Raw genomic sequence first — 72,089 nt, 5'->3', positions numbered from 1 at the left:
TATCTGGTTGTTTGCAGTATGCCTTGTTTATTTTAGTTGTTCACAATGTGATGCTCTATATGTGCAAGTATTTACTGTGCAGTACATTTCATCAATCCGGTTTTAAACATACCGATAGGAATGCATATATTTGCTTGCTGTTAAGCCTGTTATAGCTAGCATACGCCTCTTTTAAAGTTTTTTGATTGTTCGGTTGTTTATAGTTAGCATATGTCCAATTTCAAATGCTATCTTTGGTTGTTCGTAGTATGCCTTGTTTATTCCAGTTATTCACAACGTGATGTTCTATATGTGCAAGTATGAACTATGCAGTTCAATTTCATCAGTACCAGTTTCAACAATACCACTATGAATGCCTACATTTGGTTGCTGCATCTTGTAGTTAACACGCGTTTCCATTTCCGTTTAACAATAACCAGTGTACTTAGACCGGCACAATACCAGTTTGAATGACTATGTTTGCTTGTTGTTAAATGTTAGGCCTGTTGCAGTTAGCACACCTTTCCACTTGTTTTACTTTACTAGCATGCTTAAACCTGCACACTGAAGCTATCTTTTGGAGATTATTTTGTCTGTCATGTATAATTTTGGTTGATGTTTAGCCAGTTGTGCTTAACATGCTTCTCGATGTACCTACATAGGACAATTTTGGAACGACTGCTGTTTTCCATCGAGGTTATTTTCATCCCATCGCTTATATCTGCTCACCATATAGGCCGGCGGCTGATAAGGTACTAATCGATAAATCGTACTTTTAACTGTATATATCTGCAACCCGTTTTTCGTTAGGTTAACTAGGGCCATATGGAATATATCTGAGGCTACATAGCAACATGCACTGTACTTAATGTCTAAATATGCAATCCTAGGCTACATAGCAACAAGGAAGAGTGTTACATTAATGTTCTAATGATGTCTAGATATACGTAGAAGAGCAGCAGCAACAACAACAACAACAACAAAGCCTTGTTTGGATACTCAACTTAGCTAGAGGTTAGAGTTAGTTTCTAGCTCATGACTAACCCTGAACTGACTCCATCCAAAGAGTTGTTTGTATGGCAGGGTTAGATTGACGATAAAAGAACTAGGAGAACTAGCTCCAATTAGCACCTCTTGGGTTGGATAGTTTTTTTGGGTGCGTTATGGATGCAACTAGCTCAAACTAGCCCTCATGTTTAGATATACTTTAGGGCTATTTGAGCCCGAACTAGCTCAAACTAACTATAACCTATGGATACAGCAGTAGTTAATCAGCCGATAATTTGTAAGAATGCACTAAACTCCTTCCGGCCCATAATATAAGATGTTAATTCATCTAATATGTGAGTATATTGGATGTTATAAGATACTCCCTCCGTTTGTAAATATTTGTCTTTTTAGAGATTTCAAATGGACTACCACATACGGATGTATATGACATATTATAAAAGAGTGTTGTACTACATCATTGTGCAATTACTGTTTAGCTTCTAATATTAACTTGGTGCTTTTAGGTACATATGTCATTGGTAAAGATCCGCGCTTCGACCCTTTCTGCGTATGGGGCAATGAGATATCGATGAACCAGCATCAAGTGAGGAAGCTGATAAAGATTGTTAGTAAAAATGGGTCCAAAGATGGCAATTAAACTATTTGTTTACACTTTATCCAAGACAACAGCGAACTGCAGGATGGTAAGTAAGAACTCTGCAGCCTTCTTTTTACTGCCCATAATGAGTTGTGTTAGATGACAATTTCTAAATCTTTTTCCTTTGAAGTGGTTGCCAAAGCAGTTTACTCAAGATTACCTCTCAAACTACATGATTGGTGGGCATGCAAAGGTTAAAGTATTTCTACCAGAACACGATGATTATCTAGATGTTTTCATGAAGATCGTGAAGGATGGGCGGTCAGCCATCACAAGGGGTTGGAATAGACTCGTGCATGCCTTCTGCATGGAGGAGGGCACAATATGGGCATTCCGCTTCACCTTGTTCAGCAACGAGAATATATTTCGCCTCTTTCTTTACCGTCTTTAATAGTACAAGCATACAATTGTAGTTCATCATTCTTTATTTGGTTCTTATGTAATTCTTGAACATATGTACCTATGAATCGAATAATGCATTGGTTGTTTGAACCCGATGGATATGAATAAAGCTGTAGCATACATTCAAATTCAAATTCAAATCTGCTACAATTTGAAAAAGCAGCAATTAAATTACGGTGAAATTACGCTCTCCAGGTTGTTACGGCACACACGGTTGGTAAAACATAAACGTTAGCTATATGCACCATAATCCGAGACGGTTCATAGAGAGGAAACGTGTGCAAGCATGCACACAGTTGCTGTTTGCAAAGCGTGTGTGATGTCAGACAACATCACAAACGGTGCAGGCATACTAAACGTTTGTGTCGTGGGTTTGGTGCGACATATGCCAAAGGATAGCTTATCATGGTGGGGGCTAGTAAGACGTCGCCGGTGCCAGGAAACGGGATAAGGCGAAGACATGCACGCCGGCGAATCTTACCCAGGTTCGGGGCTCTCCGTGGAGATAACACCACTAGTCCTGCTCTGCGGGGTCTCCGCATGATCACTCAAGCAACAATGGTGGCTACAAGCTTGCTCCTTGAGCTGTTTCTCTAGAGGGAGAAGTAGAGCAAGTCTAGCCCTAGCTTCTTCTCTCTATATGGGTGTGTGTGTGTGTAAGAGGCTGAACCCTTTGCATGGGTGCCCTGGGGGGTTTGTATAGGCCTACCCCCAGGGGTACAATGGTAATCCAGCCGGGCATGGGCCCAGGCCGCCAGTGTCTCTGGCCGCTGGCTTCTCCGCTGGCTGGTGGGGCCCGCCGCCTGTCCGGTACTTGGCCGACAGGCCGTACCCGCCGCTTGCGGGTTGTGCCGGTTGCTCGGTACTGTAGCGATGCGGCTAATGACGCGTGCTTTGTCGGGGGAGGCATGGCTACAGTGCCGCCGGCTGGCGGGCGTTCACTGTAGCCACTCCCCGTATCTTCTGGTTGATGGCGCACGGATCCCCAAGGGGGGAAGGGCCGCCTGGTCATCTTCCGGCTCCGCCGAGCCGGCTGGCCAGGCATGGCTGCCTTCTGGTCTTCTTGCTATCAAATGGGGCCCGCCGTCTGCGGGCAGTACCGACAACCCGTTGTGGGAGCATGGCTCCCTCTGACAGGGATGACGTCAGGGTTAGCGTGGCAATAGTGTTGCGCCGAATGAAGGATCCCCGGGTGATATGGCGCATTGTGGCCACACTAGGCCCTAGGCTAGGGGGTGGCGTGCTGTAGCCATGCCCCGTCCCGTCGTATTGATGAAGGTGCAGACTTTGAGAGCGCTTGGGGCCGCCTGCTGGGAGCCGGCCTCTCCAGAAGCCGCACGCCAGGACTCGGTCCGCTCCAGAGCCGCCTTCTGGGCCCTGCCTCCTTCTAACAGCCAGTCACGTGGACCAGCCGACAGTGAGAAGGCGGCGCTTCGATCTTGGATTCTTGAGGGGCGCAGCCAGCCCCGATGTCTTGAAACGCCATGAGGAACCGACGGGGCTACCCGTGGCTAATTACTCCGACAGTAGTCCCCGAAGCTGGTGGGGCACCATGGCTGAAAGAGGCGTGGGGCCTCAGCAGCTTCCTACTATGAGTGCTCTGTTGATCTTGTTTCATCCGTCTTCTGGAGATCCGACTGCCAGAACTCGGGCACGACCTGGCGGCTGCCTGGTAGTTTTTTCTGAAGCGTCGAGGCGGGGACCGAGCAAAGCCTTAGCCTAGCCCTAGGCTAGCCGCCAGCTATTCGCGCGCCACGTGGAACCGGAAGGCCAGGCGTCCTACCAGCCAACGCATGCGATGGGACGTGGTCGCAGGCCAGGGCCCACCACTACCGAGCCTCGGCCCGCGTGCGGATCCGCTGTGGCCGGGGCGGACGGTTGCGCTTCTGGCGCACATTTACCCCGCGCCTTTTACTGCGCAGTTAGTGCGGGGACGTGGGGTTGCGGGCGTAGTTAATCCCACGAACCCCCACGCCCCGCCCCCTCGGCTTCGCAGCCCAGGGCTATAAATAGGGAGAGGAGGGGGGCGGCACTAGCACGCGTGCCCATCTCTCCCTTCACTTTGCTCTTCTTCTTCTTCTTCTCCGCCGCCACCGCGCTCCCGCAATCTTGCTGGAGCTCTGCCGCGGTTCTCCACAGCCAAGCTTTTCTCCCCGCGGCATTGCTGCTCTGCCACCGCGGATTCGTTCCTCCTCTGCCGCGTCGTGCCTCCATCGAGCTCCAAGCACCCATGGCACGCGACAAGGCAAACTCCGGCGCCTGAGATGGCTCCAACGTCCAGCAGGACCACCTTGACTTCTTGCGCGACACGAGGCGGCTGCCTAGTGCGAGACATGTCGCGACGCGCGTCCCGTCGACGAAAGAAATCACGCCGGCGCCGAGGGACGGCGAGCGCGTCGTGTTCCGGATGCACTTCCTCCGCGGCTTCGGCTTGCCAATCAGCGGCTTTCTCTGCTCTTTCCTCCAGTTCTACAACCTCCAGCCACACCACCACACGCCTAACACGGTGGTGCTGCTGTCGGCCTTCGTCACGATGTGCGAAGGCCGGGACTCTCCCCACACACGAGCTGTGGGGGGAGTGCTTCTACCCCAAGCTCGGCATCGCCGCCAAGGACGAGGCGGCCGAGTGCAGCGCCTTCGTCGCGGGGCAGCGCCCAGGAGCCGGCAACCGCTTTACGCCCATCACTCTGATCCAGTCTGTCAAGTTGTGGCAGAAATCATACTTATACATGAAGAACGTCGACCCGGCGGTGGACTTCATCAACCTGCCGCCCTACGAAGCCGGCCCGCCAGCTGAGCCATGATCCAGCTGGACGTACAAGCCGAAGCACATGTCAGCCGCCCCACCGCCGCCGTCGCCAGGCTCGCGGAGATGACGGATCTGGAGGGCCTTCAGGCGTCCGACTTGCTAACGGCGTTTGTGACGCACCGGGTTCTCCCCCTCCAGGGCCGGCCTCACATGATTTGTCAAATGAGTGGGCACCGGGACCCGTGTCGGCTGTCCACCCGCGAGATGCCGGTTGCGGAGGTGGCCCATATGGTCAACGAGATCGCGAACCTCAAGCTCGCGATGGACTGGCGGTTCGGCAAGCCGCCATACTCCCATGCCAATCCGCCTCCTGCCGTAAGTTCCCGATTCTTCTCTCTTTTTTGGTCTTTATTTCTTCTGCCGAGCTCTGGCTTGCCGACTAACCAGTCGGACACATCACAGCTCCTTCCGACCGAGCAGTCGGCCAATGCTCTGGCGCAGGGCCAGGTCTTCCTGCCGAACCGGGCTATGAGTGACGCAGACAACCCCGACTTGGGGGCAGCCGCCCTTGAAGACGACGCCACATGCGGTGGCAACGAGGCAGGCGGCTCCGGTGGAGGAGGCGGCCTCGAGGCATGGTCAGACGACGACGAAGAGGAGGCCGGGCGGCACTGCCAGCCGGCCAGCAACAGGGCGAAGGCGAGCTCCTCAGCGGCGCCATCCGCACCAGGCGGCGCGCCAAAGAGCCGAGCCGGCACGCAACTGCACGGCAGCCGGCCGAAGAAACCAAAGGCCTCGGCCACCGCGCCCAGGCGGGAAGAGGCTGCTGCGAAGGCAGCCCAGTTCCAGCGGGCTCCCAAGCAGCCGCCAACAGTGCACGCATGAGTACTTATTCTTTTTTACATTTGCCTAATGTCTTTCTCGCGCTTCTTTTGCAAGCTTCTTCTGATTCTCTTTTTTTATCTTGCATGAGCAGAGCCCCGCTCTCTCTTGAGCGGTTAACCTCCGCCTCCATCGTTGGAGGGCCGGAGGGCTCCACGAACACCCGCCGTGTGGACCCGCGCGCCGAGCTCGAGGCGGCGATGAAGCGGAACACGCGGGAAGCGCGCGAGGAGAAGGAAAGGGTGGAGCAGGCGAAGGCGGATGCGGCCAGGGCAGCGCAGGAGGAGGCAGATGCAGCGGCCAGGGTCCCAGGCTGATGCCTCGGCGAAGGCCCAGGCAGAGAAGGTGGCCCAGGCCCAGGCGGACGCGGCCGTCGGGGTGCAAGTGGGAGCGGCCACAAGTGGCCAGGCTCTGTTGCTGATCATTCCGCTGTGCTCCATGCCGCCAGCGACAGGGGTCTTGGCGCCGACCGGAGGAGTCGGCCATGACCAGCCGGGCATGGAGAGGGAAGGGGGAGACGCCATCATCCCACGGCCGCAGGCGCCCCAGCAGGCGCTGGCTGCTGAGGCCCAGGGCAGTCGTCCCAACGCGCCGCCGTCGCCTCAAGGCGGTGGCGAGCTGGTGGTGGGGGAGCCTATCGGCGTTCGTACCCCAACACGCCGACGCGCGGCGAAGGCGGCCTCGGCTCCACGGCCCCAAGAAATTGGAGCCTCGAGCTCGTCTGTTCCTGACGCCGAGGCCACCAGCGCCGCGCCGACGGAATGGGTGCACGGGGGCGGAACGAGCACCCTGATCAACGTGGCATAGGACGTCCACGCCGACTTCAGGGCTGAAGCCGCCGCCCTTTAGCAATGCATGAAGGCGTCCGTGAAGACGCGTGCCTCCGTCCGGGTACTCAGTTGCGTCTTGCTTTTGTTTTTTAGAACCCTCGGTGGGGGCGTGCCAGCGCACCCACTGGGTGTAGTCCCCGAGTTCCGGGACGGTGCTGAGCAGGCAGGGTGGAACTTCATAGCGGGTTCTGAGCTCTGACTCACTTTTCTTTCTGTTGCTCCAGTGCAGGATTACCACAATGTCCGCGCGGCCACCTTCAACGCCTAGATCAAGGAGCTGGACAAGCGGACCGCAGACCTCATTGAGAGCCGGAGTGAGCACTCCATCCTCTTTCTTCTCACAGGGGCGCGGCAGCGCACCCGCTGGGTGTAGTCCCCGAGATTCGGGCCGACTGCTGAGCAGTCGGGCCGGATCTTCCGGCGACCACCTTTTCTTGCTTCTTTGTTGAATTGCTCAATCCATCGCGGGGGCGTGTCAGCGCACCCGCGAGGTGTAGTCCCTGAGATTCGGTTCGATTGCTGAGCTGTCGGGCCGGATCTTTCTGGCGTCTATTTGCCTTTGTTGATTATTGACTGTCTTTTCTTCTTGTCTTTGCAGGCGTCAATGCTACCTTACGGCAGCAGCTCGGCGAGGCTCAGACCGCGCTGCGCACCAAGGAGGCGGCGTGCCTCAAGGCGGAGCAGGAGCACGACCGCCTGGCCAAGCAGCTGGCTGACCAGGCAGACAACCATAAGAGGGAGCTGCAGAAGCTCAAGGATGCGGAGGAGGCCCTCCAGGCCGAGTTCGAGACTCAGTGCTCGGCTTGGGTCGATACTGAAAAAGCCCTGGAGGCCGGCTATGGCCAGATTGAGGATCTGCTCGATGGTAGGTTGCTCTTTTCTTGTTCTGCCTGCTGGCTCGTCCTGTACGTCGGCCTCCGACTTCTTATTTTTTCTTCTTTCTTTGAACAGAGTATTTCCCAGGCTACTCCGTTGCCGCCACTTAGACCGTCGAGGGCCGTCGCGACGAGCGGAGGCAGGCTGGCGCGATGATTGCACCCAACGCTCCTCGGACTCTTGCCAAACAAATGGTCGCCATCGAAGCACGTCACCAGCCGGCGCATCGGGCTCTCCGCCGTCTTCAGCGTGCTGGGGTTCAAGTGGTCTCTGCCCTCTGGTCGGGCACTCCTATCCTGCGCACCGCCAGCCGGACCTCCGACTGGTTGGAGGTGGCCATCGGCTGCATCGAGGCGTGGAAGGGCTCCTCCGCTCGGGCGGGTGCGTGCCGAGCTTTGAAGTTTGTCAAGGGGTTTGTCAAGAGCGCGACCAAGACGGCCGCCCAAGAGCAGTAGAACCCCTTGACAAACTCCAAAGCTCGGCGCGCACCCGCCCAAGCGGAGGAGCCCTTCCACGCCTTGATGCGGCCGATGGCCACCTCCAACCAGTCGGAGGTCCGGCTAGCGGTGCGCGGGATAGGAGTGCCCGGCCAGAGGGCAGAGACCACTTGAGCCCCAGCACGCTGAATAAGGCGAAGAGCCTGATGCGCCGGCTGGAGACGTGCTTCGATGGCGACCATCTGTTCGGCAAGAGTCCGAGGAGCATTGGGTGCAATCATCGCGCCAGCCTGCCTCCGCTCGTCGCGACGGGCCTCGATGATCTGAGTGGTGGCAACGGAGTAGCTGGGGAAATACTCTGTTCAAATAAAGAAGAAGAAAATAAGAAGTCGGAGGCCGACGTACAGGACGAGCCAGCAGGCAGAACAAGAAAAGAACAACCTACCATCGAGCAGATCCTCAATCTGGCCATAGCCGGCCTCCAGGGCTTTTTCAGTATCGAGCCAGGCCGAGCACTGAGTCTGGAACTCGGCCTGGAGGGCCTCCTCCGCATCCTTGAGCTTCTGCAGCTCCCTCTTATGGCTGTCCGCCTGGTCAGCCAGCTGCTTGGCCAGGCGGTCGCGCTCCTGCTCTGCCTTGAGGCACGCCGCCTCCTTGGTGCGCAGCGCGGTCTGAGCCTCGCCGAGCTGCTGCCGCAAGGTGGCATTGACGCCTGCAAAGACAAGAAGAAAAGACAGTCAATAATCAACAAAGGCAAATAGACGCCGGAAAGATCTGGCCTGACTGCTCAGCAATTGCCCCGAATCTCGGGGACTACACCCCGCGGGTGTGCTGACGTGCCCCGCGATGGATTGAGCAATTCAACAAAGAAGCAAGAAAAGGTGGTCGCCGGAAGATCCGGCCCGACTACTCAGCGGTCGGCCCGAATCTCGGGGAAGTGTGAACCCTTTGGGAAAGGGCTCGTCGCGGATGCGGGGGCCGAAACAGGGCGGGCCCAACGTGTCTTCTTCTTCTAGCGCCTGGTACCGAGCAAGGCAGTCAATTCGGTGGCGCGCGTCGTTCTCTCCGACTCCTTCTCGGCGGCCAAGGCGGTCATCGAGTGTCGGGTGGTCAACAGGCGGCGGGGAGACGCGCCTCTCCCTACGGGGAGGAGGAGGTGGATAATCGTCCCATCGTTCTACTACTCTTGGGCGGCCGTCTTGGTCATGCTCGATAGTGAGGCGTGTCCGGCTGCGGCTGGCAGCCGGCTCCTTGTCTCTTCTGTCACGGACGCCACCAGTCGACGTCCGGGAGGTCGCCCCTTGATCTCAGCGAGGGGGAGGATCAGGGGCGTGCGCGCTGGGTCTCGCCTGGCGGCAGGCCGCGGTTTCTTGCTGCTCGGTAGCCACGTCGATGAGTCGCTGGACCCGCTCCGTCATGTGGCGACGCTCGTCACCTTCGAGCTTGTCTAGCTCATCTGCTGCCACCTGGGCAGCTCGTATGTTCTCCGCAGGCGTGGCGTACATAGGGCGATCCGCCCCGAATATGCTGGCGATGGTAGCGCCACGCTGCCGGACCGTGCCAATGCGGCTAGGCTCGCCAGGAGCCGACGTACCGCCAACAGCACGCTCCATCTCACGCTGGTAAGCCTCCGAGAGGCGTCTTATGCTCACCAACTTCTTGGCGCTCTCGACGAGCCGAACGCGGTGTGCCTCCAGTGTCTTGGCGTCGGCATCATCTGCGATGGGTGCAGACAGGTCTCGCAGCTCCGCCTCGAGCGGGTCTTGGGCGCTGTTGCCAGAGGCTCCGTCGTGGCTGATGACGAGCACCTCTGTGACGATGCTGCTGCTGCTGTCGGCGCGAGGGACAGGGTCGTCGAAGACCACCACGTTGGTGGGGAAGGCGTCTAGAGATGCCGTGTCGGAGTCGACATGCATCGGGTCGGTGGAGCCAATCGACTCGAAGTCAGAAGCGGGCTCGTTGGTGACGTCGTGCCGAGGAGGTCGACAAGGCAGCTCTTGGTGCTGGTTGCACCCGCGCCTGGCGCGGGCTCATCGGAGAGGCGGATCTCGCCAACTAGGTCGGCGAGGCCAGCCGCTGCACAGGCGAGCTCTGTGCCCTGCAGCGCGTCGGCGTTGACGCCGTCGGGCGTGCCGGGCTGGTTGCGCTCGCCAGGGAGGAAGAGGGTTCCCGTCCAGAACAGATCTCCGGACGACGGTGCACCTAGCCCCACGGTGGGCGCCAAATGTCGGGGGTTTGGTGCGACATATGCCAAGGGATGGCTTATCATGGTGGGGGCTAGTAAGACGTCGCCGGTGCCAGGAAATAGGATAAGGCGAAGACATGCACGCCGGCGAATCTTACCCAGGTTCGGGGCTCTCCGTGGAGATAACACCCCTAGTCCTGCTCTGCGGGGTCTCCGCATGATCACTCAAGCAACAATGGTGGCTACAAGCTTGCTTCTTGAGCTGTTTCTCTAGAGGGAGAAGTAGAGCAAGTCTAGCCCTAGCTTCTTCTCTCTATATGGGTGTGTGTGTAAGAGGCTAAACCCTTTGCATGGGTGCCCTGGGGGTTTATATAGGCCTACCCCCCAGGGGTACAATGGTAATCCGGCCGGGCGTGGGCCCAGGCCATCAGTGTCTCTCGCTGCCGGCTTCTCCGCTGGCTGATGGGGCCCGCCGCCTGGTGGGTCCCGCCGCCTGTCCTGTACTTGGACGACAGGCCGTACCCGCCGCTTGCGGGTTGTGCCGGCTGCTTGGTACTGTAGCGATGCGGCTAATGACGCGTGCTTTGTCAGGGGAGGCATGGCTACAGTGCCGCCGCCTGGCGGGCGTTCACTGTAGCCACTCACCATATATTCTGGTTGATGGCGCACGGATCCCCAAGGGGGGAAGGGCCGCCTCGTCATCTGCCGGCTCCTTCGAGCCGGCTGGCCAGGCACGGCCACCTTCTGGTCTTCTTGCTATCAAATGGGGCCCGCCGTCTGTGGGCCGTACCGACAACCCGTCGTGGGAGCATGGCTCCCACTGACAGGGATGACGTCAGGGGGTGGCGTGCTGTAGCCATGCCCCGTGCCATCGTATTGATGAAGGTGCAGACTTTGAGAGCGCTTGGGGCCGCCTGCTGGGAGCCGGCCTCTCCAAAAGCCGCATGCCAGGAGTCGGTCTGCTCCAGAGCCGCCTTCTGGGCCCTGCCGCCTTCTAACATCCGGCCGCGTGGACCAGCCAACAGTGAGAAGGCGGCGCTTTGATCTTGGATTCTTGAGGGGCGCAGCCAGCCCGGATGTCTTGAAACGCCATGGGGAGCTGACGGGGCTACCCGTGGCTAATTACTCCGACAGTTTGTGTTAGTTGCCTTATCGTACACGATTCGCAACCATGAAATGTTTCTGATGAAGTATGCATCGTAAACGTTGAACCACAGAATAGTGTGTGCGATAGTTGGCGTGTACGACGATGTTACGACGGTCCGACGTTTCGTAATCCTGTCCGACACTCGTACGACGATTAGCTAATCTTCTTAACAGTGAACCATTTGTGATGGGCCGCGCATCATACACGTTCTATAATAGTGAACCGTTTGTGATGGGCCACGCATCGTAAACGTAGCACCACAAAATATCGACTGCGATGGAAATGCGAGCAGAAATGAGTAGTAGTACTGCAGGGGCCCTATCCCCGACGGTTTCTGGGTCGTGTATGAAGGACCGCCCCTATCGCCCACACTCACTTGGCGACGGTTCCAAATACCATCGCGGAAAGGGGTTAAAAACCGTCTTTTATGACCGACGCACACCGGTGGAAAGTGGACTATACGTGGAGAGGCTGACAGCTGGGTCCACAGCCGCACGCAAGGAAATGCCTCTTTATTACGCGCAAAATAATGATTCCTCCACCTGACAGCTGGGACCCGCCGAAAGGGCCTCTGTATTTCACAAAAAAACGTTCCCCTCGCTGACAGCTCGGACCCATCATGTCGTGGTTTTGTCACGGCAGATGTCCTAGAGAAAGGACTTAGTCATGGAGCCATCGCTACGGGTTAACTTAAAGGGGTTAAAGTGGACAAGGGAAGCAAGAGAGTTTTATACTAGTTCGGCCCCTTACGATGAAGGTAAAAGCCTACGTCTAGTTGTGATGGAATTGCTGGGGCTTCGATGACCAGGGAGCGAATACGCTTTGCCTGAGTCTCGAGTTGTTGTCTGTTGTCCTTGAACCGCCGCCAGGTCGTCCCCTTATATACATGGGTTGACGCCCGTCGGTTTACAGAATCCCGAGGCCGGCTCATAATCGTGTCCGGCTCGGTCTCTGCTACTTCTATCTTACAACAAAAGTTTACATATCAATGCCGATTTATGTCTACAGGCCTTAAACCGGCTTGGGGCCCTGGGCCTTCATAAAGCGTCACCGTTTATCTTCATGGACTTCAGATACGGATGAACTACTTATGGGGTTAACCCGGCCTCTCCTGGTTGGTTTACGCCCAGTGGTAATATCCCCATGGTTGATTTGAACTGGTTCATGTCAATCCTCAATACTTAAGAAAATTTCTTCTTCAACATCTTCACATAATCTTGTAAACCGCCGTGACCTCATCTTCTAGGATCATGGTAAACCACCGTGACGTCACCTGTTATTTAAAACTGTGTATAATCCACCTTCATTAATGAGCCTCCGACAATCGAGGCGACAGCTCCGCCTCATATCCAAAATTTAGGCTCCTCGATTTTTGCGCCTGATGCTTATCTTTCTGCCCTTATAAATAGAGCCAGGGGGTCTTTCCATTCCCCGCCCCCCCGTATCTCTTCACCTCATCTTCTTCCTTGCACTGCCCATCCTTTGGAGCTCCGCCGCCACCGTCGACCTTCGTTTCTTCCTCCGCGACAGCTGCTGCATCAACCTGATCGGATAAGAAAAATGCGGAAATCCTTCACTACTTCCTCAGCACCAGTACGTTCCTCCTTTCTTACTCCAAATCGACCATTAGGGTTCGTCGTTCTTCGTAGTTCTTCGAAGTTCTTGAATCTGTTTGTTTCTCTTTAGCAGTACCAATGGCTAGTTTAGATCTGCCTTTTCCAAAGCCTTTGTACTTTAAACTCCTGCTTCCTTGTTAGAACATATGCCTTGTATAAAACTCATCTCAACTTGGTGAACCTTTAACATGCTGGAAATTAGGTCAGAATATATTTTGTTTTTCCAACGCGCGGTAGATCTGAAATTACCATGGCAAGATGTGAAACTTGTTTCTTCCTTCACTTATACGCTTTTAATACCAGATTGGGCGGTTTAACTTCATATACAAAATGATGACCCAGTAGATACCATTAGTCCCCTGTTGAACCCCCAATGCATTCATCATTGTACTGTTTCCATTGTCAGACTCCGTTTTGCGAATAACCAATTCCGGTTTAACTATATGCTCACATCCTTATACCGTTGTATAGTTGTCCATTGTAAATCTTAAACCGGCAATAATCTTGTTTCAGATGTTTCATTGCCATGGCCAAGCAAGTCTATGAATGCAATTGGGCTCCTTCTCGAGTAACCGAAGAACAGTTAAACAATCTTGTTAAAACGAGCGCTTTAGCCAAGAAAGATGTCATCCACTGGAGGGTCGCTGGCTCGAAAAATCCTTCTACACCCAAGGACGGAGAGGTAGTCGTGTTTGCTGACCATCTGAGTCGAGGTTTTAGCCCTCCCGGTTCAAAAAATTTCCGAGATGTACTAGCCAATTTTCAGCTGCGCCCTCAAGACATCGATCCCAATTCCGTGACCAACATCTGCCACTTCCAAGTCTTCTGTGAGGTTTATCTGCAAGAGGAACCTACAGTCGAACTGTTTAGGGATTTCTTTCACTTAAACCGTCGCACAGAGTTCTCGGATGGAACCAATATGGAACTGGGCGGAATGGCGGTTCAGAAAAGGAAGGAAGTCACCTTCCCTCATCCCAAACTCCACAGTCACCCCAAAGAGTGGAACCAGACTTGGTTTTATTGCATGGATACATCTCCACCTGATGAAAACCCCCTGCCGGGTTACCGCCCTGAACGCCTTAGCAACACACATCCTTTTCCTTAGAGGTTGACAGCAAAAGAAAGGGCCAACTATGCTCCCCAATTATCAAAGCTTAGAGCCTTCATGGCGAACGGTTTGACATGAGTTGATCTTGCTCGTTGCTGGATAAGCTGGAGTATTCTGCCCTTAAGCCGGCGCTCCGGTTTGATGTGTGAGTATACAGGGAGTTTGAAGGATGCTCAGCGGCTCATTGACATTCAGCTTACAGATGCAGAAGTCACTGAGGCTGTAAAGAAAATGTTGAACGAACCGGAGGCCGTCTGTGCCCAACCCGGACTACTCCCTTTATGCGCTTTCAACAAACCGCCAGCTGTAAGAATCATATAATCTTTTTATCTGAAGTTGCTTTTGTCCAAATATTCTCTGAAAGTGTGATTATTTTCTGACATGGTGATGATCCATTCTGGAACAAGAAACCACCACAAGACAAACCGGTCAAGCCACAAGATAAACTGGTCAAGCCAGTTCATCCAATGAGCAAGGTTATCAAAAAACCTGCCAAGAAAAGGATCACTGCATCCTCCGAGCTACCAGCTGATGACGATGTGGGTAATCCGGAATCAGAGGTAGAACTTGAATCTCTTGGTTCATTTTTCGTACATCTCATTGACAATGATTATTATCAGGATGACGCTGAAGGCAGTCATGCTGATGACGTAGAGGTAACCATTCTTTCCTCTGATTCAGATCCTCTGCCAACATCAAAAATCCGTCAAGCAAACCGGAAAGTAAAATTTTCTCACCCCCTTGCTTACTTGGACCCAAACTTTCTTTTGAAGACGCAGCAGCACGAGGCTCGCCGCACAACCTGGCACAGCGGCCAGGTAGTTACCTCTGCCGGTTTACGAACAGTCCGGTTCGGAAACGCCAATCAGAGGTCTCTTATCCCATTGATACTTCATGCCCCAAAGCAGGTTGTTTCTGCCAGCCTCTTAACCCGTCTGATTCAAATTATCAGGGTACTTCTCACTCATCTTCTGGTGAGTCGTCGGCCACAAAACTTCAACACCTCAAAACGGTTCTTGGGTGAGCTATACACTTGTTGTTATCCTTGATGTTGCTATTTTGATATATTGTACTGATCCTCATGTTTATTTTTCTCAGCGCCAAGCCCAGACCCAGCAAGAAAGCTCGGTTGAATAAACCGGCTGATGAAGACGTGGCTGTCGAACCAGAGAAAACTCCAGATCCTGAAGAGACCAACATTGATGCCATACTGAATGACCCACCGCCTAAAGATCATGACTTCGTTGCTGAGCAGGCAGAAGTTGACACCACAAGCCATGCTGACCAGCCAACCAGCCCTGTCCGAACTGACAATAAACCGGCAAGTCCAGTTAAAAATACTGACAAACCGCCAACCCCAGTAACGGCTGCTGATGACAAAGATGATGACATTATGATTACTGGCACTGGCCATACCGCTCCGGGCAATCCTGTCGCTTTGTCAAAGCATACTGCCAAAGATGAGCTCTCTGCAGTTGGCAAAGGCAAATGGAACGCCGATTTGTCAAATTATGCCCATCTGAATGCTCAAGACCTTCACTCTGGCTTCCTGAACCGTCTGTACACCAGCCGTGACTATGAAGCCGGTTTGGTAAATATGATGAAGGAGCGCTATGAGGTAACTTCATAAGTGTTTCTCTCTTATATTTAATTGCAGCTTATCAACTCCAGTAGCCCCCAAGTGACGGTTTAAGATACCAATTTAAACCGGGACTTAGTAACGATTTCATGTTTGCAACAATGCATCTTAACTTCACTTATGTAGCCCCCAAGGGCCGGTTTAACTTTATAAAGATGAACCGGGACTTTGTGGAAGAATTCCCATATCAGCATTTTATGAGCAAATACACATTAGCCCCCAAGTGCCAAGCTTAATACTTGTATTGTGCTTGGGACTTGTAAAAATTTCTGATAAAGAGAAAATATGCATTAGCCCCCAAGTACTAAGGGCATAACTTGTTATGTACTTGGTACTTCAAATATGTACTGTCAACTTATTATATATCTGTCTCTTTATAGGCTGAACTGAGCAAAAAGGAAAGCCAAACCACTGATCTGCAAGAGAATCTCAAATCCCAGCAAGCTGAAACCTCCAAAGCGAAGGAAGAATTGATCAGTGCTCTAGGCGCTATGGAGACACTGAAAGAGGGCTTCCACGTAGAGCGGGCGGATTGGGAGACTGAAAAATCCGCTTTGAAGAGCGGGCGGATTGGGAGACTGAAAAATCCGCTTTGATAAAAAGGGCTGAAAAAGCAGAAGCCGCTCTTAAACCGGTGGTTGATGAGCTGACCGGCGTAAAGCGGCAGATTCATGCCATGACTGCTGCTGTGTTCGGTAAAACATCTTTTCCTTAGTACTTTCAACATATCTCTCCCGTGTATTGTCGGTTTACTGATGTGTACAATGGTGCAGGAACTCGCATTAGCCATCTAGGCTCTGATGTACAGAAGAAGTTGAAAGCTGCCTACACTCTGATAGAGCAGCTGTATACCGGTGCGCAGCGGATCATCTATACTGCTTCGCATAATAATCCTCCTCCCACTTTGATCAAGGATACCTTAGAAAGGTTATCTATGCTTCCTGCCCGGGTAGACGAGCTAAAAAAGTCTGCCGCTAGAACGGGCGCTTTGGCCGCACTAACCCGGGCAAAATCGTGGGTACCTGACTTTGATCCAGTGGAGGAGGCCCAAGGCTATCCCAGTTTAAAGGAAGACGGAACAGAATTTGGCAATGATGATCTCCGGATCATAAACTGGAAAGTACGCCCATTGGCTTGTCAACTGGTTGAAGAGGCAGATCTTTCATACTATCAGGCGAGTTATGATGATAAGAACAGACGGGTTGCGGCACCAATTCCAGAAGCGCAAAATCTTATCCCACCAATCCGTAAGCACACTTATGCCCCTGACATTGAACTGTCCACGCTGATAAGCGATGAACTAGTATTCCAAGCCCTAACTGGGATCGACTGGCCAACTGTTGATTTCCAGCCACTAGGTAGAGAGGAGGGAGTTGAACCAATGCGAGATGATCCGCAGCCGTCAGGCCAAGCTGGTGACCAACCATGAACCGGAGGCCGGTTTAGTCTTCTACATGCTGCAACATGTATTTGAGAAAAGAATTATCCTTTTGGGCACTGAAATGCCTTGTAATATGCTAGTTAAAATACTTGGTCTGGTATGCCTTCGTGCATATTTATCTGCGACTAATGCTTGCTTAATCCGACATGCTTAAGATATGATATTCATAATCCATAGCCATTTATTCAAGCTGTTCCTGCAGATAAGAAGCTTAAAGCGCCCTGGCGGTTTACCCCCGGGCGGGTCATGATACCCAAATATATATATGATCAAGGTCTGTAACCAAGGTTGTAAAAGATAACCAAATATGGAAATATATAATACCTGCGACCTTTAGGCATGATGTTGGCTGGCCAACTTTGTAGTGAGGGCCATAACCCTACTCTAGAGGATAAGTAACTCCTGACATATGATGCCGGTTTACAATAAAAAACCGTTCCGGGTTGTGAGAAACACCGGTTTATTCCATACTGGTGCCTTTGAGTCAAAACCAGACTGGGCTGATAGTCTCCGGATTATAATTGATCGTGTACTGACAACTTGTAGTTGACAGCCTAACCGGGTTGATAAACACCGGTTGTAAAAACATCACAAATCTTATGAAACAAAGAAAACTTAGCAAAAGGAAAATAAAAACCGTTGTAGTCGAGGCTTTTCACGGGCTGCCAGGCCCCAAATTTGAGGCTTTTCATGGGCTGCCAGGCCACTGAGTTAAACCATTTTTGCAAAGCCTTTTAAGATGGTCCTCAATCCTTAACCAATCATCGTTTTAACTTGACAAGTTCAGGGTCTTCATTTTAGAGTAACTTGTCAAAGTTCGAAGGGTCATACCAGGTTTACCTGGGCGGAGTGACTTACTTAAATAGGCAGGTTAACCCGGGGGTTTAGGTGTGTACACCAGGCTTCCAGGCCATGGCTTGATAGCCTATTACAAGTGTAGATTCTTAGTTCATTTCGACAGCAAAGAATCCCCAAGCAACATTGTGAGTTGTGCTCAGTGGGTGCCTATGTTTGAGCTGTTGTTTTACAACACTCTCTTTGGCCCCGGATTGATGTGGCTTTGAGCCGATCAAGAGGTGTGACTGTGGTTCGGATACGACCAAGCCCCCAAGTGATGCTGTGGCAGTGCGCCGATCAAGAGGTGTAGCTATGGTTCGGATACGACCAAGCCCCCAGGTGATGCTGTGGCATTGCACCGATCAAGAGATGTAGCTATGGTTCGGATATGACCAAGCCCCCAAGTGATGTAATATAAAGCTTTGAGAAGCTAAATCAAGGGGTAAACCGGATGCCGCTTTGTAAGCTCCATGTAACCACACATGAGGTAAGAAAAACAACAGATACCCCGCTTTAGCCGAGGTTCCGGTTTATTATATTGATCATAATATATACAAGTTCATAATATGTCATAAGCCGAGCCTATAGCTCAAGTATAGTAGGGCCGAAGATGAGCAATATTCCACGGCCGGTTGGTCTCCTCCTCCGATTTACGTGAGTCTTTGCGCTCTCGAACATCGATTAGGTAGTATGACCCATTGTGCAGATTCTTGCTGACCACAAAGGGTCCTTCCCAAGGGTGGAATAGCTTATGCATATCCGTCTGATCCTGGATGAGCCGAAGCACCAAATCACCTTCTCGAAAGGTTCTGGTTATAACCCGGCGGCTATGATAACGATGCAGATCTTGCTGTAAATCGCCGAACGGGCTGCCGCCATGTCACGTTCCTCATCTAACAGGTCAAGAGCTTCCTGCCGTGCCTTCTCGTTGTCAGCTTCAACATATGCCGCTACACGAGGCGAGTCATGACGGATGTCACTAGGAAGAACTGCTTCCGCTCCATAAACCATGAAAATGGTGTGTATCCTGTCGATCTATTGGGTGTGGTATTGATGCTCCATAACACAGAAGGTAACTCCTCAACCCAACAACCCGGCGTCCGTTGCAAAGGAACCATAAGCCGGGGTTTGATGCCTCTCAAGATCTCTTGATTGGCCCTCTCCGCTTGACCATTAGACTGTGGGTGAGCCACTAATGACACGTCAAGCCGGATGTGCTCACGTTGACAGAACTCCTTCATGGCACCTTTTGACAGATTGGTACCATTGTCTGTTATAATGCTGTGTGGAAAGCCGAACCGGAAGATCACCTTTTTGATGAATGGAACCGCCGTGGCTGCGTCACACTTACTAACTGGCTCTGCCTCCACCCACTTCGTGAACTTATCAACCGCCACCAAAAGGTGGGTCTTCTTGTCCTTGGACCTCTTGAAAGGCCCGACCATACCCAGCCCCCAAGTTGCAAACGGCTAGGTGATTGGAATCATCCTCAATTCTTGAGCCGGTACATGAGCGCGCCTTGAGAATTTTTGACAGCCATCACATCTTTTGACCAAGTCCTAGGCATTAGCATGAGCTATCAACCAATAGAAACCGTGACGAAACGCCTTGGCCACCAAAGATTTTGAACCGGCGTGGTGACCACAATCTCCTTCGTGGATCTCACGCAAAATTTCACGGCCTTCCTCAGGAGACACACAACGTTGAGACGCCCCTGTCACACTACAATGATGTAACTCTCCATTGATAATAGTCATGGACTTGGACCGCCGGATTATCTGCCTGGCCAAAGTTTCATCCTCTGGTAACTCGCCCCGGTTCATATACGCCAGATATGGAAATGTCCAATCCGGGATAACATGAAGAGCCGCCACCAACTGAGCCTCCGGATCAGGAAGAGCCAAATCCTCTTCACCAGGGAGCTTGACGGACGGATTATGCAAAACATCTAGGAAGACATTAGGTGGAACCGGTTTACGTTTGGAAGCCAGGTGGCTTAAAGCGTCCGCCGCTTCATTCTTCCGCCGGTCCACATGATCCACCTGATAACCTTTAAAGTGACCAGCAACAATATCCACCTCACGACGATATGCTGCCATTAGTGGGTCCTTGGAATCCCAAGTGCCGGACACTTGTTGAGCCACCAGATCCGAGTCACCGAAGCACTTAACTCGGCTTAGGTACATCTCCTTAGCCATCCGAAGACCATGGAGTAAAGCCTCATATTCAGCTGCATTGTTAGTGCAAGGGAACATTAAACGGAGAACATAACAAAACTTATCACCTTGTGGGGAAGTTAATACGACTCCAGCCCCCGAGCCCTCCAATTGCCTGGACCCATCAAAATGAATAGTCCAATAAGTATGATCCGGCTTCTCCTCTGGCGCTTGTAATCTGTCCAATCATTGATGAAATCCACAAGTGCCTGAGATTTGATCGCCGTTCGGGGTATGTATTTCAACCCGTGAGGCCCGAGCTCTATAGCCCACTTAGCAATCCGGCCAGTTGCTTCCCTGTTCTGGATTATATCTCCCAACGGAGCAGAGCTGACCACCGTGATGGGATGACCTTGGAAATACTGCTTAAGCTTCCGGCTTGCCATAAAAACCCCATACACCAATTTTTGCCAATGCGGGTACCTCTGCTTGGACTCAATAAGTACTTCACTGATATAGTAGACCGGCCGTTGAACCGGATATTCCTTTCCTGCCTCCTTGCGCTCCACCACAATAGCCACACTAACAGCCCGAGCATTAGCTGCCACATATAGCAACAGTGGTTCTTTGTCCACTGGAGCAGCGAGAATCGGTGGATTAGCCAGCTGCCGCTTTAAGTCCTCGAATGCTTCATTAGCGGCGTCACTCCAGACGAAGTTATCCGTTTTCTTCAGCATCTGATATAAAGGGATGGCCTTCTCACCAAGGCGACTGACAAACCGGCTCAACGTGGCAATCCGGCCTGCCAGGCGTTGGACATCATTGATACACTTAGCTTTAGCCAAGGAGGTGATGGCTTTGATCTTTTCCGGATTAGCTTCAATGCCCCTGTTAGGCACCAAAAAGCCCAAGAGCTTGCCTGCAGGTACACCAAAGACACACTTGGTCGGATTAAGCATCATTTTGTAAACCCACAGGTTATCGAAGGTTTCCTTCAAGTCATCAATCAATGTCTCCTTCTTCCTTGATTTTACCACAATATCATCCACATAGGCGTGAACATTGCGGCCGATCTGTTTATGAAGACAATTCTGCACACACCGTTGATAAGCCGCCTGGGCACTCTTGAGCCCAAAGGGCATGGACACATAGCAGAAGGCTCCAAAGGGAGTTATGAAGGTTGTCTTCTCCTGGTCCTTAACTGCCATTTTGATCTGATGATAACCAGAATATGCATCCAAAAAGCTTAAACGCTCGCAACCCGCCGTAGCATCAATAATTTGATCAATACGAGGAAGGGCAAAAGGATCTGCTGGACAAGCTTTGTTGAGATATGTATAGTCCACACACATACGCCAAGTGCCATTCTTCTTGAGGACCAGCACCGGATTAGCCAACCACTCAGGATGGAATACTTCAACGATAAATCCAGCTGCCAAGAGTCTGGCTACTTCTTCTCCAATAGCCTTGCGTCTTTCTTCATTGAACCGGCAGAGAAACTGCTTGACCGGTTTATACTTTGGATCAATATTGAGAGTGTGCTCAGCAAGTTCTCTCGGTACACCTGGCATGTCAGAAGGCTTCCACGCAAAGATGTCCCGATTCTCACGGATGAACTCGATGAGCGCGCTTTCCTATTTCGAATCCAAGTTAGCGCTGATGCTAAATTGCTTGGACGAATCGCCGGGCACGAAGTCAACAAGCTTAGTCTCATCAGCCGATTTGAAGTTTAGGGCCGGATCATGCTTTGTAGTTGGTTTCTTTAATGAAGTCATATCTGTCGGATCAACATTGTCTTTGTAAAACATCAACTCTTCTGTTGCACAAACCGACTCTGCATAAGCCGCATCACCTTCTTCACACGCCAGAGCGATCTTACGGCTTCCATGCATGGTTATAGTTCCCTTGTGACCCGGCATCTTGAGCTGCAGATAGACATAACAAGGTTGTGCCATAAACTTAGCATAAGCTGGCTATCCAAACAGGGCATGATACAGGCTTTTGATTTTCACCACTTCAAAGGTCAAAGTTTCTGATCTTGAGTCATGCTCATCTCCAAAAGCCACCTCTAGAGCTATCTTACCAATAGGATATGCCGATTTACCAGGCACCACACCATGGAACACCGTATTGGACGGTTTAAGATTTTTATCTGTTAACCCCATGCGACGGAAAGTTTCATAATAAAGGATATTGATACTACTCCCTCCATCCATGAGTACCTTAGTGAACTTATAACCTCCCACCTGAGGTGCCACCACCAGAGCCAGATGACCCGGATTGTCAACCCGGGGTGGATGATCTTCTCTACTCCACACAATCGGCTGCTCGGACCAGCGCAAATAACGGGGCACCGCCGGTTCAATGACATTCACCGCCCTTTTATGAAGCTTCTGATCGCGCTTGTCCAAGCTAGTGGTGAAGACATGATACTGTCCGCTATTCAACTACTTCGGGTTGCTCTGGTAACCCAACTGATGCTGCTGCTGATTGCCCGGATGATTATAGCCACCTTGGTTACCTTGATTACTTTGATTTTTATGGCCACCCTGATTACCGTGGAAGCCTGAACCGGAATTTCCTCCACCATAACCCAGCCCATGAGACCCGGGGCCCGAACCGCCTCCTGGTCCATGATCATACCGGAAAGAATCAGAATTTTTGAACTCTTGCATGATGTAACAATCTTTTCAGAGGTGCGTGGACGGGATCTCCTTCGTCCCATGCTTTGGACAGGGCTGGTTCAACAGATAAGACAAACGGTTCGGATTAGGACTTGGCCCCCCACCCTGCTAGGGCGGTTTACCCATACGCCTTTGGCCCTTGTCATGTGTATTAGTATTAGCCACAAAGTCTAAACCGTGGTCCGCCTTACGCTTGCCGCCGTTTCCATGACCCGTCGGGTTGTGGTGCTGCCCCTTGGCGTTGCCGCTCAATTTTCCCTTCCCTGTCTTATCATCGTCAGACTCGGGATCCTTGGTACTATCAGAGTCGGCATACTTCACCAGTGCAGCGATGAGGGTTCCCATGTCATTATAATGACGTTTGAGCCGTCCCGACTTCAACTTCAGGGGTTCAAACCGGCAATTGCCTTCCAATGTTAAAAACTGCGGTGTCAGCGTTGATGCGGTCCGACAAATGCAAAATCTCCGAAACCCGGCGCACCCAATGGGTTGTTGACTATCCTTCCTCCTGGACACAGGCAGCTAAGTCCACAATTGACATTGGCTGCTTGCATGTATCCTTGAAATTCTGAATAAACCGGGCTCTCAACTCGGCCCATGACCTGATAGAATTAGCCGGTAAGCTCTTTAGCCAAGTGCGGGCCGTCCCTTCTAGCATCATGGTGAAGTATTTCACACATGCCGCATCATCCACATTCAGCATCTCCATGGCCACCTCATAGCTTTCGACCCATGTTTCAGGGGATAAAATGGCGGTGTAATTCGGCACCTTGCGCGGGCCCTTGAAATCCTTGGGCAGGCACACATTGCGCAACGCCGGGACGAGACACGTCACTCCCAAAGAACAAGAGGTAACTCCTGGTTCCACCGATGTGGTTGGACGAACCGGAGTAAGCTGACGGGCTTCATGCTGCGCCGCTAACTCGGCCTCTCTGCGTGCCCGAGCACGGTCCACCACCTCCTGAGCATCACCAGCACCACCCGCCGGGTTATTGCCACGGGGCGGATCACGGTTCCGCGCATTGCTTGACACTGCCGGTTCATCCATACGCCTGCTGTAACTCCAGCTTGGACAGGGAGTGGAATGAATCCGATCGCGACTACATGAATAAGCCTCCTGTTGAACCAAAGTTGTCTGAAGAAGCTCCTTAACCCGACGCGTCTCGACCGCCGCCGGAGAATCGCCTTCGATCGGGATGGCCGCCAGCCGTGAAGCGGCAGCAACAATGTTGTCCATCGGGTTAGAGTAATGACCCGGCGGCGTGGGGACATGCGGTGTTACAATGTTGTTCTCACGAGGCGGATCCACCAAACATGGCTGAACCGGCGCCCCTGCTCCAGGTGCTTCCGCCCGGTTTACCACCGGCGGATTACTGGTTCCTGCTCCTGGGGTGTTAAAGAGATTTCTAGCGTCATAAACCGGTGGCAGGCGAGATCTGTACCTCCTCTTCAGGACTTCGTTCGACGCACTCTGATCCAGCATAATCCGGTAAGCTCGTGCATCCAAAGCGGCCCGCTCCACGGCCATCCTGGTATCCTCAGCTGCTAAGTCGGCTTTGGCCTGGGTGATCTGATCTTTCACTTTCACGATTTCCGCATTGTGTGCATCCTGATCCGCCGGGTTAACCTCCGTCATCAGCGTTGCCAACGCATCAAACAAATCCGATAGAACCTAAGCTGGCGGTTGCACAGGGCCTCCTACCCCGACCGATGTTGCCGCTGTCGATCAGGAAATCATCGCCATTGCAGTCGGAGAGTGGAGCGTCGGTTGCATACCGTCCATGAAGATCGCAACCCGGTTTGGCAGATCAAAGGGGTCCGGAGTACTGTCACCATCGGAACAGCCCCCAATCCGGCCATCTTGTAACTGATATAACGACTCGGTCTCTCCGGTCGATGACTCGTCGCCGGAATAAATGACGGTCTCACCACCAGATTCCGATCTATCCTCAGATTCCCCTCCATGGATAACTCCCACGAAGGCACGCTTCATGACAGGCTTGACCCGGGCAGATCTCGCACGCTGAGCCGTTTCGACGAGGTCGGTGCAGATGTTCGGCTCAGGGCCCGGTTCGCCGATCTTGCCAATGAAAACGTGTATGCCACCAAAGGGGACCCGGTACCCATACTCGATTGAGCCAGCCTCGGGGCCCCAGCCTGCATCGTCGATGTAGAGCTTGCCGCGATGACTCTTGGTCATCCAGCCCACAACGTAACCCTTGAGTCCTTCGAAGTTTCCCTCCAAGAACTTGAAAGCATCGTGCGATAGCCCCACGGTGGGCGCCAACTGTCGTGGTTTTGTCACGGCAGATGTCCTAGAGAAAGGACTTAGTCGTGGAGCCATCGCTACGTGTTAACTTAAAGGGGTTAAAGCGGACAAGGGACGCAAGAGAATTTTATACTAGTTCGGCCCCTTACGATGAAGGTAAAAGCCTACGTCTAGTTGTGATGGAATTGCTGGGGTTTCGATGACCAGGGAGCGAATACGCTTTGCCTAAGTCTCGAGTTGTTGTCTGTTGACCTTTTACCGCCGTCGGGTCGTCCCCTTATATACATGGGTTGACGCCCGTCGGTTTACAGAATCCCGAGGTCGGCTCATAATCGTGTCCGGCTCGGTCTCTGCTACTTCTATCTTACAACACAAGTTTACATATCAATGCCGGTTTATGTCTACAGGCCTTCAACCGGCTTTGGGCCCTGGGCCTTCATAAAGCGTCACCGTCTGTCTTCATGGACTTCAGATACGGATGAACTACTGATGGGGTTAACCCGGCCTCTCCTGGCTGGTTTACGCCCAGTGGTAATATCCCCAACACATCAGCTATATCTTCGCACGCAAGGAAGTGACTCCTTATTACTCACAAAAAATGAATACCCCCTGCTAGCTGGGAGCCACCATAGTGGGAGGCTGACTTATGGGCCTACTAAGTTGACGCGGACGGAGGGCTTTGTCCACTTAGTCAATATCAATGATTCTAACTCCAGTGACTGTACGATGTCCATCCAACGGCCGTAGTGCTTCTTCAACCTCTGGTCTTCTTGCTCCAGCCGCCCAAACCAGCGCTGGTCGTGCCACTTGCTCCTGCCTCCCGTGGCCGGCTGTGCAGCCGCGGAGGCCTCACCGCCCCCTACTACTCCCACCGCTGGCCAGGCCATCCCTCTACTCACCCACACCCCATGTTATTCTATGGCGACGGCAGCCTCACACTGCAGCCGAATCAGTGAACCCTCGTACTCCTCTCCGCGTGGGCATCCACTACCACATCTTCCCCGGCTCCGCGTCGACCCCTTCCTAGGCGTCGCCGTCGTCCACCGCCTTGGTGCTCTCGGCACGGCGTGGTCAATGTGGTCGAGGAACGACTTCCATTGGAAGAGTACTGTATGTGGAGAGGCTGACAGCTGAGTCCACGGCCGCAGCAAGGAAGTGCAACCTTATTACGCGCAAAATAATGATTCCTCCACCTGACAGCAGGGACCGACCAGACGGGCTACCATATTTCACGAAAAAAATGTTTCCCACATGACAACTGGGACCCACAAGCTACATCTTCGCACGCAAGGAAGTGCGTCCATATTACGGGCAAAAAAAATGATTCTCCCCCTGACAGCTGGGACCCACCAGCAATAACTTCGCACGCAAGGAAGTGCCTCCTTATCCTCCCCGACAGTCGGCACCCACCTGGTTGATGCGTACGTAGCGTTGTCATTCTGGTCGCGAACGTGTACGTACATACTGGTCGATCAGTCTGTCTGCAGGTTGCAGCGATGAACCATGGCCGAGTAAGGAAGGGCACGTGTCGTAGTGGAGGCGCGGACGTAGCATGTACACATACGTACAGTCAGGGTGCAAGAAAGTAAATACGGCCACGTACGTACGGGCGGGGTCTCGAACACCTACTCACGCATACGTACGGCTAGGGCTTGTGTACATGGAGAGGCAGCGATGGCGTCCTATTCATCGGGAGCCAACCGGCTGCGTCGGAACGGAGAAACTGCATCGTCGTGTTCATCGGGAGGCAACGGAATGCGTTGTGTTCATCGGGAGCCAACCGGCTTGGACGAAATAGTCGAAACAAGGCATGGCGTACCGCATAACAGAGGAAACGGCCTTGTGTTTGACTGCATACGGTCAAAATGGGATCCTGTTCACCGGGAGGGGTGTGGCGTACCGCAAAACGGAGGAAACGGACTTCTCTTTGACCTCTTACGGTCGAAACGGGGTCTTGTTGACCTGGAGGGGTGTGGCATACCGCAAAATGGAGGAAACGGACTTGTGTTGGAGCACTACGGTCGAAACGGGGGTCCTGTTCATCGGGAGGGGTATGGCGTACCGCAAAACAGGACTCCACGGGCTACTGTTCATCCACCGTCTACTGCCTCCACGGGCTATCATTCATCCACCGTTGACCTCCTCCAGCCTCCATCTTCGACTGTTCATCCATGGCGTCTCCCTCCTACCTCCACCAGCTACTATTCATCTACAGGTTCCTGTTCATCCAGCCTCCACCGGCTCCTGTTCAACAAGCCCTCTCCACGGGTCCTGTTCAACCACCCCTCCACGGGCTACTGTTCATCCAGCCCTCCACCGGCTACTGTTCAACCAGCCCTCCACCGGCTGCTGTTCAACCAGCCCTCCACGGGGTCCTGTTCATCCACTCCCAACTGGCTCGATCGGGGTCCTGTTCATCCAGCGGCAACGGCCTCTACTACCATGGGGTCCTGTTCATCCAACCCCCACCGGGAACTGTTCATCCAACCCCCAACAACGCTCACTGTTCATCAAGAGGCAGTAGGTTCGATCGGCTTCAGTTAGCAGCAGTACCGAAGGAATTGCTCGATCGGGTTCAGTTAACAGCCAGGGATCGATCGATCACTCGGGTTCAGCAACGCGTAGCCTGCAGTGCAACCGCTCGGGTTCAGTAGGCGAACACCTCGCTTGGGTTTAGTTAGAGCCCAACGCCTCGCACTCACGCGCGTACGTGTACAAGAGAAACGCGCATCGCTCGGCCCCGACCACCCACTGTCACCTAGAACTCCTTGATAATTCCCTCGCCCTCGCTTCTACCATGGTTTTTTCCGTCATGGACGGCCCAAAGAATGTCATGCAGCTGCGTCTCCGGCCAGCCCAGGACGAAAAGCCCATTTTCTGTCATGAGTTTTTGTCATAGAAGTAGGAGCCCACCACATCTATGATGATACCGGGTTTTTTCACAATTATCGTCATAGAAGTGTCATAAGCATGACAGAAAAAAATTCGTTCGGCCCAAAATCTCACGGATGTGTCTTTTTTGTGTGTCTTCGTTCTTCCTCGAGCACAGTCATTTTCTTTGAACTGGCACCGAACAAATTGCTTGATCTTCAGCAATTTTTAGGGGTCACTCTTGTTAGCATCATCTTCAGTGATAACCTTCGTTGCAACGCAGGGAGATTATCTTCGTCGTTTGCATCAAACTCCTTGATACTTCAAGGACCTGGTACTCTGTGTGCACTAGCAAACACATAAGTCCCATACTATTTATGTCAACAAACTCCAAAACATATGGGGCCAATCATTGCACCAACAATCTCCCCCTCTTTGGATGGTTGTTGACAAAACAGGTAATCATCAAAGTGAAGATAGATGAATGAAATGTAAGTTGAACAAGAGTGAACTTGCGTTACTTGACTCGATGATGAAATATACTCCCCCTATATGTATGCAGGGTTTAGGATATGAAATAAGATTTTCTGCAATTCATTTCCATATACGGAGGATTCTTTCAATCATTCGAGGTAATGATTCGCACTGATGATATATAATCCATCGAGTATATAGTGCAATCATTCATAACTTCTGCCAATAATTTCACCTGCAAAAAATGCTTCGAGAGAAATATTGCAGTAGGCGGGGTTATCAATATTACAACACCGAAGTTTTGATTTTACATTAGAGCACATAAAGTAGCACAAATATTCTTTAAGGCATAGGGCTCGAAAGTCTCATAAACCAGAGCAAATAAACACAGAGACCAAATCCAACAGAGCAAATCTATCGAAACTCTCGATGTAATTCTCCCCTTTTTTGTCAACTAGTGTCAAAAAGGTGACGAATGGAGTGAAAATGACATGAACTTGATTCACTTTGAGGCATCGCCCGAAGAACTTCCCGAAGAAGTTTCTGATTTGGAGGTGGCTGGAACATCTTCATCGTCAACAGCAGCAGCAGAAGTTCCTTCAAGGCTGGCTTGAGGCTGGGAGGATGAAGGCACAGTGGGATCAGCTTGTTGATTCTTGCGAGACAACACATTTCCTTCAGCAGGTTTCTCTGTGGGCGATGTTGCTTCTAATTCATCGAGCAATTTGTGCAGCTGCAACCAAAGTAAATTAGTTGTTGGCTCATGAGCCGGCAGAGGCGGAGTAATGCGATCTTGAAAATCTTCAGTAGAAAACCCTTGGTCAATATACGCATAGAGTTCTTTGAGATCAGAGTTGCTCAATTGCTTCTTGGAGAAGAATTTCTGAAGCAATTTCCATAGGCGCTTCTTATTTTCAGCCGTGATCATGTGCACAAGTTTTGTTCGGTTGTTGATTGCATTCAGTTCGGCAGTCAGGTGTTCTTTCTCTTGGCGATCCTCAGCCATATGCTTCAGCAAAAGCTGTTGGGTGTGCAAGCTCATTTCAAGATGTGAAGGAGGTTGAGTATTCGGTTGTCTATCACGCTGAGGTAGCTATGGCCCATCAAATGTATTATGATAATCAGGAGGACCTGACACTGGTGCTTTTCTCGAAGAAAAATCTTCCATCACTTTCAGAGTATCACGCACAGGAGGAATGAAGCTTTTGTGACTGACTTTGGCTAAATGTTCGGTTTTCATCACGTTGTCAACCACCTTCCGAATCCAGGGTGCAAATACCTTGATAGTTTTTGGGTGCTGAGCTGAATCCACCAGTATGTGTTGTTGGGAGATGTCATGAATTAATGGTGTTGCAAAGCACATCAGATATAGCATTTTATGCATTCATTCCAGCCAGAGGGCAAATGGGATAGGTGAGAATATGATAGAGGGTCTGATTGTCAAAGGTCAAATGCTCGGGCACGGGAGGACCATTGTAGTCACGAATTTTCTCTTGATCCATTGTGCACCAGAAATCTTCATCGGAAATTGCATCAATGTTGTGAACTCTAATTTCCATCTTGCCATGTTCGAACCGAGGGAAATGAAAATGAGATACAAAGTCCATAGCAGAGCACTTAATGCATTTCCCTTCGGTCATCCATTCCATGATCCACTTGGTGCTATCAGATTCTTCACCAGAGATGTACAAAGCGGCATAGAATTGAAGGATTATCTCTCTGTTCCAAGGATGCCGATATGCAAAGACATGAGAGAGACCAAAATCTTCAATGTCTTGCAGAACTTGATTAAAGTAGCCAATGTTCTTCATCGCAGCGATATCCGGGAACTCATGAGGAAAAAAATTCAACTGTCGTAAAGGATCCGTGAATAATATGTAGCCTGCTCACGAGTCCAGAACCGAGGGGATTCAGATGTACGAGGCTTGTTGTATGGACTCTCTTGAAAGAAAACGGGATGAGTTTTCCGATTGAAAAGCGGCCCTCTGACGCCAACGCCTGTTGAGAATAAAGGCAGTTGCTTGCGAGGATAAGGATATTTGAGTTCATCTTCAATGGAAACCACTTCATCACCATAAATGACAGAGTCGGAATGATGAGCAGAAACTAATTTTGCTGCAGAAGGACGAACATCTGAATTTCTTTTCGCCGTGTCGAGGGAAATACGCAATGGAGAGGAATAGACACTTTCTCAGGCACTGAAACTTTATCAGACACTATGGTCAGATGAGGATCTTCTTCAACAGAAGGTTGAGGTGCAGGAGGAGGAACCGAGTCATTTGGTTCGACATGGGCGGTGATGCTTGGCATTCAGACCGAGGAATTTCACCTTCTTCTGACACATTTGGATGAGATGGGTTTGCTTCATGAATGGGGGAGGCCACAAGCACTGTTTCATTTGGCCTTGGCGAAGTAGGAGCATTTGCAACTGGTGCATGAATCAGTGAAGGAATTCCTCGTTCAGGAGAATCTTTCTTCTGTGTCTCAGCTTCATAAGATGTTTCTATCGGAGGAGGAGAAGGAGCATTCTTACTTGCAGTTTTCTTCTTCTTCTTTGGCTTCGACGGATCAATGTGCCCTTTGACAAGACCATTTTAGCCAGTGACTTGGTCTTGATGATCGAGGCAGACCTTGCGAACAATTTGATCTAGGTCAGAATGAAATCCTAGTCTTCTGTTTCGAAGGATAGTTAAAGCTCGATTGACATCCACATAAGATTCTTCAAGTTGCTTGATGACAAACTTGGATTTCGCAGCCTTCATATGGGTGTCAAACTCATTGATCTGGGCCATGAGGTCATTGATCTCAACTGAATCATCTCTCATGTCTCGAACCAGATCAGTGGCTTGAGCAATTACTACAGAGGGAATGGGCAAAGATGCCACTTCTCCATCAAACAGGTTCTCCACAAATCTGTCAAGCTGCTCCATAATGAACACTTGGTTGAAATAATGCGATGCATCAGAATCATCTTGAGCCTGTGCAATAGGAGCAGATTGTGCTGCATTTTGCTCGGTCGGAGGCATAGAGGCCAAAGGTTGAGTTATTTTCAGAGCAAATTTAGCAGCCTTTTCCTTCACAACTTCAGCACTTGGAGCATTTTGCTCAGGAGAAGGAGCTTTGATTTGCTTCACCTTGTGCTTCAGAATTTTCTCCCCTGGCTTGGCTGTGCTAACTAGAGCTTCAACAACTAGATCATGCATATCAATAGCATCAGGATGAGGAGTTTTATTCACATGGTCTACCATAGTGATAGTGGTGTGAGGTGTTTTTCTCTTCAAAGAAATCTTCTTCGGAGGTGCTACTGGAACTGCACTTGCTCGAAGATCTGGCAGAATGGTCGATGTAGTGATGTTCACTTGCTTGGAAAGAGTTGCTTCAACTTCTTCCCTTGTGAGAGGAGGATCATCTTGATCGGAGGAATCACTTTCATCATTTCTGGCAACTGGTTTGGCTGGCCTTCTTTTCGGCGCACTCTTTTTCTTAAGAGCAGCAGATCTGGGACATGTTTGTTATTTGAACGGCATTCTGCTTTTCCATTAGCCTTTCTCTTCTCGACGTTCAATTTGATGAGACGACGATTTTCTTCTTGTCTTTCTCTTTCCTTTTCAGCCTTCTTGGCTCTCTTTTCGGCGTTCTTCAAGCGCTTGGCCAATTCATCAGGATAAGATTTAGGAGTCTTGAGAGACGACTCATGTGCATCTGGTGGAGGTGGTGGTCTTTCCCTGGGATCACTTGCACTAACAAGACCAATGTCATGATAGTCACCCCACATAGGATGAAAAGCAAAGTTCTTGGCAAACCTAGGTTGAATCATTTTGTAGTTAAACCACTTCCACACCCAGTGGCGTTGTATCCTTTGCAGACGCTTTCTTCTCTGTGTCGAATCTTCACCAGGAACTGTGTTGTAGTCGTTATGAGAGATATACTGAGCTGAATTTGTGAAAGGTTGCATGCCACCTTTCCTTTTCTTTGGAGCATTTTCTTCTTGCTCATCAGGATTTTTCTCATGCCTCTTCCTTTTGCCGGTGGATGGGCCTACCATTGGGCCATTTGGATTTCGTGCCTTAGATTCATCCGTTGTACCCATGATCACCTCATCTTCATCGGGCATGCTCATTGGTCGAGCAGAATCTTCAATAGAATGCATACACCTGTGAAATAGAATAGATACGAGGGAAAATGGGGACAGGGTTACAAATGCTCACAGTGAATATTTTTTGACAAAAACATTTTGTGGAAGAAATAGTTTCAGACTTTGAGATATGTTCCGAATGAAGGAAATGTATAGAACAAGCTAGTAGCTCCAAAGAATATACTAGACAGCATGGTAGGCACTCCATTTGAGCGAAGCATAACACAAACCCTAGATCTGAAGGATTCGGATGCGAGGAACAACTACAAACCACATCCACACTAGAAAGGGTAAAAACCTAGATCTGAGATATGCGGTAAAATCGGAGAAAATTAACCACGGAGGAACTCGAATCGTGAAGGATGGAGGTCCAAGTTTGAACCACATGTACCCTAGCTTGGTGACGTGCAGCAGCTACGACGGTGCAAGGAGAAGATATCCCACGACATCGTGGAATGACTCCGGTGACCTCTTTCCGGCAGTTAAGTAGCGAAGGGGTCGTCGGCATCAAGCTCAAGGTGGAGCGCTGCAGCGAGGGTTTCGGAAGAGAGGAGGCGACGAGAAAGAGAAGTGAACTGGAAGAAGGAGAACGGTACGGTTTTTATATGTGAATGGAAATAACCGCACGCAGTGGATTTTGATCGAACGGCCTCAAGCTAGAGATGATTGCGATTCAATGGATAGATGGAGTGGCAGTGATGTATTGCACATGGCAACCGTCATAAAAGATCGTGGTCCTGGCTTGGGCGCGGAACCCCAAATTTTGGACAGCTTTCGCCAAAACAGATTAAAGTTCGGACCGAATCTTAATCGTGGTCAAGGACACCAGATAAAGTTTCGTTCCAGATAAAATTTGAGCATTTGTAACAGAACAACATAGACTTGAAGAGATAGAGTAGAGGGAAAACAGGGTCCTAGGCATTTCACTCAGGCAGAAAACACAAACACTCGAGCAAATAGCTATGAGAGAAATGCATTTGGACAAAGACAAAATTTGTCGAACGGAGAGAAATCCAACGAAAGAGAATTGTGGTGGCGTGACCCACCGTATAAGAACCGTATGACACCGAGCGCCGCATAATTATCGTGGCACCCAGTTAGTCTAGTTATTCGTCAACGTATTCACTCTCAGAAAGAAAATTTTCACTTTGTCGAAATTTTCAAACTCTTGGAGTGTTATGCACCCATTCCTTCTAAGATGTGGAAGTGTTAGCACGGGTGCCGAGTCCAGCTTACTACACGTTTGCGAAGCCCGGGATATTTAGCTCACATCGTAACACACAAAATCTTTTCTCGTTGAGAGGCCTGGTCAAAATATCAGCGAGATTGTCTTCGGTCTTGACATGATTGATAACAATATCCTCTCGAGCAACGTGATCGCGAATTAAATGAGGTCTAATGGCAATATGCTTCGTGCGAGAATGCTGCACAGGATTATGTGCAATTTTGATAACACTTTCATTGTCACAATATAGAGGAATATGCTTGACCTTGATGCCATAAGCCTTCAGTGTCTGCTTCATCCACAATAACTGAGTGCAACAAGCGCTAGCAGCAATGTATTCGGCCTCAGCCGTGGAGAGAGATACGCAATTTTGTTTCCTTGATGACCAACAGACCAAAGATCTACCAAGGAAATGGTATGTACCCGAAGTAGATTTCCTATCCAACCCAATCTGAGTCTGAATATCCACCAAGATCACACCGCGCTCCCTTAGGATACCATAAACCTAAGGTGGGGTGTGAGCCAAATATCTCAGAATGCGCTTGACCGCTTAGTGATGCAATTCTTTTGGTGCATCTTGATAGCGAGCACACATGCAAACACTCAACATAATGTCAGGTCTGGACGCACAAAGGTAAAGAAGAGAACCAATCATCGAACGATAAGCTTTCTGATCGTAATCCTTACCGTACACATCTGCATCCAGCTTACCATTTGTGGGCATAAGAGTTTATAGCCCTTCATTTTGGAGTCTTGCATTTTGAACTTCCTCAGGCATTCTTTCAGATATTTCTCCTGAGAAATGAAAATGCCATTTGCTTGTTGACGAATTTGTAGTCCGAGAAAGAATTTGAGTTCACCCATCATAGACATTTGATATTTATCGGACATCATTTTCCCGAATTCTAAGCTGCAAGCATTGTTAGTACAGCCGAAGATAATGTCATCCACATAGATTCGACATATGAATAGATCATTATCGACAGCCTGAGTGAAAAGAGTGGGATCATTGGATCCTGGCTTGAACCATTTGTCGAGCAAAAACTTCTTCAGGGTGTCATACCAAGCTCGAGGGGCTTGCTTCAGCCCATATAAAGCCTTTTTCAACCTGAAAACTTTGTTAGGAAACTCAGGGTGTTCAAAGCCTGGTGGCTTCCTAACATAAACTTCCTCATCAATTTCACCATTGAGAAATGCATTTTTCACATCCATTTGATAAAGCAAGATATCATTGAAGTTTGCATAAGCAAGAAGAATGTGAATTGCCTCAAGGTGTGCAACAGGAGCATATGTTTCACCGAAATCAATACCTTCTACCTGAGTATACCCTTGAGCAACAAGGCGTGCTTTGTTTCTCACCACAATGCCATTTTCATCTTGCTTATTGCGGAGAATCCTTTGTGCCGATGATATTGTGCTTCTTGGGATTCGGTTTGTCAGCCAATTCTGACACATCATTTAGTTTGAGTTGCACCAACTCCTATTGCATGGCATTCATCCAATCTAGATCATTCTTGGCTTCTCCGTATTTGGTAGGTTCTACCAATGAAACAAAGGAAAAACTGCCACAGTAGTTAGCCAAACAAGTGCGTGAGTGAGTTGTGGGTCGATAACCTGGATTCTCAATTTCATCGAGGATAAGTGAAGGATCAACTCGATTTGCCACTCGAAGATGAGGATTTTCATCGTGATGATCATTATCATTTTCATCAGCATCAGTATTTGGATCATCATTCCCTTCGGAATTCCCATTTTGATCGGCATTTGGATTTTGATTGACATTTCCATTCCGAAGAGCATTTGCTTCGGCGGTGGCTGGATGAGTTCTTCTTCGAGTCATAGGAGCATCATCATCAGAGGACTCAGGTGCATTTCCTTCAACAGGCTTGATGCTCCCAATAGCCATTTGCCGAATAGCGTCCGATATCAGTGGTTCATCATCACATTTGGCAGGTGCTCCTTTTGGGAGCCGTTAGATTCATCAAACCGCACATTTACCGTTTCCATAACTTTCATGTGGTGAGAGTTATAGAGACGATACATATGTGAGTTTGAGCCATAATCGAGAAGAAAACCTCCACGTGCCTTAGATGTAAACTTGGAAGAATGATTCATGTCAAGAATATAGCAAGGTGCACCAAAAATACGAAGATAAGAAACATCCGGTTTCTTGCCAGTGATAAGCTCATAAGAAGTTTTCTTAAGGAACTTGTGAAGATAAACATGATTGATAACATGACAAGCAGTATTAATAGCATCAGCGCAGAAGCGAATGGGAGTTTTGTACTCACTGAGCATAGTTCTCGCCATTTCAATGAGAGTTCTGTTCTTTCGTTCAACAACCCCATTCTATTGAGGGGTGTATGAAGCAAAGAACTTATGAGTAATACCATGTTCATCGAGAAATTCAGCAATATGAGTATTTTTGAACTCAGTTCCATTGTCACTTCTGACATGCTTAATTCGCACATCATATTCATTCTGGGCCTTCTTAGTGAAACTTTTGAGGATATCTTGAGTGCAGGTCTTGTCTTCGAGAAAGAATACCCAAGTGTTTGAGAGAAATCATCAACCATAACCAGACCATAATGACTGCCACTGAAGCTTGCATAACTTTGAGGACCGAATAAATCCATGTGAAGAATTTCCAGAGGTCTTGTTGTGGTCATAACTATCTTGGATGAGTGATGCTTCTTAGCCAATTTACCAGCCTCACATGCAGCACAGAGACGATCCTTGTCGAATTTTACATCAGGAATGCCAAAGAGATGATTCTCTTCACCAGGGTCTGCAAATTTCTCATAACTACATGAACAAGTCTACGATGCCACAACCATCCTTCGGTTGCTTTTGCAAGCAAACAAGTTTGGATTGAAGGACCCTTAGACAAACCCACAATATGATGATCACCCTTTCTAATTCCCTCAAAGACGAAGGAATTGTCAGAGGCCATGAAGACAATGCATTTGGATATTGAGAATAGAACTAGCATGCCTAAATCACATAGCTTGCCGACTGACATAAGATTGAATCCAAGAGATTGAACAAGTAACACATCATCAATGGATTTGTCGTTGGAAATAGCAATTTTATCTAGCCCAATTACCTTTCCTTTGTTGTTGTTGCCAAAAGTAATATACTTTAGAGGAGAAGTAGTTAAGTTGGGTTCGACAAACAACGACTTGTCTCCGGTCATATGACTAGTGCATCCACTGTCACTATCCATTCTGTACACCCGGATACATAGTCCTGCAGAAGAATTAGGCTTTCTTAACCACCCACATCTTTGGAGGTGGCTTTGAAAGAGTAGAGCGAGCAGGATATGATTTCTTTCGGTAAGTATAATTGTTGCTCGATGAGGTGCGAGTATAGTCAAAAGAATAAGCATTGAAATTCCTTCCAGATGAATGAGCATAGTGATTGAATGATGTATGCATGTATTCATTCTCTCGAACTTTTTCAAGGAAGTATCGAGCATTTTGAGCCTGCATGGTTAGTAAAGTGGTAACAGGTAATGCTTCGATAGTTTTATTAGGCACCCAAATAGCTTTCTTTGGGGGGGGCATTTCTGCTGTTTGGTCCAACATAGAGAGCAATGGCCTCGCCATGTTGATTCTTGAACAACTTATAGTTGTCCAGAGAATCATCATCAGGATATTCAGGGATAAGAGAATTATATCCCGAAAGTAATGCTGGATCGAGCGTTTTGCTCTTTGCAGGTACCCATACAGTGCGAGGATATTGATGGGGTTCCCAGTAAGACCATTTTCATTTAGTTTCCTTTCGAAACCGATACCTTCCTTTCTAGGATTTGTGTGAAGAATAGATTTCTTCGTAACGTCGCAAAAGGTTTGATGTCCTTTGAGAGATTTGCACATTCTTGTCTGAAGAAGATCCTTCAACCTAGCATCTTCATCAGAAACAGAACCATTTTCCTCGACCAACGGATTAGCATCCACAGATGATTCATCATTTGATTCTGCATTGGTTCGTTCAAGGCATTTTAAACATGGTGGCTCAAACACTTCATGTTTCTCTTTAAGTTGTTGGGTGAGAAGAGACTTTTCTCTGATCAAATCCTCATGAGCCTCTCTTAGCGCCTCGAGTTCCTGTTTCCTTTTCAGGTAATCATAGGTCAATCTTTCATGGCCAGCTGACAGAAAATCATGATGAGTTGATAGTTCATCCATTCATGACTTGAGAGTGGAATACTCTTCAGTCAACGACTGATTTTTCTCCATCTCCTCAACCAACTACCCTTTAGATTTCTCGAGAGTTTTCTCAAATTTCTCAAGCGAGTTTTGTTGAATATTGGCAATTTTGATCAACTTAGCATGGTCATTCTCATCAGAAGAATATTGATCACTGGAGTGAACCTTGTGATGTTTGGAGGATACCTTTTCTTTTGAGGCCTTTACCATGAAGTAGTAGGAAGGAGTTTCATCATCACTTTACGGGTTCCCGAAGAAATTTTTCGCAGGAGAGGAGGCGCATGCTATCCCAGCCATGCCCGATTCGGAATCCTCATCGGTTTCATCAGCTTCTTCAAAGGCAGAAGATTCTTCTTCTTCAGAATTCATCTCCTTGCTGATGTACGCCTTGGCTTTGCGAGAAGTATTCTTGTGGATGGAGGAGGACTTGGAGGGGTTCCTTGATGAAGATCTTGACAAATATTTTGAAGCGGAGTTGTCCATCTTCTTGAAGAATTTCTTGGTTTTCTTTTCTTCATCGGAGTCATAGTTCTTGCTCTTACTTTTGCCTCGATAGTGCCCGAGTCATATCTCCCACTAGCACGGATTTTAGCTTCCCGGAGAGGGCAGTCCAAAATGAAGTGTCTAGGCTTTTTCACTTGAAACATGTGTATTCTCCAGTAGGTTTTTATGAAGATTTTGAACCCGCAGAGTTTCTTGAACTTCTTTTCTGGAACTGGCTCTTCTTGTGAAAGCGTTGAAATCTTTTTGTGATCAATGCGAGATCTTTGCTGAGCCTTTCTGGATCATCTGAATCTTCTTCGACATTTCCATCTGAGGAAGAATCAGCCACAACCATGAGAGCATGATTTTTGCGTTGAGTTGAGCCATACAGATCTCTTTTCTCTTCTTCTTGTTCCTCATGGGTATTCAGCCTTTCCATGATATCAGCAGAGTCGAGGGTTTTGAAATCAGTGCGTTCATGAATCATCAAAACAAGGGTGTCAAATGAACTGTCAAGTGATCAAAGTAGTTTCTTCACAACTTCATGGTCAGTGATGTCTTCGATGCCGAGACCTTGAAGCTCATTTGCTATGTCACTGAGACGATCAAAGGTTTGCTGGCAGGTTTCATTTCCAATGCGCTTGAAGCGATTGAATTTCGCTCGTAGAGTATCAATTCGAGCTTCTTTATGAGTTGAGACTCCTTCCTTGATCTTCTCGAGGACATCCCACAATTCCTTTGCAGTTTCACACTGGCGATAGCGAAGAAATTGCGCTCGATTGAGATGGCCGCCAATTTCATCTTTGGCCTGAGCATATAGCTGAATGAGCTTCTTTTCTTCGTCGTTAGGAGCTTGAGGTACAGCGGCTATGAGTCCAAATCGCACCACGTCCCACATATCATCATCTATAGCATGGAGACGGATCTTCATCTTCTCCTTCCAGAAGGGATAGTCCATCCCATCGAATATGGGAACCTTGAGATGCAATTTGTAGTTCACTGAAGACATACTTAAACTCCAAAGTTGTTAGACTAAAATGAGAAGAGTCAAGGAGTATCTCGCTCTGATACCAATTGCAGGAACGTAGTATGTCTACCAGAGGGGGGGCGATGAATGGGAGTTTTAAATTTTCTTTGGAAAATTTAAATCTCTTAGAACCCAGCAGCGGAACGAACAAAAAACAAACTAGAGTGAACTAAAATAGAGTACCGAAATGAAACTAAAACATGCAATTATGCGAATCATAAGAATGAAAATGCATTGAAGGTAAACATGGGTGACAGAGGTGACCGAAGGTGCTCGATGGCGACAAGGTATTTGTTCGACTAGTTCATGCTTCTGCACAAGGACTACGTCTGGTTGGAGGGGCTATGACTTAACATGGAAGATAAACTCTCTTCACCCTATTCTCCTCAATAATCGATTCGTCAACCGATGTCGATTACTCGTGGTAGATGCTTGAAGGCGATCTCCGAACCTTTACAGACTTCTTCGAGAACCACAATCACTCTTCGTCTCTGAAGAAATTAACACATAACTGTCTAGAGAGTTTGCAGCTCTCAAGAGTAATAGGTGTAGCGTACTAAACTTAGATTCCAGTGATGCTAAACCACTATCTAATTCTTCGGCTCTAGGATTTTTCTCTCGGTGGATTTTAAACTCAGATCGCTTAGAGAATGGCTTGCTCAACAATCTTCTCAGAATCAAACGGAGCAGCCATCGGACAAAGCTGGCGCTGTAACACCCATGATGCGGCTATATCTCCCACGTGTCGAGGCACGACTTGGAGGCATAACCGCATGGTGGTTTTGTCGCAAGAAGGGTCATCTTCACACAATCCCATGTAATGAACGAGAATGGGATAAAGAGTTGGCTTACAATCGCCACATCACACAAATAACAAGTTAAACATACATAATCCAGAATACAATCAAGGTCCGTCTACGGAACCAAAATAAAAGAAGACAGCCCCAAAAGTATCTGGTGAGTCACGAGGACTCAGCAATCTCACACCCGCGAGATCAAGACTATTTAAGCTTATGGGTAGGATGGGGTAATGAGGTGGAGCTGCAGCGAGCACTAAGCAAATATGGTGGCTAACATATGCAAATAAGAGTGAGAAGAGAAGCAACGCAACGGTCGTGAACTAGAAGTGATCAAGAAGTGATCCTGAAACTACTTACGTTCAAGCATAACACAAGAACCGTGTTCACTTCCCGGACTCCGCCGATAAGAGACCATCACGACTACACACGCGGTTGATGTATTTTAATTAAGTCAAGTGTCAAGTTCTCTACAACCGGACATTAACAAATTCCCATCTGCCACATAACCGCGGGCACGGCTCTCGAAAGTTTATACCCTGCAGGGGTGTCCCAACTTAGCCCATCACAAGCTCTCACGGTCAACGAAGGATATTCCTTCTCCCAGGAAGACCCAATCAGGCTCGGAATCCTGGTTACAAGACTTTTCAAAAATGGTAAAACAAGACCAGCAAGGCCACCCGAATGTGCCGACAAATCCCGATAGGAGCTGCACATATCTCGTTCTCAGGGCACACCGGATGAGACATCCTACGAGTAAAACCAACCCTCAAGTTTCCCCAAGGTGGCCCTGCAGTCTGCTTGGTTCAGACCAGCACTCAAAGGAGCACTAGCCCGGGGGGGGGGGGGTTAAATAAAGATGACCCTTGAGTCTGCAGAACCCAAGGGAAAAGGGGATAGGTGGTAGCAAATGGTAAAACCAAGGTTGGGCCTTGCTGGAGGAGTTTTATTCAAAGCGAACTGTCAAGGGGGTCCCATAAATCCCCAATTGCGTAAGGAACGCAAAATCAAGGAACATAACACCGGTATGACGGAAACTAGGGCGGCAAGAGTGGAACAAAACACCAGGCATAAGGCCGAGCCTTCCACCCTTTACCAAGTATATAGACGCATTAATTAAATAAGAGATATTGTGATATCCCAACATATCCATGTTCCAACATGGAACAAACTTCATCTTCGCCTGCAACTAGCAACGCTATAAGAGGGGCTGAGCAAAAGCGGTAACATAGCCAAACAACGGTTTGCTAAGAAAGGTGGGTTAGAGGCTTGACATGGCAATAAGGGAGGCATGATATAGCAAGTGGTAGGTAGCGCGGCATAGCAATAGAGCAAACAACTAGCAAGCAAAGATAGAAGTGATATCGAGGGTATGATCATCTTGCCTGAAATCCCGCAAGGAAGAAGAACGAGTCCATGAAGAAGACAAACGGACGTAGTCGAACGAATCCTCACAACTCCGGAACGAAACCGAAGCTAACGAGAGACGCAAACCGGAAAGAAGCAATCAACATGGTAAACCAACAAGCATAAACATGGCATGATGCACAATCAAGTATGATGCATGTCCATTTAAATAAGGTATGGCATGGCAAAGTGCACAAACAATAATACAAATTAAGTGGAGCTCAATATGCAACGAGTTGCATATTGACGAAACACCACATACGATTGTTTAGTTCTCTCTTGGTTATGTACCCAACAATATTAAATGTTGATTAACATGGCAAGAGGTGAGGCATAAGAAAACTACCTATCTAGGCAAATTTAAATGAGGCCGGAACAACAAACAACAATTCCGGAAAATCCTCATGTGCATATTTTAGATTTGGTACTGTTCTGCCATAAACACAATTTTAATGTTGTTAAACAGCAAAATAAAGCGCACCAAGTTAATCTATGCATTTTTCTACCCCATTTACATATAAAGTTTATTTAAATCCGAGCTACGGTTATTTAGTTATGAAATAAATCATTTTAACATGGCATTTATACAAAATTAAAGAAACAGCAAGTTTAAGCATTTTAAACATGGATGAAAATTGCAAATTGTGAAAGTACATGAAATTCTAAGCATTTTACATATTTAAAACATTTTAATATGCTGCATGGTTCTGGAATTATTGTATGCATGCTGTTGAGGGTTTTTCTGTAAAACTGCACTCTTTGGATAAATAGCTAAATTCGCAGAACATGGAAAAACATGACACGGGCCGCATCTGAATAGTGCACTGGGTGGTTGGGCTGCTCACCTAGCTAGGAGGAGGGAGCTGGGCCGCGGTCAACAGGCGAAGGGGAGGTGGCCTCGCGCGGGCGAGTGGCGCTCGTCCACGCTGGCGCTGGACCGGTCAACGCAGGGGGGCGGCAGCGCTTGCGCAAACCGGACGAAGCAGAGGCGAGGTCGGGCATGGCGGCGCGAGACTTGGCGAGGCGGCGGAGCCGGGCAGTCCGAGGGTCGGGGCGCTGGTTCTAGGCAACGGTGGCGGATTAAGCTCGGGCGCTGGGGTCTCCCTGTTCGAGGTAAAGGAGAGAGATAGAGAGATCGTGAGCGAGAGAGCACCAGAGAGGAAAAATAAGAAGGGAAGAGATAGAGGGAGGCGCAGGCAAGGTCGCGGTGGAGCTGCTGCTCACCTAGCTGACGACGACGAGGAGGGCGCCCAAGGCATGGGTTTGAGCAGAGGAGGGAAAAGGGGGCGTCGTTCTCTTCGCTCGACTGAAGCAGAGGCAGGGCAGATCAATGCGAGCGGGACTAGAAGCAGGCGAGGCAGCGCTGCTTGGTCTCCGGTGGCGTAGCGGCGACCTGGAGGCAGGAACGAGATCGGGGCGCAGGGACTTGCCGGATCTGACGGAGACAGCGACGAACGGAGCAGGGCCACGGGCGGAACTTGGCGTCCATGGCATCGGCTGGAGGAGCCCATCCATGGCGCTGCTCATGCGTACCTGAGAGAGAGAGGTACATGAGAGAGAAAGAAATCAGGAGAGGGAGGAGAAGAAGACAGAGAGGAGGAGCAGAGGTCCTGGAGGCCGACGTGGCGGGGTCGCCGGAGGGCGCGGCCTGCAGGGTCGGCGAGGTTGGACGGCTGCGGCTCGGGAAGGAATTTGAGCGGTGATGAGTGGTTGGTCTGGTTGGAAAATCGAGGGAGGATTTTGAATCGGAAGGGGATCCCGAGGTGGGAGGCGACCAGGTGGAGTGTGGCGGCGGCTAGGAGGACAAGTGGGAGGATTTCTAGGGTTATCCAAAATGGACTAGGAATGGACTATATATATGGAAAGGAGGGAAGTTTGGATCTTCTGATTGAAACTTTACGGACGGGAATAAATAGGCTACGGAGTCCAATAAATAAAACAATGATGTCTTAGGTATACTTGGAGATGATCCGGATCCATCGGTAACGACAGCCGGGTTCGGGTTCGGGGAAGTTTCGGAAGTGCGCGCAAGGGGGTTTGAGAATTGTGTAGAGAGGGTCAAACGGTTGGATGACAAAAGAACGATTGGTTTGAGAAAGATCAACAGAGGCGATGAAGATGCGGCAACTACGAACGGACCACAAGTTTTAAGAAAAACATGGGGATGCAATGCGGATGATGCGATGATGAATGCAACAAGCAAAATAAGACACATGACGACAACAGAACACATGGAAGGCGTCTGAAGCGTCGGTCTCGGGGCGTTACAACACTCCACCACTACAAGAGGATCTCGTCCCGAGATCTAAGAATGGCACCGGAGAGAAACGGAAGAACAAGAGGTAAAACAATGTTGCTTCTTTGACAAACGAGTGAAACCACAAGCCTTGAGAGGTTGGACAAATTGAAATAAAGAACACAATGGAGATGAACGAGATTGCAAACACTCTGTTAGCAAAGAGGAACAAGGAATATTCGAGAACCTTGTCGGTTGAAAGACAAGAAACAAGGGCTTAACGAACCAAAGAATATGAAACCACACCTGTTGGAAAGAGATATACAAGGAACGAGAAAGAACAATTTCGGCAGCACTCCGGTTGACAAGAGGAACAAACTTGATAAGATGAAAAGAACTTGAAGAGATGACACAACACTACGGTTAAATGGATAATCGAAGAAAAGAACATGATCTTGGCAAAAACGAGTTGATGGGTGAAGAGAGCAACATCACAATGCCTCCGGAACGAAAGAATAGAAGGTAGATCATTGGAATAAAAGAATGGAGAAGAAAATGCCAACTTCTGCCACAAATGAGCTTGGAAAGCACTCTTCCAAGAAGGTTATAACGGGGTTGTTGGAAAACCAACAACGAAACGACTAAGCTTGTAGTGGGCTTTTGGAAAACTTCTGAAAATTATGAGGTGAAATTCTGCCACTAACGGAAACAATAGATTGGATTGAGAGCAACACGGAGATGAGAACTCTTTCACCAAGAAGAGAAGGAGAAACTTGGATCATTAATTAGCAACACAAATAGCAACATTCCCAATGGAAGGCTTTAGTTGAAATATGACACAAGATAACTCCAACGAAGAGATTGGTGGATTTAAAATATCTCATTCTTACAACATGTGAATCATGAACCACGACGAGAAGTTGTCAAGAATGATATAACACCACTTCAAAAGATACGGTAGAAAGAATTGCATTTCAGAATGCAAGATGAAGAATACTCGAACTCCTCAAGACAAAACATGTGTTAAGCACCCTGTTTAATTTTGAGTATAGCTTGGCGGATCATAACTTCGAGAAAAATCTTGAAGAACAAATGAAGAATGAAAGGAATCCTTGACGAACTACCATGTAGAGCCTCCATGAAGAACTCCGGTAATAAAAGGATGATAGAAAGAAAGAGAAGTTGAAAACACAAGGTGAAGTCTTGCAATGATTTAGAAGGAGCTTCGCGATGAGATAATGCCGAAAACTTGGAACTCCGGAAAAGAAGAAATTAATCACATGGATGAAACAAGAATAAGAGTTATGTTATGCATATCCTTCACCAATTTAAATTGATGACAAGCAACGGATTTGGCATACTACTTATTCTCGTAGAAAGGATTAAGAGAGATATAGCGCAAACCTGAGAAAAAGTCTTCAACGATCCGCTGGTAGGATTTGGAAACGAATGAATTGATATGTGACGAAGGAAGAGAAATCTTGAACGAACCACCGTAAGAATCTGAAAATCAACGAAGATAAGATAAAGAAACACCAGGAAGAATTAGAAAACGAATAAATATACTTGACAGAATTTAGATACAAGTGAAACGAAGAGATCATGAACTGATTAGAGAATACTTGAATGATGCACTGATAAGATTTGGAGAACGAGAGCTGAATGTTGAGAACGAATAAATCTTCTGAAATGATGGCCTTCGGAGAATCAAACTGAAAAGACTCATGAATTGCTCCGGATGGGTGAAAAGAATTCTCACAATTGAAAACAATTATGAGAGGATGGCATGACGCTAGAACCATGAATCTTTGGAAGAACGGGTAAGGGTTTAAGAGGAACTCTTCTTCGGTCTTCGAAATCCGAGAATGACGATGAGAAACACCATGAATTGTTGAGGCACTCTGGAATGAAGAATAGAAGGTTGAACCAACGATGAAATAATTTGAAAAATCTTGGAGAAAGACATTTGACTGGTGACAATCCATTCTTACGTCAATATTCGAAAAGAATTTGGGAATAGCTCCAGGAAAATTAGATGAGTCAGGTAAGATCCTGGGAAAAGACCTGTGGGTTAGGGCCCACTCAAAAGATACACCATTGAACGATTTAAAAGAGAGATTGCGCCGGTTCAATTAAATGGCTTGAATAAGGTAAGACCTCAAAATAGAGAGAAAGGATTAAGAATAGAAACATGAATCCTCTGGGATACCTTCTGCACTCCAGATAAACATGAATAGCAAGAGGTGGATGATTAAGAGGTGCACCGGCATGAGAAAACATTTGAAAGGAGGAAAGGATATGATCGACAAAGCTTGAATTGAATCCACTGGAGAAGAAAAGAATGAAGAATGATAAACTTGATGCTCCATTAGTATCTTCCTGAGAATCACCAGATAAGAACATTGACGGAAAAGAATGGAGAGACTTCACACAAATAAAAGGATACAAGATTGAGAAATCTGAGTCCTTTAAGAAAAGGGTGGGTGGGCGGGAAAACAAAGGCACTTGGGATGGATGAAACGAACAACGTTGGGAAACTGAGAGGTGATCTTGCGAATGTTGAAATGATCGGATCCACTTGAAGAGAAGCACGCCGGTTGGAAAGAATTGGAATGACAATCTCGATGATCAAGAAGGGTTACCACTCTCATAGAAATACGAGAACACCGCTTAGGAAAGGTATGGAATCAACACTTGACATTGAAGCAATTTGAATACCACAACTCAAAACAAAACAAAGGATTGGCTTGCAGAAATAAGCCGGAACAAATACATATGATAGAGATTTACCCAATCCCATATCATGCATCTGTCGGAAAGATATTCTAGGAGCTACTTGAATTCCCACTTATAAACTCCCGAAACTTTCTGGTTATGCAATCTGGTGTTAGGGATACAGGGAATGCAATATATCTCACCCAAACTAACAATCCCTAGATCCAGCTGTATCCATCCGTCAACACATAACCAAGAAAACTTCAGAAATCGTGTACCTCAACCTTCGAAAAGAATCCGTTATAGGAGTTATGGCAATACTCCCGAACTCCCGCCCCAGTACTGGGTGGCGTCGAGGTAATCTCACCAACAAGTGCATAAAAGAGATTTTCGATGTCGGCGAAACTCAGGTATTCCAGAACTGCAACGATAAAATTGTGACGACAACACCTCGGAGCTCAACTCCCCGGGACACTGCCACAACCCCTAAATGTCAAGAGGCACCAAGAACAATGTTCTCATCACAAAACCATCGGAACGATTCCAAGATACCCGCGTGATCCTAAAAAAAATTAGTGAAATTTGAGGAGACGAAAGACAAAACATCTACGTCAGGAGGCCTCACCAGAGCGATGAAGGGACTGGGGAGTAAAAAGAATCCTACTCTCCGATATATATAATCCTAAGACTCAAAACATTTTTGTTCTAGACTCAACAACGTCAGCGATTCGATCAAGCAGGGGGCTCCTAAGTCGGGGATGGCTCTGATTACCAACTTGTAACACCCACGATGCGGCTATATCTCCCACGTGTCGAGGCACGACTTGGAGGCATAACCGCATGGTGGTTTTGTCGCAAGAAGGGTCATCTTCACACAATGCCATGTAATGAACGAGAATGGGATAAAGAGTTGGCTTACAATCGCCACTTCACACAAATAACAAGTTAAACATACATCATCCAGAATAAAATCAAGGTCCGTCTACAGAACCAAAATAAAAGAAGACAACCCCAAATGCTAGATCCCCGATCGTCCCAACTGGGCTCCACTACTGATCATCAGGAAATGAAACATAGTAACGACCAAGTTCTTCATCGAGCTCCCACTTGAGCTCGGTTGCGTCATCTGCACTGGTATCATCGGCACCTGCAACTGTTTGGAAGTATCTGGTGAGTCACGAGGACTCAGCAATCTCACACCCGCGAGATCAAGACTATTTAAGCTTATGGGTAGGATGGGGTAATGAGGTGGAGCTGCAGTGAGCACTAAGCAAATATGGTGGCTAACATACGCAAATAAGAGCGAGAAGAGAAGCAACACAACGGTCGTGAACTAGAAGTGATCAAGAAGTGATCCTGAAACTACTTACGTTCAAGCATAACACAAGAACTGTGTTCACTTCCCGGACTCTGCCGAAAAGAGACCATCACGGCTACACACGCGGTTGATGTATTTTCATTAAGTCAAGTGCCAAGTTCTCTACAATCGGACATTAACAAATTCCCATCTGCCACATAACCGTGGGCACGGCTCTCGAAAGTTTATACCCTGCAGGGGTGTCCCAACTTAGCCCATCACAAGCTCTCACGGTCAACGAAGGATATTCCTTCTCCCAGGAAGACCCGATCAGGCTCGGAATCCCGGTTACAAGACTTTTCGACAACGGTAAAACAAGACCAGCAAGACCACCCGAATGTGCCGACAAATCCCGATAGGAGCTGCACATATCTCGTTCTCAGGGCACACCGAATGAGACATCCTATGAGTAAAACCAACCCTCGAGTTTCCCCAAGGTGGCCCCGCAGTCTGCTCGGTTTGGACCAGCACTCAGAGGAGCACTGGCCCGGGGGGGTTAAATAAAGATGACCCTTGAGTCTGCAGAACCCAAGGGAAAAGGCGATAGGTGGTAGCAAATGGTAAAACCAAGGTTGTGCCTTGCCGGAGGAGTTTTATTCAAAGCGAACTGTCAATGGGGTTCCATAAATCCCCAACCGCGTAAGGAACGCAAAATCAAGGAACATAACACCGGTATGATGGAAACTAGGGCGGCAAGAGTGGAACAAAACACCAGGCATAAGGCCGAGCCTTCCACCCTTTACCAAGTATATAGATGCATTAATTAAATAAGAGATATTGTGATATCCCAACATATCCATGTTCCAACATGGAACAAACTTCATCTTCGCCTGCAACTAGCAACGCTATAAGAGGGGCTGAGCAAAAGCGGTAACATAGCCAAACAACGGTTTTGCTAGGAAAGGTGGGTTAGAGGCTTGACATGGCAATATGGGAGGCATGATATAGCAAGTGGTAGGTAGCGCGGCATAGCAATAGAGCGAACAACTAGCAAGCAAAGATAGAAGTGATATCGAGGGTATGGTCATCTTGCCTGAATTCCCGCAAGGAAGAAGAACGAGTCCATGAAGAAGACAAACGGACGTAGTCGAACGAATCCTCACAACTCCGGAACGAAACCGAAGCTAACGAGAGACGCAAACCGGAAAGAAGCAAGCAACATGGTAAACCAACAAGCATAAACATGGCATGATGCACAATCAAGTATGATGCATGTTCATTTAAATAAGGCATGGCATGGAAAAGTGCACAAACAATAATACAAATTAAGTGGAGCTCAATATGCAACGAGTGGCATATTGACGAAACACCACATTCGATCATTTAGTTCTCCCTTGGTTATCTACCCAACAATATTAAATGTTGATTAACATGGCAAGAGGTGAGGCATAAGAAAACTACCTATCTAGGCAAATTTAAATGAGGCCGGAACAACAAACAACAATTCCGGAAAATCCTCATGTGCATATTTTAGATTTGGTACTGTTCTGCCATAAACACAATTTTAATGTTGTTAAACAGCAAAATAAAGTGCACCAAGTTAATCTATGCATTTTTCTACCCCATTTACATATAAAGTTTAGTTAAATCCGAGCTACAGTTATTTAGTTATGAAATAAATCATTTTAACATGGCATTTATACAAAATTAAACAAACAGCAAGTTTAAGCATTTTAAACATGGATGAAAATTGCAAATTGTGAAAGTACATGAAATTCCAAGCATTTTACATATTTAAAACATTTTAATATGCTGCATGGTTCTGGAATTATTATATGCATGCTGTTGAGGGTTTTTCTGTAAAATTGCACTCTCTGGATAAATAGCTAAATTCGCAGAACAGGGAAAAACATGACACAGGCTGCATCTGAATAGTGCACTGGGTGGCTGGGCTGCTCACCTAGCTAGGCTCGGCCCAGGTCGGTGGAGGTGGGAGCTGGGCCGCGGTCAACAGGCGAAGGGGAGGTGGCCTCGCGCGGGCGAGTGGCGCTCGTCCACGCTGGCGCTGGACCGGTCAACGCAGGGGGGCGACAGCGCTTGCTCAAACCGGACGAAGCAGAGGCGAGGTCGGGCATGGCGGCGTGGGACTGGGCAAGGCGGTGGAGCTGGGCAGTCCGAGGGTCGGGGCGCTGGTTCTGGACAACGGTGGCGGATGAAGCTCGGACGCTGGGCTCAGCCATCGATGGCGGCGGAGTCTCCCTGTTCGAGGCAAAGGAGAGAGACAGAGAGATCGTGAGCGAGAGAGCACCAGAGAGGAAAAATAAGAAGGGAAGAGATAGAGGGAGGCGCAGGCGAGGTCGCGGTGGAGCTGCTGCTCAACTAGCTGACGATGATGAGGAGGGCGCCCAAGGCATGGGTTTGAGCAGAGGAGGAAAAAGGGGGCGTCGTTCTCTTCGCTCGACTGAAGCAGAGGCGGGGCAGGTCAACACGAGCAGGACTGGAAGCAGGCGAGGCAGCGCTGCTTGGTCTCCAATGGCGTAGCGGCGACCTGGAGGCAGGAACGAGACCGGGGCGCAGGGACTCGCCGGATCTGACAGAGACAGCGACGAATGGAGCGGGGCCACAGGCGGAACTTGGCGTCCATGGCGTCGGCTGGAGGAGCCCATCCATGGCGCTGCTCATGCGTACCTGAGAGAGAGAGAGAGAGAGAGGTACATGAGAGAGAAAGAAATCGGGAGAGGGAGGAGAAGAAGACAGAGAGGAGGAGCAGAGGTCCTGGAGGCCGGCGTGGCGGGGTCGCCGGAGGGCGCGGCCTGCAGGGTCGGCGAGGTTGGACGGCTGCGGGGTGGCTGCGGCTCGGGAAGGAATTTGAGCGGCGATGAGTGGTTGGTCCGGTTGGAAAATCGACGGAGGATTTTGGATCGGAAGGGGATCCCGAGGTGGGAGATGACCAGGTGGAGTTTGGCGGCGGCTAGGAGGACAAGGGGGAGGATTTCTAGGGTTATCCAAAATGGACTAGGAATGGACTATATATATGGAAAGGAGGGAAGTTTGGATCTCCTGATTGAAATCTGGCGGACGGGAATAAATAGGCTACGGAGTCCAATAAATAAAACAATGATGTCTTAGGTATACTTGGAGATGATCCGGATCCATCGGTAACGATAGCCGGGTTCGGGTTCGGGGAAGTTTCGGAAGTGTGCGCAAGGGGGTTTGAGAATTGTGTAGAGAGGGTCAAACGGTTGGATGACAAAAGAACGATTGTTTTGAGAAAGATCAATAGAGGCGATGAAGATGCGGCAACTACGAACGGACCACGAGTTTTAAGAAAAATATGGGGATGCAATGCGGATGATGCGATGATGAATGCAACAAGCAAAATAAAACACATGACGACAACAAAAAACATGGAAGGCGTCTGAAGCGTCGGTCTCGGGGCGTTACAGGCGCGGGGTGGCTATTTATAGCCACAACCTTCCCTTGAGAAATGACCACTTTGGACACGGGGTCCAGCCAATGGCCAACCGACACGTTCACAACGGTCGGATTTGGAGCGACGGTAACATTACTTGAGGAACAAGTAATGCTAACTCCTCGGTTCGAGACAAATATTTGCTGGCAAGTATTTGCTCGGAGCACAAAGAGATTTCTCTCACGTCTTTCATAGGATTTGGGTTTAGCATCAGAGAATCAAAGCTTCGAATCCTACACCCCTCTTAATAGTATGGTGGTCCTATGACTCAATGAAAAAAGAAGAATAACGAAACAAATGCTACGTCTTCACTTTGTCTTCATTCTTCCTCGAGTGCAGTCATTTTGTTCGAACTGACGCCGAACAAATTGCTTGAACTTAAGCAATTTTAGGGGTCACTCTTGTTAGCATCATCTTCCGTGATAAACTTCGTTGTAACGTAGGGAGATTATCTTTGTCGTTTGCATCAAACTCCTCGATACTTCAGGGACCTGGTACTCTGTGTGCACTAGCAAACACATAAGTCCCATACTGTTTACGTCAACAAACTCCAAAACATAAGGGGCCTATCATTGCACCAACAGGAATCAACATGGGCATCCAGGTCCCACTATTGGTTATTGACTGGAGAGGTGTCTCAGTCATGACTGCATGATTCCCGAACCCGCAGGGTCGCACGCTTAACGTTCGTTGACGCTAGAGTAGTATTGGGATATTTGATGATTGGTAACAGGATGCTGTTTGGAGTCCCGGATGAGATCTCGGATGCCACGAGGAGTCTCGGAATGGTCGAGAGGTAAACATTTTATATGGGAAGTCACATTTTGGGTTCCGGAAAAAGGTGCAGTTTTTTCGGTATTGTACTGTGAAGCTTCTAGAAGGTTCCGGAGGATTCCGGAGGGGTCCGGAAGTCCACAAGTGGGCCCACCATGACCCAGCTGGCATGGGTTGAGGGGAGGCGCCCTGGCCTTAGTAGGCTAGGCGCACCAAGTCCTCAAAAGCCCATGTGGCTAGGGAAGGGAAAAAACGGGAGTCCTAGTAGGAATAGGATTGGACTTGGAGTCCAAGTCCTCTCCCCCTTGGGTGCGCCCTAGGGCTTGGAGGGGCTGTTCCCCACACCCCTCCACTTACATATAGAGGGGAGGGGTGCTCCAAGAGGACACACCAAGCCCTTGGCGCCCCTCTCTCTCCCGTTACTCCGTAGTTCCCCCGTCCTTGTTCTAGTAGTGCTTGGCAAAGCCCTGCTGAACTAGCTCCACCACCACCATCACCACCATGCCGCCGTGGTTGTTGTGATCCCATCTACTTCTCCGCCTTCTCTTGCTGGATCAAGGAGGAGGAGACGTCATCGAGCCGCACGTGTGCTAAACTCGGAGGTGTCATCCGTTCGGCACTAGATCGGTTGGATCGTGATTGGATCATGAAGAGTACAAATACATCAACCGCATTATATACGCTTCCGCTTTCGGTCTACGAGGGTCCGTATACACACTCTCCCCTCTCGTTGCTATGCTTCTCCTAGATAGATCTTGGGTGTTTGTAGGAATTTTTTTGATTTTCATGCTTTAATTTGTTCCCCATCACTTCAGTCTCTCCTTCCTTGGTTCAAGCCTCACCGCATATGTGAAGGAGGAGGCTGATGATGAAGGCCACCTGAAGCCCGCTGGTGTTCCTAGTCGTGAGTTGTTCCCTCTTCGTCTGTAGTCGATACATCTCCCTATGTTGCGACCATGTTAATTTGGATCATCGACACATCTTGCTACATCACGTACCTCTATGCGGTTTGGCATGCCCTTTCTGCCGTGAAAGTAAAGGAGGAGATTGATGATGATCATAGCAAGCCCATCTTGGATGGTGAGTGAGCACACTCCTCTCTAGCCTGCACCCTGCATCACACCCCTTATACATTACTTCCCCGTCTTAGTTCTTTATAGAAATTTGTTTGCTCTATGTGTTTTCTGACAGTCAATGCACCCATGTGCCATGTGTGCCTCAATCGCAGCATTTCCAGATATCTTGCGGACGTATATTTTGATGGCCCAATGTTTACTATAAGAATTATCACCATGTCGGGAGTCATATCATATGCAGATGGATTTGAATCTTTTACCAAAGCTACTTTAATTATTGTAAATTGCTACTAAAAATATACTTTCCATCTCCAATAGTTGTGATTTTATTTTGTGGGCGATGATGGGAGGTGTGTCTTTGGCTGATGAGTGTTATATCACATATAATTTTGATTTCCTTTGGGAGAAAATGTATTTTAGATGCACTACCATAAGCTTAGTATTGCTAGAAGGCACTAGCCAGCTATGGTAAATATTAACATATCTGTTGCAAGCGATGATTCTGTATATCCATATGGGTGCACTATTGGAGGTTCTATTTGTCGAAGTGCTATATCACATATACTTTTGCTTTCCTTCGGGAGGAAATGTATTTTGGATGCACTACCATAAGTTTATTATTGCCAGGGGCACTAGCCTGCTATGGTAAATATTAACATATTCGTTGCAAGTGATGATTCTGTATATTCATATGGGTGCAATAGTGGAGGGTCTATTTGTCGAACTTAGTTTTTGCAGCCTATAGTCATTCAACTAGAACTATAAAATAGCATACCCGATTAGTTGCTTGTCGGTTGAACTGTAAAAATGTAGATGATACATTGGTTTTCTTTCCTCATTGCTATAACACTAAATTTGTAGGGTGCAAAATGGTTCACATCCAACAGAGGAGGCCAATGAGGAGATGCCATCGGGGCAAGCACGGCAAGGACAGTCGCTAAGCATACATCATGTCAATAGCGCATAACATGAAGTTGTCCCCTAACATTTTGGTGCCAGGAGTTAAAGAAAGGCTATTCCATAATGTATTTAAACCACTTGGTTGATGCAATTGTATATTCTCACACTGTTGGTATGAGCTAAATATGTATTTTCTCATACAAAAAACACTCCACTTGTGAATTATGTTGGAACTTGTGAAACCATGGTACCCACTTTTGTAGCTAACATTTATTTGTGTACCTTCAAACTAGGGAGCAATGAAAGGGCTATAAAAATGGACATTGGTTTGGATGGGCGCAACTCTCTCGTGTCGCTTGTTAGTTGAGAATGTCTCCAAAGAAAATCTTGACTCTTCTGCTCTACATGGCATGTCAGCGCCATTATAATCCACCATCTAAAAGTGAAGTTATGTACCATAGAGAAATTAAGAGACATATGAGATGTGTGATTTCATATCATGAAGTGCATAGGAATCCTATGCAATCTTTGTAACTAAACTGAATGTTGTAAACCATATGAAGTTATTGAGGATGTAATGTAATGATCTTTCTTGTTTTGTTCTTGTTTCTACATTCTCTATGGCTTTTTGGCATTGTTCCATCGCGGAATTCTAGTGGGCATATTCAAAGGATCCTACTAATTACCATAGTTTTTCATGCTCGCAAACAATATCAGCGTCTAGGAGCTTATAGAGTTAACACGTTCTCTTGCAGAGTCGACCCCGCAGTTCAACGGGTTGAGTGAGAACTGAGAACAACAATAAGTGAAGTTCATGTTGCACCCAATTCAAACCATTCTTCTATTTAAAGAATAGGGATAATACTACTTGACTTGTAACGAATGGATGGCCTTCTCAACACAGTTCAAGTTGTCATGGGTATCCTCTTTGTGCGACGTGTCGTGATGCTTATATAATATGATGCATGAGTTAAGATATGTTGAAGTTTACTCGATTACGTTCTCTTGCACTGATTTAGGATTGTCTAACTATCACTTAACCCAAACCATGTTTCTTCTCTATTTTAATGATAATATTCATTAATTTTGAGTATAGTTTGCTGGTAAGGATATTTGTAGGACCGAAGTATGTCTACCAGGGGGGTGAATGGGAGTTTAAAAAAATTCTTCCAAAAACTTCAAAACTCTCGGGACCCAGTAGAGGAGCTAGTGTTAATAGATTTCAGTGAGCGAATATAAACTAGCGAACGAGAATGAAACACATGCATTGAGGACAATCACATGGTTGAATCTAGTCATGCAATACAGATCGATTGAACAGAGGTGAAGCAATAACCAGTGATGCTCGATTGTGACAGAGAATTTGGTAGACTAGTTCGCCCTTCTACAAAAGGACTACGTCTGGTTGGAGGGGTTGTGATTTAACAAAGAAGATAAACTATCTTCCCCTATTGTCGTTGACATTTGGTTCATCAACTAATGCCGGTCACTTGTGGTAGATACTTCATGTGATCTTCGAACATTTACAGACTTGTTCTTCAAGAACCACAATTACTCTTGGTCTCTGAGGAGATTGACACCTAACTGTTTAGATAGTTCGCAGTTCTCAAGAGTAATAGGTGGAGCGTACTAGACTTAGATTAGAGTGATGCTAAACCACTATCTAATTTTTTGGCTCTGGGGTTTCCTCTCAGTGAATTTTAAACTCAAATCACTCAGGAGAGAGGGGTGCTCAACAAACTTCTCGCAATCAAATGGAGCAGCCATCGGACAAAGACGGTGCGGGTTGGCTATTTATAGCCATAGCCTTCCCTGCTGGAAAATGGCCATTTTGAACATGCAGTATAGCCAATGGCCAACCGAGACATATTCAACTAATGGATTTTGGGAGCAACATTAACATTACTTGAGTAACAAGTAATGCTAACTCTTCGGACAAAGACAAATCTCTCGCAGCGTAGAAGATCACAGTCTCTTGTTGGCAAGTATTTGCTCGGCACACAAAGAGATTTCTCTCACAACTTTCATATGATTGGGTTTAGCATAAAAGAATCAAAGTCTCAAATACTATACCCCTCTTCACTATGCCTTAAACTTCTTGGCTGCAGTCAATTTCTTCGAATGCTACCGAACCAATTGCTTTGCGTCAGCAATTTTTAGGGGTCACTCTCGAAAGCATAATCTTCGGTGATAATCCTCACTGCCACGCAGGAGATTATCTTCGGAGTTCGAACCAAACTCCTCATGACTTCGGGGACCTGTTGCTCCGTGTGCACTAGCAAACACATTAATCCCTTACTGTTTACGTCAACAATCTTCAAAACATAAGGAGGCAAATTATTGCACAACAATCTCCCCCTTTTTGACCTATTGTTTACAAAATAGATAATCGTCGAAGGGAGATAGAGATGTGTATTTTAAATGAACGAGAGTGAGAAAGTGTTACTATTCTTGAAGATGAAATAAGCTCCCCCTGAATGTATGTAGGGAATTTGATTTTATGATGAGAATCTCCTGCATTATTTTGTATATATGGAGGAAATTTCAATCACTCGAGATAATAATTTGCACTAGTGAGATAAAAACCATTGTTGATATAGTGCAATCATTCGTAACTTCTGATAATAATCCCACCTGCAAAACAGATAATTCAACAGAATAGATGCTGCAGGGGGGTTATTAACATTACAACACAAAAGTTACTAAGAGTTTTACAACATGGTACAGATAACCATGAATCAGAAGTTGCAAACTCAAGAGAGGACTGATAATCCCCAAGTGCAGGGAATCATCATAGCAATTTCCAAAGGTGGAAGTGATAAGTATGGAGTGTCGAACCCACAAGGAGCTAAAGGTAAGATCAATATTCTCTCAAGCCCTATCTGCCACTGATACGACTCTACGTGCACCGAACGTTTGCTTCCAACTAGAAACGAGAAATAAAACTACGTTGTGGGTATGAAGAGGATAACTTTGCATGATACCGGAGAGCTAAAATATAAAAGTAGGTGTTGTTATCATAAAGTTAGAATATATTACTAAATAATATAAATAGCGAGTGTGGAATAATGATGGATCGGTGTGCGGAATTGTCCTAGGCAATTATTAACAAGACCGGTAATCACTATTGCAGTTTCATATGAGGGAGATGCATAAGCTAACATACTTTCTCTACTTGGATCATATGCACTTATGATTGGAACTCTAACAAGCATCCGCAACTACTAAAGATCATTAAGGTAAAACCCAACCATAGCAATAAAGCATCAAGTCCTCTTTATTCCCATACGCAACAATCCCTCTTAGTCGGGTTTGTGTTTCAGTCACTCACCAACCCACTATAAGCGAATCATGAACGTATTGCAACACCCTACAGCGGGAATCCCTCACGCTTGCGCGACACAGAGGGCACCATAGGACAGCACCAAAGTAAAACATACAACTCATACTAATCTAGATCATCAATCAACCCAAAGACAAAAGATATCTACTCAAAATATCATAGGATGGCAACACATCATTCGATCATAATATGTGGCATAAAGCACCATGTTCAAGTAGGGATTACAGCGGGGTGCGGGAGAGTGGACCGCGTAAAATAGATGAGGATGGTGATGATGATAGTGATGTTGATGAAGACGATCACCACGGCGATGATTCCCCTCTTGATGGCACTCCGGTGCCACCAAGAGAGAGGAGGAGAGGTTCTCCCCCTTGTGCTTCCTCCTCCATGGCCTCCCCCCTCTGGTCCTTGGCCTTCATGGTGATGATGGCCCCTCCGGGATCCTCCTCCATTCCCTTCGGTGATGATGGCCCCCTCCGACAGGGTGCCAGAGAGGGCCTAGATTGATTTCTCGTGGCTATAGAGGCTTGCGGCGGCGGAACTTCCGATCTAGGTTTCTTTCTGGAAGTTTGGGTATATATAGAAGAGTTTTGCATTGATTTCACGTCAGGGGGATCTCCGGGCTGTCCACGAGGCAGGGGGCGCGCCCCCCACCCTCGTGGGCAGCCCGGGACTCTTCTGGCCTGCTTCTGGTACTCCGTGGGCTTCTTCCAGTCCAAAAATGATCTCCGTCAAGTGGCACGTCAATTGGACTCCGTTTAGTTTTCCTTTTCTGTGATACTCTAAAACAAGGAGAAAACAGAAACTGACACTGGGCTCTAGGTTAATAGGTTAGTCCCAAAAATCATATAAAAATCATATAAATGCATATAAAACATCCTAGAAGGATAGTATAATAGCATGAATACGTCATAAATTATAGATACGTTGGAGACGTATCAGCATCCCCAAGCTTAATTCCTGCTCGTCCTCGAGTAGGTAAATGATAAAAGAAATAATTTATGAAGTGTGAATGCTAGCAAGTGCATAAGTTTAATCAATGATAATTCCAATCACTTTTTCTAGCATCATTATATGTCATAACAATAGCTAATCTCATAAAACTTTTCATGATCAAGTAACAAGCAAGTCACAAGTTTAAAAGTATAGATCATAAACTTTCTTGAAAACTAACAAACAATATTCTCAGTCATCAAACAATTGCAATTCATCCTATTTTCAGGAAGAGTCTATGTCAGAGCTTTGATTTAGCAAACTCCACATACTCAACTATCATTTAATCTTTCACAATTGCTAACACTCACGCAATACTTGTGGTTATGGAGTTTTAGTCAGACACAGAGAAAGATAGGGGCTTATAGTTTCGCCTCCCAACCTTTTACCTCAAGGGTAATGTCAACAATAATAGCTCATGCTAACTTACATCCAATTAGATATATATATCAGGATCCTTCCAACATCCTGTGCTTGCCAAAGGATAAAATGTAAAAAGGAAAGGTGAAGATCACCAAGACTCTTGCATAAGGTAGAAGATAAAAGTAAAAGATAGGCCCTTCGCAGAGGGAAGCAGAGGTTGCCATGCGCTTTCAGGGTTGGATGCACAAAATCTTAATGCGAAAGAACGTCACTTTATATTGCCACTTGTGATATGGACCTTTATTATGCAGTCCGTCGCTTTTATTTCTTCCACATCACAAGATCGTATAAAGCTTATTTCCTCCACACCAATCAATCATACATATTTAGAGAGCAATTTTTATTGCTTGCACCGATGACAACTTACTTGAAGGATCTCACTCAATCCATAGGTAGATATGGTGGACTCTCATGGCAAAACTTGTTTTGAGGGTATTTGGAAGCACAAGTAGTATCTCTACTTGGTGCAAAGAATTTGGCTAGCATGAGGGGGAAAGGCAAGCTCAACATGTTGGATGATCCATGACAATATACTTTATTTCAGATATAAGAAAACATAACCCATTACGTTGTCTTCCTTGTCCAACATCAACTCTTTAGCATGTCATATTTTAATGAGTGCTCCCAATCATAAAAGATGTCCAAGATAGTGTATTTATATGTGAAACCTCTCTTCCTTCAATATTCTTTCATGAATTGTTCAAGTGACCAATTCAACGTTTGCTAACTTTCAATAAGTTTACTACCTATACTTATTATGTCTGAAGTCATTACTCCCCATGTTATAAGCATACGAAACATATATAAATTCAGATTTATGACATTCAATTTATTCAACCATTTACTCATAGGATATACATGAAGCACATGAGCAAATGACAAACTACTCCAAAAGATATGAGTGAAGAACACTGAGTAGTCAAATAATTAACTAGCCATGGGAGGATTCTTTTTCATTCGATATTTCAGATCCAATGATTTTATTCAAACAGCAAGTAAAATTGAAAATACGCTCCAAGCAAAACACATATCATGTGACGAATAAAAATATAGCTCCGAGTACGGTATACCGATAGTTTTGAAGACGAAAGAGGGGTGCCTTCCGGGGCATCCCCAAGCTTAGGTACTTGAGTCTTCCTTGAATATTACTTTGGGGTGCCTTGGGCATCCCCAAGCTTAGGGTCTTTCTGCTCCTTATTCTCCTCATATCGATATCTCACCCAAAACTTGAAAACTTCAATCACACAAAACTTAACCAAACTTCGTGAGATAGGTTAGTATGATAAAGAGTAAACCATTCACTTTAGTACTGTTAAGGACAAGTTTCATAATTGTTCTCACACTATTCCTACTGTACCATATCATTTCTATAATTTATATTGATAAATATAAGTCATAGAAACTAGAAAACAAGCAAACTATGCAATGAGAACAGAATCTGTCAAAAACAGAACAATCTGTAATGATCTGAACATAAACCATACTTCTGCTGCTGAAAAAATTATGAAATAAATTGGTGGACGTGAGGAATTTGTCTATTAATCTTCTTCAAAAAGAATCAACTCAAAATCACTCTTCTGTAAAAAATGACAGCTAATCTCGTGAGCGCAAAGTTTCTGTTTTTTACAGCAAGATCACATTGACTTTCTCCCAAGTCTTCCCAAAGGTATTACTTTGCACTTTATTGAAACAAAAGCTATAAAACATGATTAATACAGTAGCTTAATCATGTAAACACACAAAAACAGTAAGGATAAATATTGGGTTGTCTCCCAACAAGCGCTTTTCTTTAATGACTTTTAGCTAGGCATGATGATTTCAATGATGCTCGCATAAAAGATAGGAATTGAAACACAAAGAGAGAATCTTGAAGAATATGACTAGCACATTTAAATCTAACCCACTTCCTATGCCTAGGGATTTTGTGAGCACACAACTTATAAGAACAACAATCAACTAGCATAGGAAGGCAAAACAAGTATAACTTCAAAACTTTAAGCACATAGAGAGGAAACTTGATATTATTGCAACTCCTACAAGCATGTATTCCTCCCTCATAATAATTTTCAGTAGCATCAAGAATAGCAACTTTTTTCTCATAATCAATTGTAACATCTTCCGAAATAGTGGAATCAGTACTAGCTAAAGTTGACACTCTTCCAAATCCACTTTCATAAATATCACGCTAAGATTCAACACCCTCCAAAATAGTGGGATCACTAATTCCTAAAGTTGACACTCTTCCAACCCCACTTTGAATGAGAGTATTATTCATACTCCAAAAGATATAAGTGAAGTTCATGGAGCATTCTCCAATTAATATAAACTAACCAATATCCAAGCTCAAAATGTATAAGTGAAGCACACGAAGCATTCTGTAAAACCATACTCAAAAGATTTAAGTGAAGCACGAAGAGCAATTCTATAAGATCATACTTAAAAGATATAAGTGAAGCACATGAAGCATTATATAAATCAATGAATGGATATCTCATACTAGCATGATTCTTAAAGAAAAATAAAAACACAAAGGACACAAATCATGTGAACAAAACAAAACCCGAGATATACCGATATTTATTGAAGAAGAAAGATGGGATGCCAACCGGGGCATCCCCAAGCTTAGATGCTTGAGTATCCTTTGAAATATTTACTTGGGGTGCCTTGGGCATCCCCAAGCCTGAACTCTTGCCTCTCTTTATTCTTCTCACTTCGGTAACTCCTCGTTCTTCGAACACTTCATCCACAAAAACTTATCAAAAACTTTGTCAGACCTGTTAGTATAACAAAGCAAATCACTACTATAAGTACTGATGCAAACCAATTCATATTTTGTTTTTGCATTGTTTATACTGTAATATAAATTTTCCATGGCTTAATCCACTGATAGAAATCAATAGTTTCATCAAAACAAGCAAGCAATGCATCAAAAACAGAATCTGTCTTAAACAGGACAGTCTGTAGTAATCTGGAAGTTTAGTAAACTTCTGTAACTCCTAAAATTATGAACTAAATTTGACAATTTGAAAATTTTGTACAGAAGTAATGTGCAAAAAGTTTCAGACCCATTTGACTTTCCAGTAAAAAATGTAAATTCACGCACTACAGCCAAAGTTTCTGTTTTTGTTCTGCACATAGTAAACAAGCAATCTAATCATCCTAAAACCAAAGCTTGGCACATTATTTTTATAAGACAATGGATATATACAAAGGGATAATTATTTACAGAGAAACTTCAATGAAAAATTCTACATTGTTTCCGTGAGCATGAGCACAAGTGCTCAAGGTCGACCCTCACTTCTTCAATGCATCACTTTCCAATCACTTCTCTTTTTGAAAAACTTTTTAGGCATGAGAGGCAAGTAATTTTTTTTGTATTTTAATTCTTTTACATTTTTTTGTATGTTTCACCCACAACTAAACAGAAACAAAAAGGAAAAACAAAATCTACTTAGTGAATAAAGCAAACCAGCACACACGAGAATATCAACCCCACGCTATTGCTCCCCGGCAACGGCGCCAGAAAAGAGCTTGATAATCCCCAAGTGCAGGGAATCATCGTAGAAATTTCCAAAGGTGGAAGTGATAAGTATGGAGTGTCGAACCCACAAGGAGCTAAAGGTAAGATCAATATTCTCTCAAGCCCTATCTGCCACTGATACGACTCTACGTGCACCGAACGTTTGCTTCCAACTAGAAATGAGAAATAAAACTACGTTGTGGGTATGAAGAGGATAACTTTGCATGATACCGGAGAGCTAAAATATAAAAGTAGGTGCTGTTATCATAAAGTTAGAATATATTACTAAATAATATAAATAGCGAGTGTGCAATAATGATGGATCGGTGTGCGGAATTATCCTAGGCAATTGTTAACAAGACCGGTAATCACTATTGCAGTTTCATATGAGGGAGAGGCATAAGCTAACATACTTTCTCTACTTGGATCATATGCACTTATGATTGGAACTCTAGCAAGCATCCGCAACTACTAAAGATCATTAAGGTAAAACCCAACCATAGCATTAAAGCATCAAGTCCTCTTTATTCCCATACGCAACAATCCCTCTTACTCGGGTTTGTGTTTCAGTCACTCACCAACCCACTATAAGCGAATCATGAACGTATTGCAACACCCTACAGCGGGAATCCCTCATGCTTGCGCGACACGGAGGGCACCATAGGACAGCACCAAAGTAAAACATACAACTCATACTAATCTAGATCATCAATCAACCCAAAGACAAAAGATATCTACTCAAAACATCATAGGATGGCAACACATCATTGGATCATAATATGTGGCATAAAGCACCATGTTCAAGTAGGGATTACAGCGGGGTGCGGGAGAGTAGACCGCGTAAAATAGATGAGGATGGTGATGATGATGGTGATGTTGATGAAGACGATCACCGCGGCGATGATTCCCCTCTCGATGGCACTCCGGTGCCGCCAAGAGAGAGGAGGAGAGGTTCTCCCCCTTGTGCTTCCTCCTCCATGGCCTCCCCCCTCTGGTCCTTGGCCTTCATGGTGATGATGGCCCCTCCGGGATCCTCCTCCATGCCCTCCGGTGATGATGGCCCCCTCCGGCAGGGTGCCAGAGAGGGCCTAGATTGATTTCTCGTGGCTACAGAGGCTTGCGGCGGTGGAACTTCTGATCTAGGTTTCTTTCTGGAAGTTTGGGTATATATAGAAGAGTTTTGCGTTGATTTCACGTCAGGGGGTCTCCGGGCTGTCCACGAGGCAGGGGGCGTGCCCTAGGGGGGTGGGCGCGCCCCCCACCCTTGTGGGAAGCCCGGGACTCTTCTGGCCTACTTCTGGTACTCCGTGGGCTTCTTCTGGTCCAAAAATGATCTCCGTGAAGTGGCACGTCAATTGGACTCCGTTTAGTTTTCCTTTTCTGTGATACTCTGAAACAAGGAGAAAACAGAAACTGGCACTGGGCTCTAGGTTAATAGGTTAGTCCCAAAAATCATATAAAATATCATATAAATGCATATAAAACATCCTAGAAGGATAGTATAATAGCATGAATACTTCATAAATTATAGATACGTTGGAGACGTATCAAGGACAAGTTCAAACAAAACACCAGAAAGCAAATTCATCGAACTCGGTGTAATTCTCTCCCTTTTTGTCAACAAGTGGCAAAAAGGTGACAAATAACAAGAGTCAAGAAACAAAGCAAAGTTCACTCCAAGGCATTGCCAGACGAACTATCTGAGGTGATATCTTCTTCGGAGGTGACCGGAATTTCTTCGTCTTTAGTAGCATCAGTTCTCCCTTCAGGTACATTAGCTTGGGTCTGATCAGACAAACAGGGCATGTTGGGATCAGCCACAGGAGGAACACGAGTCAAAAGATTGCCTTCGGAAGGTTTGACGATTGGTTAGGTTGCTTCAGATTCTTTGAGCAATTTGTGAACCTGTAGATGAAGAAGATATGTGGATGTTCTCGAGCCGGCAGAGGAGGAGTACCACGCTCCTGAAAGTCATGCACACTGAGGCCTTTGTCAATGTAATTATAGAGCTCTTGGAGGTTCACATTCAGCAATTGTTTCTCAGTGAAGAACTTGCGAACCAATTTCCAGAGTCTTTTCTTATTCTCGTTAGCTATCAAATGTACCAGCCTGGTGCGATTGTTGATAAGATTCAACTCGTTGGCAAGGTGTTCTTTCTCACTACGATCACCACCAATGTGTTGCAGAAGAAGTTGTTGCATTCGCATACTGGCTTCAAGGTGAGTGGTGGCTGAGAAGTAGGCATTCGGACACGTTGAGGAAGCCCAGGACTATCAAAATGCTTGTGATAATCGTTAGAGGACACAAATGGTTTTCCCGAGGAGAATTCTTCCATAACTTTCATTGTGTCACAAATAGGTGAAATAAAACTCTTGTGACTGCCCTTGGCCAGATATACGGTGTTCATGGCATGATCAATAACTTTCTGTATCCAGGGGTGTAAACCTTCACTGCGAAAGAATATTCAGCAGAATCCTTCAGGATACAAAGAAACATGTCCTTAATATCGAAGATATACCATTTAGAGATTGCATAGAGAGTATTCTGAAGAACATCTAAGATGGTTTTGTCAGGATTCATGCCAGCCAACGGACAGATGGTGTAAGAGAGCAAATGGTATAGTGTCTAGTTCTCGAAAGTTAGATGTTCGAGACAAGGAGGACCAGAGTAGTGGCGAATCTTTTCCTTATCCATTGTGCATTGGAAATCTTCATCAGAGATAACGTCAATGTTGTGCACCCGAATTTCATTATTTCCATGCTCAAAGCGAGGAAAATGGAAGTGCGGCGTGAAATCCTTTGAAGTGCACTTGATCCTTTTTCCTCCGGTCATCCACTCAAAAATCCACTTGGAGCTATCATTTTCATCACCAGTGATGTACGATGTTGTTGGAGATATGCCCTAGAGGCAGTCATGTATGATGATTTTTCCTATGTGTTTATGAATAAAGATAGTCCTTCGACGTTATCAATGATGTGTATTAGCAAGTACGTGACTTGTTTGTGGGCCTATGCATTGTATGATGACTATCCTAAAAGGTCCCTAGTCGAAACGGCTGTACGGACGCGCAGCCGACTAGACTAGGATATGACATGGTGGATGGCTCAGTCTCACTAGCCATGGAGCATTGGATGCTAGACGGATAATATGGACTTAGAAGGATCTGGTCGGATTCAACATAGTCGGATCCGAGTCGAGATAAGGTCCAAGTCAGACAAAGCCGACTATGAGACGCGGCAATATGTCATCTGTGAGTCAATAGTACAACATACGTTCTATGTCCTAAGACCTGAGTTGGCGCATGTACTCGGGATGGTGACAGACCTGCTTTGGGCTGACCAAACGCTACTCCATAACTGGTTAGTTATAAAGGTAGGTTTCGGACTTGTCCAGACCCATGTTGTGAGACATGGTCGAGCAGGATGGGATTTGCCCCTCCGATCAGGAGAGATATACTCTGGGCCCCTCATGTGATCCGACCAAGATAAGCATGGTCATGCGACAAGGATTATGAGATAATCCGGTTTGTGGTCAACATCACTGGAACGAGAAAGAGGTTGGGCTAGCACAAGGATGATAGACTCGTCTTGAGGCCGACAACATATGTCGTGTGGCAAAGGGAATAAAAGTGTGACACATTGTACAGGTTCGCCAACCGGCTTCATTGTCTACTTGGTGATTGGCGTGCCTTGCTAGAGGCCGCTACCAACCGAGCAGGTCGGAGGTGATCCAACCTGTGACCAAGTCAACTGGAACCTAATGGGTCGCATGCTTAACGGAAGGAACCTACGAGGTCAGATCCTAGGACATTGGTCGGATGTTCTCTGAGCTGGACTTGGATCATGACCGAGTAGACTTGTGGGCTTTAGGATCCGTGTGAGGCACAAGTGTTGAGCCCGTGATAGATGCCTATATATAGTGGAGGTATAGCACACTCATTCGGATGATCACTTCGGCGCCGTCACTAGGGCTTTGCATGTGTTGCAACTAGCCACCTCCACTCGCCGCCGATTGTGTGATCAGACCTAGCAGTCCGCTGCACGACATTCCTCCTGCGTGCGCGGATACCATTAAAGACAGTGCACTTGAGCCGCTCCGGCGAGCCTTCTCGTGGGATCCGATCGGCTACGTGGGAGATAGACGAGGAGGAGACGGCTCCGGAGAGGCACTGCCCCAACTCTACTTTTTCTGCACGGCACAACGCGTCTGTCAGGGGAAACGACACCTATGGGATCACAGGGAATCCCTACTACGGTTGACAGGGCACGGGGCTGTGGAAAGAGCGGGTTTAGAAGATCAACATGGGTGAATTTTATCCAGGTTCGGGCCGCAAGCAATGCGTAATACCCTAATCCTGCTTTGGTGTATATTTGGTGTTCTTGAGCTCTTGAACTAGCTACGGTGTGTGCGTAGTCCAAAAAGTCTGAATCCTTCCTCAGTACGCCTCGGGCCTCCTTTTATAGTCAAAGGGGTCGCCACAGTGGCACACAGGAGGTGGAGAGTATGTATTGTATACAAGCCTATCGCCTGCACCGTAGGACAAACGCATTTAATGCGCTGCCGATGTGCCCTCTTGCTTTATCAGGGATGACAAGGAAGCTCGTCCCATCTGTCACCGCTTCGCCTCGCTCCGACGCACGTCCATGCTGACGAGGCGTGCTGCGCCACGTTGGCTCGCTGGCTGCTGAGCTGGTGCGGTGGCAGGGTCTTCATGAAGATCTGCATGCCACCACGCAGGTGCTTGGCTAGTTGACCTAGAAGCTGCATGCTGCCATGCAAGCGTTTGTCTAGTTGGCGAGCTGATCACTGTGTTGGAACGGACGCGGGGTGGCGGAGCCTTGGTGGGTGTGGGCCTGGCTGTGGCCCTGCAGATGTCCCCGGCAAGGGTCTTGCCAGGGTCTCATGGGCGTCCCCGGCAAGGGTCTTGCCGGGGGCCTTCGTCTTCTGGTTCTCATCTAGTCTTCCAGGCCTCTGGTCTTCACAAAGATTTGCATGCCACCATGCAGGCGCCTCCCAAGCCTTGGTTCCAATGTTGTCGATGGTGTCGGAACTCTTAGGCTCAAGGGTGGCGGCCTTGCTGGTGTTGGGCAAGTTGCCCTGGCAAGGCTCTTGCCGGGGAAAGCCCATCTAGCCCCTTAGCTCCTCGCACCTCTGGCTTGGGCGCTACTTTGGTAGTCTTGTCTCTTTGCTTCCACTTCTATCCTGCCAAGCGCGGCCGCAAGCGTGGCTGCGACTGCCCGTGCACAAGTAAGGGGTATAGAAGGCCCCTACTTTTGTACACCGACAGGAGCCCCCGGGCCTGGGCCACATATAAGCGCAAAGCGTTATTGGGTCAGGCCCAAAACGGTGCGCGGGCACGCGTGGCAGAGTTTTACCGCGGTAACTCCTTCGCCAGTTGCGCTTCCCCACGACCCGCGTTGAATGTGTGATGTGGGGGTCATGCGTGGGGCGGTTGCAACACGCTTGTGTCACGTCGTGGTAAATGGTAAAGAGGCGGCCCGCGTCTTCCCCATAAAAAGGGAAAACCACAGGGGCGCTGCTCATTTACCCTCCGTGCCTTCTCCAATCTCGGAACCGCCGTTCCCCTCTTCTTCTTCCTCAAGTGCAAGTTGAAGCTCTTGGCCTCTGCTCGCCGCTGCCGCGCCCCCATTGCTCTCGATTCTCCACCCCCTCCCAGTCGCCATGGCGCCCAAGAAGGCAAGGGCAAGGGAGCGGCTAAAGATGACAGAGGGAAGGAGGCGCTGGAGATTGAGTTGGTGGCGCTTCGGACGGAGCGCGCCCTCTTCCCCTCGACGGTCGATGCGGTCACCCTCAGGGACTACTTTAAGCCCCTATGGGGGAGGGAGACGTCGGGGCACCCCGCCACGCGTATCGTCCCCGCCGACTTCGCCAAGGCTAGTCCAAATCGGTACCCCTTATTCGTTGATTACTTCTCCTGCGGGCTGTGCCCCCCTTCCTCTGATTTCTTCAACGACATCATGCACACCTACGGCTTCCATCTTCTGGACCTTACGTCGAATGCCGTAGCGTGCATGGCCTTCTTCGGCCATCTCTGCGAGGGCTTTGCCGGAGTGCTCCCCAGCACGGCGCTCTTCCGCCACTACTTCTATCCTCGCATCCAGCCAGGGGGCGCCATCTCTGGCTGCATCACCTGGCTCCCGAGGACCCAAGAGAGGGGCACGTACCCGGAGGGCGCCCAGAAGGAGAGGTGGGACGAGTGGCGGGGTCGGTGGTGCTGGATCGAGGAGAGGGATCCGCAGGAGTTCTGCCGGGTTCGCCGGAGTCCACCGCAAGGACTAGAGTGACCTCAACGCTAATGACAAGAAGCTCACGGTTGCCACCACCAGGATCCATCGCCTCACCGTGGCCGGGCTCACCCTTGAGATGATTGGGGCTGATTTCATCTGCCGCCGGATTGCCCCACTGCATAACAAGGGGAGGCCGGCCTAGGACTACAGGAACGCGGCCGACGTCATGAGGCTTCGCCCCGGTTTGAAACACAATTTCACGGTGTTGGGGCATGCTCATTTTTGCCAGAGGCTCTTCCAGCTCAAGGTGGATGAGGCCGGCGGGGTCGAGAGGACCGGCAGGGCCGAGAAGGCCGGCAAGGCCGCCAGGGTCGGCGGGTCTCTGTTTGGGTTGCCAGTGGGACTGGTCCCGTTGAGCAACAATTCTTGCCAAACCGCCGTCATCGCCATGATGCCGGACTTCAATGCGCACGGCCTCGATCCAGGCTGGGTCGAGATGGAAATGGAGCAGGTGCAGGCCTTCTTCGACAACTTGTCGGAGAGGTACGTCCGCGACGAGCCGCTGCTCATCCGCGACACCACCTGGGAGGAGCTGGCATACAATGTGGCCAGGGAGGAGGAGGCAGCACTTGCTCAGGAGGCCGGCAGCGTCGGCACCATGGAGGACGAGGCCGACACGGCCGTAGAGGAGAAAGAGCTCGCCGAGTGGGTGGGGTCTGCCAGGGAGGCCAGCGGCGCCGGCGCCAGGGCTCCCCTTGTCGAAAATGTGGTCGAGGAGTCGACCGGAGGGGAGACCGAGGCAGACGACTCCTTGGCCCCGGGGAGGAGACGCGTCCTGCGGCGGGCTAGCTCTGGCGAGCCAGTCCGGCCCGGCGGGACCACACGGCAACAAAAAACCCAGGCACAGGCGAGATGAGGGCTGCGGCGGCGAAGAAAGTCGCAGTCGCCGTCTCTTCCTCATCCAAGCAGCGTAGGACGCCATCCCCTTCTCCCCCTCCCTCGGGCGACGCCCCGGAGGCCGAGTTCGATCTTGGGTCCTTCAGGCCAAAAAGGAAGAGGAAGCCAGCGTAGGGGGAGGTGGAGAACGGATAAGTGCTTTGCCCCTCACCATCCCCTGACCCCCGCCAGTGCTTATCTTTCCTTAACTTGGTCTTGTCTTCCCAGGGACACGGAGACGCTGGCCGAGAGGGTGGCGAAGAAGGCCAGGGCTTAGGCCGGCGACAAGCCCCCGGCGAGCACCCCACGCACACCGGCGTTGGTGGTGATCAGCCCGGACAACGGCCCCCGGCGCAGCCCTCGCCTCAGCCCCCAGCGTGAGTCCATTACCCACTCCTCGCCTATGAGCGTTGGGGCATGAATTTTGGTGCTGACCTTGCTGGATTTGTAGGAGGGGAGCAGCAACAGGAGGAGCCGCTGAGGGCCGCCCCTGACATGCCGCCACCATCAACCACGCCGCCTAGAGGGGCGTCCCCTGCACGGACACCTACCGACGAGCCCATGCACACGGAGGAAGAGGAGGAACTTGGGTGTTGGCGGGGAGGGAACCACTTTTGTGACACCCCAAATTTTTGACCTTGTTTTATCAATGAAATTTTTTCCAGGAAATAAAACTTTTCCATGTGTCCTGATTTACCCCTTTTGATATTATGGGTTTTACCTCAAGTGGAACTTTCCAAAAGTTTTGTTGGACTTATATGCCTTTTTATAAAAACAATTCTATATCAGTGGATTTCTTTGCATAATTATTTTCCATGAACTTTAATGCTGTTAAAATGATCTTTCATAATCTTGGAGCCCCTTTGTTGCACTGCAACCTTTTGAAAAATGCATTCAAAATTTTCACCAAAATTTGGGGATGTCATGTGATGTTTCCACATCACTTTTATGCAAAAATATCTTGTGGTCATTGGAGATTTTGAGCTCTACACCAACTTTTCCAATCTGGTCCAGTAGGCATTTTTGCACTACAATCTATTTAAATCTTTCTTTAAAAATTCTTCCAAATGTTTGGTGATGTCAGTAGATGCATATAGTTAAGTTTTATGCAAAAACCCAATGACGATCTTTGAAAGATTTGAGTGGATCAACCTCTTTTTCATTCTGGTCCAGTTTGGTGATTTGTACTACAGCCCTACTTTATTTTGCTCTAATGACCCTGGGCTTTTTCCTACCTTTAGCCCTCCCTGCAAAACCCTTAAGACCAGGAGATTGGACCCATTGGAGGATTTTAAGTGCCTGCAATGAGCCCCTGTTCTTTCTGGCCAAAAGTGAGGTTTTGCAAAACTTGCACTAGCAAGTTTCTGGTTTTGCCCAAATGACCTTACCATCATCATCTACATCTAAAGAGACCCTGATCTGGAGATTTTGGCCACTCCAAGAGTTGCCTAAGTGCACTTGCCATTCTGTCGAACACTTGGTGTGCACAGTCAGTTTTGGGCATGTTTCCTAGTTTGCACTATGATCTTGATCCACTGACCCAGCAACCTTGTCCTCTAAGCTCCTAGCTATCCCTACTCTAGTCCTGTTAGTTGCCAGCCTCCCCCTCGCGCTCTAGACTGCCCTGGCATTTCGTCGAGCAGGTCCCGTGCGTGCTCTGGGCGCGCCCAGAGTGCACGTTTTGCACGCGCGCGCACTGAGCCGCCGCGTTGCACTGCCGCACTCGACGCGACCCGTCCCTGGCCCCTGCTCGCCTGCTGAACCCGCACTACCTCGCCCACTCTCCACGCCACCCCCTGGCACCCCCAGCGCCGCTGGCAGAGCTCTTGGCGGAACGCCGGCGTCGGCAGTGAACCTCTGCCATGTTCGGCACCGCCCAAACCACACCAGCGCGCCAGCTGCCCCTATGAACAGCTCGGTCTTATCTCGAAGCTCGTCGGCACGCGCTCGTCGCCGCCACGTCGCCCTGCAGCTACAGCACGGCTGTCGCCGGCGATCTTATCCTCAGCCGCCGCGGTCCAGCCTCGAGCGCCTATTTAAGGGATCCCTGAACTCGTTCAAGACCTCAGGCGACCTCCAACCTTCCCTCTAGAGCTCCCCAAGCAGTGGATTGGCCGGGAGAGGCCATCTTCCCCAACTCCGGCCAGTTCGGCCGCCGCCGAGCTCCGGTGCAATACGTCGCAGCCAGCCACTCCCTTGCCTATCCAGCGCCACCAATCGCTTCCTCTTGTCCTTGCGGAGCTGCCCAGCGTCTCAACCTCGATCGGAGATCACCGGAGCCCAAAGCTCACTTTGCTCCCGAACCTCCGTCCGCCGCGGAGCTCGCCGCCGGTGACCCCCTCCGTTCCCACCTGCCTAGCGCACACCGAGAGGACCGCCTCGGTCTGGCCGACCCATCCCTGCCCTCAGATGCCCTCGAGGAGCCGCCGTTCGTCGCCGGTGATCGCCGGAGCCCCGCTCCCGTTCGGGCAGAGAAGAGGAGGGAGGGGGAAGAATGGTCAAACCTGACCAGTGGGCCCTCTGGACCCACTGTCAGTGACTCGCGCGCCCGCCCTCTCTGGTTGAGTGATAGCGCAAAGTCCCCGAGTACGTCTCCTCTGCTGCGAAAGCGTAATCTTCCCGAAACGTTTTCTTTTCTGGT

The sequence above is a fragment of the Triticum aestivum genome, chromosome 3D (assembly GCF_018294505.1).
Source record: "Triticum aestivum cultivar Chinese Spring chromosome 3D, IWGSC CS RefSeq v2.1, whole genome shotgun sequence".
Taxonomy (NCBI): Eukaryota; Viridiplantae; Streptophyta; class Magnoliopsida; order Poales; family Poaceae; genus Triticum; species Triticum aestivum.
Note: the sequence above shows the minus strand (reverse complement) of the source record.